This window comes from Martes martes, assembly GCF_963455335.1.
Source record: "Martes martes genome assembly, chromosome: 2".
Taxonomy (NCBI): Eukaryota; Metazoa; Chordata; class Mammalia; order Carnivora; family Mustelidae; genus Martes; species Martes martes.
The window spans coordinates 170,076,389-170,145,995 of record NC_137889.1 but is presented as its reverse complement, the minus strand read 5'-3'; the positions used below and the strand labels follow the sequence as shown (position 1 = coordinate 170,145,995).

Here is a 69,607-nt window from a genome sequence, read left to right as displayed (position 1 = left end):
GTATATATATTTTTTAAGATTTTAATTATTTATCTCAGAGAGAGAGAGAGAGAGAGAGAGAGAGAGAGAGAGCATACAAGCCGGGGGGTGGGGGGCAGAGGGAGAAGCAGATACCCTGCTGAGCAGGGAGCCCATGCAGGACTCGATCCCAGGACTCCAGGATCATGACCTGAGCTGAAAGCAGAAGCCCAAACCAATGCAGCCACCCAGTGACCCTATACAAAAGTTTTAAATTCTAACAGGATCGGCTCTTTTGCTTAATGGCTCCAGCTTTTTTTCTGGGTTAAGAAATCCTCCTCTACCCTGATATAATAGAGACGATCTCCTACAGTTTCTTCTAAAGTGCTTAAAATGTTCATATTTAGATTTTAAATCCAACTGCAATTTACTTCTTGATATGGTTTTGGATATGGTTTGAGGTGAGGAACTCATTTTAGCTTTTCCATTTGGATAGCTACTTGTTCCAGAATTTTTCACTCAAAAGTTCTTTCCCTCCAGACTTAGGACGCCATGTTGGTCATATACCAATGTCTTCTACATACTCGTGCTTTTTTATTTTCTTCCATTGGTTTGTCTATCTCTCTGCCAAATTTATTTAATATTTCTTTATAATAAATTTTAACACTTGGTGCAATTCCTCTCCTCTTGTTGTTAAGACCTGAAGAGTCTGAGAATTTATCTCATTTGCAAGCGAAAAAGCCTGTCGCCGTTTCACGGATGAAAACCGAAGACCTGAGAGGCTGGTGGGTCAGGAGCAAAGGACCTTCTTCGGTGCTTTCAGTGCATAGACAGTGGAAGTTTCACGTTCCCCTCAGCTACCCTTATTCCTGAGTCCCATGGGAGACACAGACGAGCTGAAATCAATGCTGTACCTATCACACTGATGAACCCAAGATGAGGAGACCTCAAACTTGGGGCGCCTGGCTGGCTCGGTCAGTGAAGCATGCAATTCTTGTTGTCAGGGTTGTAAATTCGAGCCCCTTGTTAGTTGTAGGGATTACTCAAAAGTAAAATCTTAAAAAAAAGGAAACCCCAGACTTTTGATGGGGGGTGCTACCAAAGCTGCCCTTCCTTTCACCCAGAGATAGACATCTCCTAAATATCCTGTACATCTGAATCTGCCCCCTGCACTGGAGGGAGATATTATCTCTATCTTCTAAAGCTATTTTCTATGAAAACATCCTGGAAGACAGTCCAAAAAAAGAGAAAAATCTGTCAGTGCCTGTGCCTAGACATGCAGACATGCAAGAGATCAATGAGCATTGTCCCCCAATATCTATGCTGCTTTAGTATTAGCTTCTTGTGGCCTTTACTCTTCCATATGATTTTTAAGATCAATTTGTATAGTTGTTTTGGATAGACTGCTGCTAGATAGAAATTTATCCAAATCATTTAAAAACATACTCTTAAAAACAAACAACAAAAAAATAGTCTTCACAACCACCTATAAACAATATCTTACAATTAATTAATAACTGTAGTTGTAGGCATGCAAATCAATGATCAGTTTATTTTTTTAACTTTTATTTTTGTATTTGAGAGATTGAGCATGAGCAGGGTGAGGGGCAGAGGGAGAAGCAGCCTCCAAGCTTAGCAGGGAGCCTGATGCAGGGCTCGATTCTGGAACTCCGGGATCATGACCTGAGCTGAAGGCAGACACCTACCTGACTGAGCCAGGTAAAATGCCCAGCAATTTACAGTTAAAGAGAATGCACAGGGGAGCCTGATTGGCTCAGTCGATGAAGCGTGTGACTCTTGATCTCAGGTTTGTAGGTTTGAGCCCCACATTGAGTGTCAAGATTACTTAAAAATAAAATCACATAAGAATAAAAAAAAAGGGGGGAAACTGGAAATCAACAACAAAAATAGCTTCAAAAGCATACAAAATAACAGCAGGAACAATAGCAACAAAACAGAGAACACCCTGGGACCTTGCAGAAGTAAATACAGAATAGCCTTGTAATCACGTTTCTACAAAGGAGGCCACAAGGGACAAAACAAAACAAAAAACCAAAAAACAAACTTTTGTTGAAAATAGCAAATTCACGGGGCGCCTGGGTGGCTCAGTGGGTTAAGCCGCTGCCTTCGGCTCAGGTCATGATCTCAGGGTCCTGGGATCGAGTCCCGCATCGGGCTCTCTGCTCAGCAGGGAGCCTGCTTCCCTCTCTCCCTCTCTCTCTGCCTGCCTCTCTGTCTACTGTGATCTCTCTCTGTCAAATAAATCAATAAAATCTTTAAAAAAAAAAAAAAAAAAAAAAAAAAAAAGAAAATAGCAAATTCACAAAACACTAGGAAACCACCCACTGCAAGAGACGGTCAACACACACAGCAAACTGAAGAAATAGCCTTAGAATTTTAGATGAATACGCTGAAGCAAGCATATTGAAATTTATTTTCAAAAACTCAAAAAGCAAAAATGGGAACCACGAGAATGGCATGGTATAGACTGGAATAATAAAGAAAAAGAAAGTTTTGAAGACTAGATCAAATAGGACTTCTAGGGGGAAAAAACAATTGAAAGCTGAACCTCCGGAGAAAGGTTAGACGTCTGATTAGAGAAAGCTAACAGGTTAGTGTTCTGGGAGACAGCCCTGAGGAAATGGCTGAGACAGCAACACAGACGTAAAGAAATGGAAAGCAATACGTGTGTTTCTAAAGTCATAATGAAACTACAAATCACCAAGCACAAAACGAAGTCCTACAAGCAATCAATAGTGAGCAGAAGATACCACCTCACATCCTTGAAGTTCAAGAATGGGCCAAATTAACCTATGCTCTTAGCTGTTCAAACAGCGGTTGTCTCTGGGGGGTGAGGGAAGGTTCTAGCTGTAGAGGGCATGAGGGTTCCCTTTGAGATACTGAACATGGTTTACACCTTCATGGGTGCATTGCTGTGTGCATATCAGAGGTCACTGAGTTGTACACGTAAGATTTTGTGCATTTTCTTCTATGTATATTACATTTTGGTAAAAATGCTTAAAAAAAAAATCAATCAGAGAACAGGGGAAAAAGTTATTGACAAAGGGATTACAGCTAAATGAACAGAAACAGGAAGGGCCAAGAAATAATTCAATGGAGACTTGGAAGTGCCAGGGAAAATAAACATCAACTTAGAGTCCATTACCCAGCAGAACCATTATTAACAGATGAAGCCGGCTAAAGACATTTTCAGGTGGAGACTAAAACAACCTCTGAAATACATACTTCGGGGCGCCTGGGCGATGCAGTCATTGGGTTGCCTGACTCTCAACTCCCGGTTTTGGCTCGCGTGGTGATCTCGGCATCATGGGATCCAGCCCCATGTCGAACCCCACCTTGGACTCTGAGCTCAGCAGGGAGGCTGCTTCAGTTTCTCTCTCGCTCTCCCTCTGCCTTTCCCCACTCAAGCAAATAAATAAATTTTTACAAAATTAAAAAAAAATATATATATATATGCTTCAGCAAGAAGGGGTGGGATGTGTGAATCATAATAGCAAATAGGTTAGTGAATCTGTGTAAGCATTAATTTTCAATAATAATTATTTCAATGGGTTTTAAAAATTAGGCAGGTCCTACTATAGACACACACAAAATGATACATGATATTTGTTCATACACTGAAATACTATTTGGCCATGAAAATGAATGATATACATTTTTGATACATTATAGAATAAATATATTGTGTATAGAGTCAGATTTTTCTGCATTAACAACTATAACATGTCAGTTGATTATAACAGTGAACATGGATTTCTCCTACATTCCATCTACAGGGGAGGAATGAATCATTACAAACATTAAAACACTTTCACAGGGGTGCCTGGCTGATAGGGCATTTGACTCGACCTTGTGTCGTGAGTTCCAGTCCCACACTGGGCACAGAGCCTACTTTAAAAAAACAAAACACAACAAAGCACTTTCAGAATTGCTCAGTAAAACACACACACACACACACACACACCCCAAAATGCAGAACAGAGTGTGCAGTGTCCTGCCATTCGTTTAAAATAAATCAAAATGAAAGAATCCATCACATAATTTTTTTATATACAATATCCCTAGAAAAATAAACTTGAAACTGGCAAAGGTGATTGCCTTCATGCATAGGAATTGGCTGACCATGAGTACTGGTAGACAAGACGTTTCACTCTCTGTATACCCTTTTATACCTTTGAATTTTCTTCCATTTGAATATATTGCCTGAGGAAAAATTAAATTCCCTATCGTTTTGGGTGGAGACTAGAGATAGTAACTTCAGACATGTTTAAGGAAATATACACGTTAAGATCTTAAGAGCAACCACACACACACACACACACACACACACACACACACAAGGAATTGAATATACAGCTAAAAAGACATAGGAAACAAAGAGGGTAAAATAAATTATCTGGAGCCTTTTTAAAAAGTAGGCTTAAGAGCCATGTTTCCTTTTCTGTGAACTATCCTCCCACATCACTGGCCCTCGTCTCCATTAGATGGTTGGTCTTTTTTGCTACTGATATCCGCGGGCTCCTTGTACATAATAGAGAGGAGCCCTTTGTGATAGAAATCGTGAACATTTTTGCCCATCTTGTCGCAGATTTTATTTCATGTGGGCAGTTTGCAATCCTTTCTTTTAACATGAGACTCAGAAAGGCCTTTCTCACTCAGAGACTGGAAAAGAATTAATCCCATATTTTCTTCCAGCACCTCCTTAGGTCCTGCCTGAGTCTCATGTCCCCAGGAGAACAGCTTTCTCCAGGGAAGACCAGCCGTGGGTACCTCTGCATGTCAATCCGTGGGGCCTAATGTCCTTTGTGGGATTTCTCCAATAGTGAATACATTTCTACTGAAAACTTCCATTTCTCCCAAATCACCCAGGAGTGTCCTGTATGACCTAGACAATTGAAAAATGTCAACAATGACTTTGAAAAATAATTCGGTGTCATCCCCCTTAGAGATAAGGGAATCGAGGTGAGCCATGTTAAGAAGCATCTCACAGTTAGGAAGCGGTGGGGTTGGAATCGAAACTCAGGTTGTTGCTACGGGGTCCACAACCTTAACCCCAATAAGTTGTAGTGGGCGTAAGATATATCGATGTTTTTTTTCTCTTTAAAAATGACTGTCAATATCTGGGGAAATGAGAGCAGCAAAAAGATAAGTGATCTTCTAAAACAGACCTACGAACACTGAATGGGGGACTCATGAAGCATAGTTTATAAATTTAACAGGTTCATTTATCCAATGACAGTAATACTTAACACTTTGCAATTTATAAAGTGTTCTCACAAAAATCAGATCACGTCTTTCTTTTTTTCTTTTTTTTTTTTAAAGATTTTATTTATTTATTTGACAGACAGAGATCACAAGTAGGCAGAGAGGCAGGCAGAGAGAGAGGAGGAAGCAGGCTCCCCGCTGAGCAGAGAGCCCGATGCGGGGCTCGATCCCAGGACCCTGAGACCATGACCTGAGCTGAAGGCAGCGGCTTAATCCACTGAGCCACCCGGGCACCCCTTTTCTTTCTTTTTTGAGAGAGAAAGCATGCATGCATGTGGGGGCTGGGGGTGGAAGGGCAGAGGGAGAGGGAGAGAATCTTTTTTTTTTTTTTTAAGACTTTATTTATTTATTTTACAGACAGAGATCCCAAATAGGCAGAGAGGCAGGCAGAGAGAGAGAGAAAGCAGGCGCCCTGCTGAGCCCCCCGATGTGGGGCTCGATCCCAGGACACTGGGATCATGACCTGAGCCGAAGGCAGAGGCTTTAACCCACTGAGCCACCCAGGCACCCTGAGAGGGAGAGAATCTTTTTTTTTTTTTTTTTTCTTTTTTTTTTTAGAGGGAGAGAATCTTAAGCAAGCTTCATACCCAGCCTGGAGCCCAGCACAGAGCTCAACCTCACCACCCCGAGATCACGACCTGGGCCGCAATCGAGAGCCAGATGTTAAACGGAGTGAACCACCCCGCACCCTTCATGTCACTCTTTCAACAAGATGTTTTAGCTGTTAAGATAGCATTTGTCCTATAGCAGAATGAAAGGAAAAATGCCATATAGACAATGCTATTCATTGCTGTTACATGAGCGGAGAATTGGAAACAATTTAAACGTCCTTCATGTAAGGGACTGAAAAGCAGAGGCGGAACAATGTGTCTCTGTGCTAACGTTTGTGAGCAAACCCATATTTCAACTTCTTTATCCTTTTGAGTTTCTAAATTCAGAAACGGTCTGTTCAGTATTTCTTTCTTCATTGTGATAGTCTACATTCTTCCTCATAAGAAGTATCCTTTGGTCACCAGCTCAGGGTCTGTTTCATCTATAAGGTCAGTCCATTCAACGGCAACCATGTTTCTCTCTTCTTCTAGTTGTGTCCACTCATTAGCCCGTCTCTGGCTCGGGTGGTAACTGGCTATTCTCAAAACAGAAAAACCCTTTAATCTTACTTGTGTTATTGATGATAAAGATGATCCTCATGATAGAACACAACATTGACCAAACTCAGTGACTTCACAGGCTTTCTCCAGGATTTTTTTTTTCTTTTCTTTTGGTGTCTTACTCTGTGAGATTGATTTTTGTTCTTTGCTACACAGATGCATAGCCCAGGGTGGATTTCATACGGCATGGCGCAGTTTAACAGCTTTAGGTCCAGCAACCTACTAAGAGAAATCATGAAGGGGGCACCTGACTGGTTTGGTTGGTAGAGCATGCAACTCTTGATCTTGGTGTCATGAGTTCAAGTCCTGCATTGGGCACAGAGTTTAGTTAAAAAAAAAAGAAAGAAAGAAAGAAAGAAAGAAAGAAAGAAAAAGAAGAAGAAGGGGGAGGGGGAGGGGGAGGGGGGAGGGGGAAGAAAAGGAATAATTACTAAGATCCTAAAGGTGTGACAAATCACTTTCTTTGTGCCAGTGGAGCCCAGGAGAACCAAGAGCAGCACTCTGTCATTAAAGTTGACATAAGCTACAAATCCCAACTGAAATTGTTTATCCGCTTCTCCTGCTCCTTCCCTGGGAGGCCGGGCTTCACCAGTCTTGTGGCATTCTGTGTGACACTCGATACATTAATTCATCCCTCCTAACGGAACCCTTTTACCATTTACCTGATTACTTGTATTATGCAGGGCAGAGAAGAAGTAGGCAATCTGGCTGGTGATAACCAATCCACAGCTCTTGGAAAACCAAGATGGCACGAGTACCACCCCCTCCTCCACTTCTGTCAAGTATTCTTGCCAAAAAACCAAATCTGAAACAGATCACGCCTCTCTGTCTTCTGTACCACTTCTCAGAAAATGGAGCACACAGAGAAATATGTTAAATATACCTTGAGGAGGCAATTAGTAAAATCCAAAGTAAGGGATCCCCTACAGGACAAATGATTTGGTTGCTGGGAACAAATTAGAAAAAGGAAACAATAAAGAGATGAAGAATATATAGATTAAAAGATTGCAGAGACCCATCCACCAAATTCAATGAGTGAACATTATTGGAACCCTGGTTCAAGCAAAGTGTAGAGAAATTGGCAAACTGACTGGATAATTGAGGATATTAAGGAACCATGGACATGTTTAGGTGTGACAATAACACGGTGATGGGTGCAAGGGAGTCCCATATTTTATGCACACATACTGAAATATTTGCAGAGGCAAGACAGGTCTGGGACTGGCTTCAGAATTGTTCCAGAGCAGGATGGGACATGACGGGGATATGGATGTAAACCAATTGGCCAAGAATGGAGGACTGGCCATGAGTGGAGCTGGGTGATGGATACTCAGAGATCCACTATACTATTTTTTAAGTATTTTGAAGATTTTATTTATTTGAGAGAGAGAGCAGCACCAGAGAGAGCATGAACTGGAAAGAGGGGCAGAGGGAGAGGGAGAAGCAGACTCCCCACTGAGCAAGGAGCCTGATGTGGGGCTTGATCCCAGGATCCTGGCATCATGACCTGAGCTGAAGGCAGAATCTTAACTGACTGAGCCACCCAGGCGCCCCGACATTATATATGTTGAAATTCTCTGTAATAAGTTTTTAGAAAAAAGACCAGGTTACAGTCAGGCATTAAAGTCACTGAAGACTGGATAGGTGTTTGAGGTGGAGATTCACTGAGTGGATTGGAGGGAGTGCAGCTGGAGAACGGAGCGGGGAAACGGATTTGGGGCTGAGCGGCACTGAATACAATTTGAGAGATCTGAGGAGGGAAATCTAAGTAGGCAGGTGGTAACCAAGGGGTGGAACCAAGAGAGGTCTGGAGTCCTATACTTAGGACAATTATAGCTGTGAGCAGAGAGAAGCTTCCAGAATGCACTGAATACATGAGTACATCCTAGGGAATGAACCACCTTAGGGTTTGGAAGAAAAAAAAAAAAAAAGGAAACCAGCTGAATTAGACTCCACCTAAAGTTTACATTCATTTCTTTCTTCCTTTCTTTTTTTAAGATTTTTTATTTATTCATTTGACAGAGACACGTGAGAGAGGGAACACAAGCAGGGAGAGTGGGAGAGGGAGAAGCAGGCCTCCCGCCAAGCAGGGAGCCAGATATGGGGCTTGATCCCACAATCCTGGGATCATGACCTGAGCCAAAGGCAGACGCTTAACTGACTGAGCCACCCAGGCACCCCTACGTTCATTTTACTCCATGATAGAACCATTTATCAGAGAGATGAGCTGCATTTCACTCTCCTTAAAATAGTTTTTTTGTTTTTTAAAGATTTTATTTACTTGACAGAGAAAGAACAAGCACAAGCAGGGGGAGCAGCGGAGGCAGAGGGAGAAGCAGACTCTATGCTGAGCGGGGAGCCCCAGGTGGGACTGGATCCCAGGACCCTGGGATCATGACCTGAGCAAAAGGCAGGAAGATGCTTAACTGACTGAGCCACCAGGCGCCCCTTAAAACAGTTTTTTGGGGTTACAACGAAATAATTCCGAACAAGGTATTTTGAGGACACAATCAGGCTCATCATCTCTGAACTGCAGCCCAGACTTCCTGCTGGCAGTTTCACGAGCACTATTTTGAAATGGCTCAAGAGCTGCTTAGACCCGGAACGGGTTCTTGGGTCCGTGCGCCCAGTTGCCTTCTGTATCACTTCGGGGCTTTAACACCGAAGCTACTTTAACTGGATCTGAGCCGGAAGAGACAGAGAAACAGCTCTGTTCTTCCTTGCGTATTTTCAAGGACTGACAGAGGGGAGCCAGGAAGGAAGAAACCTGGCCCCCCAACACTGCTCTCCAACCTGGTGGCCACGCGCTCACGTTGGATGGTCAGCCAGAGGCTCTCGCCTCTCCAGACAGCTGCCTTTCTCCTCCAGTGAACCCCAGGACTGACTGCACTGAGCCTTCACGGAGGAGCCGAGGGGAGTGATAGTATCTTTCACGTCCTTTCCCCTGCCTGGGAGTGTGACATCTTGCTTTCAGTCGCTGCTCTACACAACTCTGCTTGGAGTGAGGATGGAACAAGGGGAAGATGCAGGGAAATGACCAGTGAAGAGCCTCCCAGAGTCTAAGTGTTTTGAACAAAAATGTTAGGAATTTGAATTTGGTCGTCCCGAGAAAGGCGAGTCCGAAAAGGGCATCACGGTTGGAACAACATGTGCTCGCCCACAGCTGGGGCCGTCCACGACGGCAGGACCACACGGAACTGCCGTGAGCTGCGCGAGTGTATTCCCTCCGTTAGGCTGACTCTGAGAGCGGGGCGGCGGGTTATTCCCCGTATCTGGAGAGTGGCTGGCTCGTAGCAGGATTCCAACAGGACTCAGTGAACATGCGAATGAATGTACAAATTGCTCAGGGAACATATAAATGAACGCACAAATAGGATTTGGTCTTTGAAAACGTAGAAATTATAAATATGAATTAGATGTTGTCCTTTCAAAATCCCTCCAAAGTAGGACATACACGTTCGTTCCATCACTTAAAGCACTTATTTTTGTTTTTTTTAAGTTCATTTACCTTTTTTTTTTTTTTTAGTACTCTCTACACCCAATGTGGGGCTTGAACCCGTGACGTTGAGATCAAGACTCACCTGTTCTTCTGAGGGAGCCAGCCAGGTGGCCCTAAGCAGTTATTTTTAAAGCCAAGAGTTTCCAGTGTCATGAAATTACAATACTTTCCCATGATAGCATGATGATTGAGGTACACTGATGAGATAAACAAAAGGCCCTCCCATCTTCCCTTAAAGAGTAACAGCTGTTATTTCATAGACCAAAAAAAAGTAAAAGAAAAAGAAAAAAAGTTGGCCGGGTTTTTCCTCCCGCACGGCAGTCTCTCACACTCAACGGGATCTGTTCTTTCAGGGACACCAAGAGAAAACAGTGCCACCTCTCCACTCACATAGGACCACCTTCCCCAGGCATGTGTAGCTCTTAGAAAGAGGGCGTGGCTGGGGCGGGGCTCAGTCCTGATCTTCCTTCCCCTTTCTCCCCTGCAAAACATTTCCCAGCGCTGCCGGCCATGGGGTTCAGTCTTGCTTGTCCCGGGTTTCGGGGTTTCCAACTCACACCCCTCAGGCTGCATGGCCAGGTGGGGTATGAACACCAGGCTGTCTACCCCGTCTTCGGTACCAAGCGTTCCCCACCCCCCATCTTTAATGTTAGATCTTGTGAGAGGACGAGTTACACATTCTGCCAAAGAGAACTGCCAATGATTTATCATTGCTGTTCTTACGTATTTTCCACATAAGTTGAAGACTTGTGGAATGAAATGAATCGAATGAAATGACCTCAGAGATCATTTAGCAAAATCTTTCCATTTAAAAATGGACACAATTATCACCCAAAGTCCATGGTCTACATGAGGGGTCCTTCTCGGTGTTGTCCATTCTACGGACTTGGGCAAACGTATAATGACATGTATTCTCCATTATAGTATCCTACAGAGTATTTTCACTTTCCTAAAAACCCTCTGTGCTCCCCCTATTCACCGCTCCCCACCCTCGCCCCCTCCCCAGCAGCAATGATCTTTTGTCTCTGTAGCCTGGGTGACAAATTGTCCATGTAGCTTCATTAGTTATAACAAAGGTACCACTCCCGTGGGGATGTTGATCATGGAAGAGGCTACCTCGGTGGTGGTGGGGAGCAGCGAGGGTCTAGGATATTTCTATACCTTCCTCTCATTTTTGCTGGGACCCTAGAACTACTCTAAAAAAAAAAATAAGTCTTTTAGAAGAATAACAAAATTGAGACTTTGAGAGGTTAAGCGACTTGACCAAGGTCACAAAGATGGCTCATAGAAGACCATCATTAGATCCCAGGGGTCTTATGCTGCAAGCTTTATACACTACACGTTATGCCACCTGCCATCCCATAAAAACACGAAAATTCACGGAATATTCAGTGAGCATACACGATGTGCTCTTAGAAGTACGAGTGAGAAACAGAGTTAGGGGATCTTCTCCAGGTCCAACTGAATCACCTGCCCATATGAATGGCTCATCCCCAAAGGCAAAGCGGTCATTCAGCTCTCTTCCGCGAAGCTTTCTCTGGCAGAACGGATCCCTGTCTCATCCTTCTGAATGCTCAGTACTTCGCAAGTAACTCTGTTAGGGAACTTGTGAGCATTCTACTTACTCACTAGCTCTCCAGTTAGCCTGTGAGCATCACCACAGCCGGGTGGGTCTCCACCACTTTTGTATTTCCAGTAACAAACTGGGATATAGTTTATATACTCCCAAATCTGTGGAGAGGATACAGATCTGACATTGCTTATTTCTAGAGTATAGTTTGAGACTAGAAAACATTATAAAACAAAAATACATACAGCTTCTCCAATGAAGCAGCTGACAAACTATATCGAATATTCAAATATTGTAGATTTCAGAGTTCTTTGGAGCGGGGGGGCGCCTGGGATCGAGTCCCGTGTCCGGGCTCCCTGCTTAGCGGGGAGTCTGCTTTTCCCTCTGCCTACTTCCCCATGCTTGTGCTCGCTCTTGCTCTCTCTCAAATAAATAAAATCTTTTTTCTTAAGATTTTATTTATTTGACAGAGAGAGAGAGAGCACAAACAGAGGGAGAAGCAGGCTCCCCGCTGCGCAAGGAGCCTGATGTGGGGCTCAATCCCAGGGTCCTGGGATCACATGACCTGAGCTGAAGGCAGACGCTTAACAACTTAGCCACCCAGGCGCTCCCAAAATAAATAAAATCTTTAAAAAAGGAGTTCTCTGAAAGGGCACAAACTTTGTATCACTCAGACATAAAAATACTTTTCTCCTTGACTTTAGAAAAATGTTTGCCCATCAGACTGTAATTTTTCATTGTTCTGAAACTATAACTGTTTAGGTTAATCATAATAATGGGCAATCATTTGCTTGAAAAATAGAAAAACCACATAAAATATATGAAATATACAAAGAACAGTGTGGTCCTGACTCATGGGTACTCAAAGGGAATCACTGTGGATGGTTTTAAGGCCACTGGTTATGAGGAGAGGAGAAGGCACACGTTATACAAACCTGGAAAAAGCAATCTAATGGTTTTAGATTTTAATCACATATGAACAAGGCAAAAAACCCAAATCAGGTAAATAGTTAGTGCTTATAGTCTTTGCTCAGTACCAAAAATTACATGAACATGAACCAAAGCAAACAACTATACAGTAAAGCACTTTGCAGTTTCAAAAAACCAATTTTTTAATTCAAGTTTTGAAGAGATGAATGTTAATACACGGAACAGAGATGGTTAGGCTGTTTTTACCTAGCACATATACAATGTATAATGATGTATTGTTAGAACCAAAGAGTTTTAGGTCAAAAAAAAAAAACTTTATGAAGTATCTTTTGCTCCAACGTATAGGTTATTGTAAATTCCTCCACTTCAGGTTCCCTACACATGAACACGACATTTGCTTTTTTTTTTTTTTTTTTACCTTATAAGCAACTGATAGAGATGTAAAAATACATATATCTAAAAAGTGGTTATCCTATAATATGACAGCCCAGAATTTAGAAATTGTATAGGCTTTCTGGCGATTTCAGTTATGCATAAAAAGCATTACAGGGTAGATACATTGGTTATTTATTCTAATTAAGGCATATAATTACAATATGTTTTTAAAAGTTGGCTATTTTTAAAATCTTCATTTTTGAATTCAGAAAATTCTAGTCTCCACCATTGAATAGGAATTTGGTTTGTTACGTCTGGCCATCTTTTCTTGATTCATCTTAAAGGTCAAAAATAGAACAATGAGGCATGGAGGGCTATTAAAAATATATAAATACTTGTAGCAATTGTTTAAGTCATTTGGTTCTCAAAAACACTGCTGAGCGAATCCTAATTATGCCCAAGGCTGAAATATTTCACTCCGCTTTTGGTTGCAGGTTGTACTTTTGTGGCTGGAAAAAATGTTCTTCAATAGCACTGACTAGTTCATTTAGTTCCTTCTTCAGCTGCTCAGGATCACTGGAAAATAAGGGGGAAATTCCAGATCAGTGCATTATTCCAAAGCATATTTGAAGTTCTCCCTGCATTGGTCAAGCAACATTGAAACTACCCTTAAGAGGAGGGCTAAATAGACAAAACAGAACCCCAGTGTCTGAAGCATGGGAATGCATCTGTTGAGTTGGGCAAAAAAATAAAAAAAACTCCCATGAGACAATATCCATTCTTTCCCCCAAGGTTTTCCCAAGGCCTCTAGGATAAATAATTAAGAGTTTTTAAGAAACAGAGTTTTTTGCTCTAGCGTCCTCTGCAATGTCTGTACCTAATAGTGCAAAGAAAACTCCTATGACTTCAGCTGTCATTTGATCCTGTTAAACTTTTACAAATGACATGTCTGTTCCCAGGCTCCCAGGACAGGAACGCTCCTCATCCCGTTTGCCTTCAGACTCCTGGAAGCGAAGCAGCAGCCGGTCTGCAAGGCCTTCTGAGAAGGTTCAGAGAATGGGAGCCTCCTAGCGGGCCTGCTGATCACATACCAGGAACTCAGAACCCTCCCCCCATTTTAATCTTTTCTATTCTACCTCTAGAACAAAAGGGTCACAACCAAAGTCTACACAAAAATTTGGGAACTATATCCCTCTAAGGAATGAAATTTTCAAGTATACGGAAAACATTCATTTAAATGCAAACAACTGGGGCGCCTGGGTGGCTCAGTGGGTTAAGCATCTGCCTTCAGCTCAGGTCATAATCCCAGGGTTCTGGAATCAGGGCCGCATTGGGCTCTCTGCTCAGCAGGGAGCCTGCTTCCTCCTCTCTCTCTGCCTGCCTCTTTGTCTACTTGTGATCTCTCTCTGTCAAATAAATAAATAAAATCTTTAAAAAAATAATAAAATAAAGGCAAACAACTGGAAGCCAGGAAATAATAAAACGGATTTGTGATTAGACAGGTTGCCAGCCGTTCACGTTTGTGTGGGGTTACTAGTGCTGGGTGTTTACTGTAAGTACTTGAAACCAAAAAGCTGAATTTAAAAAATCAAATCCTTCAGCTCAAACTTGTATGACTTCATAATTGGCTGTCTTCAATATATGCAACTTTATTTTTAATGGAAATAGAAATTCTTGGAATGAGTTAAGATCATTTTTATAATGCCATCGCTCCCCAGTACAACTGAAACAATCCATTTTACTGTAGGCATTAATTCTGGCTCTACCACCAGCCGTATGCCCTCCAGCGAGTGGCTTCGCCTCTCCAAGGCCCAGATGTCTCATCTGTAAAATTGGGATAAAGACTTTACTTTCTCAAGAGAGGTGTTGTGTAGATTGAGATAAATTATATAAAGCAATTAGCACAGAACCTGGCCCGAAAACCCAATAAATGTAGCTATCCTTAAAATTATTTTTACCCCCACAGGTGACATATAAAGTAATTAGGCTTCATAAATACATATGAATCACATAGGTCGTTATTTCCTTTTCCATAAATGTGTTTTGAAGACAACAACCTTTCTCAGGAAGGCACATAACCAATCCTTAATGGTTTGTTGGTTTTTTTTTCCCTAACAATATGTCTAAAATTAAACTTACCAGTGAATATACAAATATAAATATATAAATGTATTTATCTCCTACTGGTTTTGTTTCTGTTAGAACCTTGCCTGATATGATTGGTATCTAAACCCTGAGACAGTAACAGAGTGTCCTTGTTCTTGGGAATTGTGTATGTATTGAGGTTTGCAACTTATTTTCTGATGGCTCAGAGAAAGAAAAGAAAAACAAAACAAACAAAAAAACCCCAAACCAGCACATACTGGTTTTGTGAGAGACAGCAGATATTGCAAAATGTTAGCAATGGCTGAGTCTAGGTTAAAGCAGGCTAGCTCTGTCTGGCGGCCTGTTGACAGCTCATTTTTGTAAATAAATTGTGTAAATAAAGATTTATTGGAACACAGTCACACCTGTTCCATTATGTATATGACTTCTTTCTGCTTTTGAGCAACAGCAGAGGGGAGGAGTGTGACCATAGGGCTCACAAACTGTCTGGCTCCTTCCAGAAGAAGTTTGCCAACCTTTGGTCTAAGTGAAAGGGATGTGGGTATTCATTGAAATATTCTTAAAATACAAAGTTGGACAAAAGACATCTATGGAACATAAAAAGATCCTGTAAAAGCAGGACTTAAATTTGGAAAGGATTTCCCATTCTCTAGAATATAAAATATACTAAGAATATTAAAGTTATTAAAGTGATCAGAAAATCAGGAAACACAGCTGTGGCTTTACTGCTGCTTTGTGTCGGGTATGCTGGTGACCTGAAGCATATCGGTGACTGGCCGAGTGCCCAGTGGCCCTATGATAAACTGGAGCAGCATTTCGATGAATATAATAAAAGGACAATTTTTCAAAACATTTTCAGGAATTTGCAAACTAATATTTGAAGTTAAAGCCACCTAATACCCCATCTGAAAACTGTAAAATACAGTATTGTATTATTAATACAATTTATTTAATACTAAATAATACTATACAGTATTAAATAGTATTGTTATTATATAGTTTCTGAATTATTATATTTTCACAGAGTAATGACAAGGAGGGGCCAAATACAGAGAGAAAATGGATCTTTAAGTGGGACTATTGCTCCTTTGTTTTCAAAAGAAAGAGGCATAGGAATATGGAAACATTGAGAAGGAGAGTTACAGAGCAATGTCTATGGAAAACCCCAAAAGTAGCAAATAGCCTCACATGTAACACACACAGGAACACGGACACCGGCAAATATTACAATAAAATCTTGGTAATCCAGAATGCTTAGAAAATGAGCTGTTTTATGTGTTTCTTCAAGTGGCTTACCAGCTGAGTTTCTGTCCCGGCAGCACAAAAAGTTTTTTTTGCTTGTTTGTTTGTTTTTAAAGATTTTATTTATTTGACAGAGAGAGACACAGCGAGAGAGGGAACACAAGCAGGGGGAGTAGGAGAGGGAGAAGCAGGCTTCCCACGGAGCAAGGAGCCCAATGTGGGGCTCGATCCCAGGACCCCAGGATCATAACCTGAGCCGAAGGCAGATGCCCAATGACTGAGCTATCCAGGTGCCCCTGGAACAAGTATTTCTAAAAAGATCTAGCATTTTGATTGAGGTATGTTGTAAGTGTAAAATCCTAAATGGATTTGGAAGACAGTGTGAAAAAAGAAAAATATCTCAATCATTTTTATATAAATTATATATGGTATAACAATATTTTCATATATTAAATAAAGTAGAATAAATTACTAAATTAATTTTAACTGTTTCTTTTTGCTATTTGAAAAATGTGTCTAGTTAACCTGGTGGCTCAGTTGTTAAGCGTCTGCCTTCGGCTCAGGTCACCATGATCCTGGGGTCCTGGGATCAAGCTCCACATTGGCAGGAAGCCTGCTTCTCCCTCTCCCACTCCCCCTGCTGGTGTTCCCTGTCTTGCTGTATCTCTCTCTGTCAAATAAATAGAATCTTTAAAAAAAATGTGTCTAGGGGCGCCTGGGTGGCTCAGTGGGTTAAAGCCTCTGCTTTCGGCTCAGGTCATGATCCCAGAGTCCTGGGATCGAGCCCCACGTTGTTGGGCTCTCTGCTCAGCGGGGAGCCTGCTTCCTCCTCTCTCTCTGCCTACTTGTGATCTCTGTCTGTCAAATAAATAAATAAAATCTTTAGGAAAAAAAAATGTGTCTAGTAGAAAATTTCAAATTGCATTATCTGGTTGACATTTTCTTTCTTTTTTTAATAGTATCCCTTAATTCTTTTTAAGATTTTCTTTTATTTATTTGAGAGAGAGAGAGAGAGAAAGCCCGTGCACAGTGGCGCAAGTAAGAGAGGTGGTGGTGGAGGGGGGGGAGGGGGGAGAGGGACAGGGGAGTCTGTGCTGAGCACAGAGCCAGACTCTGAGAATTCTGAGATCATGACCAGAGCCGAAAACCAAGAGTTGAAAACCAATAGTTGGAAGCTCAACTGAGCCAGCAGGCGCCCCTCACATTTTATTTCTCTTGGACAGTAGTGACTTAATCGACTTTTAAAAACCATTTTCCCGATTCTTTATTCTGATTAGAGGAGTGCTGGTTACCAGAGGGTTCAATAAGTGTGCAGTATCACATTTATACACGCTGACGACATGTACCACGGCTGTTAAAGTTTAAGATGTGGGGCACCTGGATGGCTCAGATGGTTAAGCCTCTGCCTTCGGCTCAGGTCACAGGTCATGATCTCCAGGTCCTGGGATCGAGCCCCATATCTGGCTCCCCACTCAGCGGGGAGTCTGCTTCTCCTTCCCCCTCTGCCTACTGCTCTCCTTCCCTGTGCTCTCTGTCTCTCGCTCTCTCTCTCAAATGAATAAAATCGTTTTTTTAACGATTAAACGATTAAAAGATTATTAAAAGAAAATAAAGTTTAAGATGTGATGGTACTGCAAAGTGAACTCAGACCCTTTGCCAAGGTCCCAGAAACACGACCCTGAAGCAACCAGACCATCAGCTCTTTGGTGGCAAGGACTCCCTCTGCTAAGCCACTTTCTCCTCCCCAGAACCCAGCACAGACCTATGCACAACAGGGCCTCGAGGACATCTGTTCAGTGCATGTGCAATGGATTTCAATTTAATGTATCAGAGACAGAGAGAAAAAGAGGAAAACTCATGGGTGCTAGTCTCAAATAAAAGTACTAGAAAAAGGAAACTATATGACTGTTACTGAAATTCAGAATGAGATTTTTTTCCCTACAAAGAAAGGCGGGACAGAAATAAGCACGTAGAGAATCAGCTCTCCCGTCCCTGTCCCTGCATGCTTCAAGCAGCTGTTCACATCACAAAATTGCTGCCGGTTCTGAAACAACATTCCTAATTAAGGTACATACTGGAAAGACAAAATGTTTAACTTAGCATTTGCACAGAACCGGTTAGGAACCTTGAGGAATAAGGATCGCGGGTGCTGCCATCACATCATACCTATTTCCAGGCGGGGCACACAGTTCTGAATAGTACTTGATCTTGGGCTCGGTCCCACTGGTCCGCATGGTGGCCACGCCCCCATTAGCAAAGGTGAAGGTGATCATTTGGCTGCTTTTGCTAGTAGGGAGAACCTGAAAAAGCCCCATATCAAAGCATATCACTGACATTTTAGAAGAAAAATTTAGTGGAAAATTCCTGAAATCTTCCCATAGAGAGAAAACAAGCTGCATGGACAGGACTGAATAAATGTGGCGACAACATCCCTTTATGTGGCCCACAGTAGGCCTCAGCCATTTCCTGATGGAATGAGAGATCAGACCCTCAGCAGCAGTACAGGAAACCAAGCAATGGAGCACTGCTTTCAAAATGGCGCGTCGGGGCACCTGGGTGGCTCAGTGGGTTAAAGCCTTTGCCTTCAGCTCGGGTCATGATCCCAGGGTCCTGGGATCGAGCCCTGAATCGGGCTCTCTGCTCAGCAGGGAGCCTGCTTCCCTTCCTCTCTCTCTGCCTGCCTCTCTGCCTCCTTGTGATCACTGTCAAATAAATAAATAAAATCTTTAAAAAAAAAAAACCCCAAATGGCGTGTCAATAAAGCGTGAGTACAGAGCAACACATTTTCAGACTTCGATGCCTCTAAAAATTCATCTCTTCACTCGTTTTTGGGAAGCTACCAGAGGAGGTGATTTAGGAAAATAGATATAGCAAGAGGAAGTCATGGGGGCCAGGAGCCAAGGACCCACCCCATAACTGGCGAAGGGCCTTCCCAGGATGACACGTGTGCGCCCGACACAGAGAGGAACTGGCCTTGCCTGGACAGGGGCCCGGGAGGGAGGCCAGTGGAAACAAAACAGAATGGACAAAATGGCACTGGGCCACGTGGAAAACCCCCCTGAGAGGCATCTGAAGGAATGTGGGAAGACTGGAGATCGTTACATAAAAATCCAAGGAAATGAAAGAACAGAACTATTAATTATAGAAAAAATAATTACACAGTCTTGGGGAACCGAATCAAAGTACACTATTTAGCTAAGTGGGAAACGACAGTTACCAGTTGTAAGGATCCAAGCACAGGCTCTGAACTTACCACACATTGTGGCAGAAGCGCTTGTGAAGACAGGGGAGAAAGGAGAAGAGTGAACAGAAGAAACGCCAGATCTCAAGCCTTACCCCCGCAACAGAAAAGTAATGAAGTCTAACCCCGAGAAGCCCAAGCATCACTATCTGAGAGAGAAGGGTGTTGTCTCGACATGGCAAAGAGATGGGGAGGGTTGGAGCTGCCATGTTTCATCGTGACTCTTCCAAAAATATTTCTCTTTAAAAATATATTGTGCGTAGAGGAAAATTAAAAAAAAAAAAGAAATAAAAAGGAAATAACAAAAATGTCTAATAATGCATGAGGACAGTCTCACTCTCCTTTCCTGACCCACTGCCATTAGTTAGCAATACTCGGCTGCCATTTTTGAGCCTTCTTTGGACTCGAGTGGAGTATCCAAGTGATGTGAAGCTTGATAGCTTACAGGGCCCGGACATTCAGAGAATGGAGCGAAACAAACTAGGACACAAACAGTGTTTCTTGAAGCGTGTACCAGTAACATCCGCATCAGCTGGGAGCTTGATACAAATGCAAATTCTTGGCCCCCACCCCCGACCTACTCATTCAGAAACACCACGGCAGGCTGTTACACTTGATGTACTGAGCAGGTGCGCAGACAGAGGAAAACCCGGACCTGGAGGCAGAAGACTCTCATTTGACCACAACCATCACCGACTAGCTGTGGGACAGCCGGCAGGTCTTAAACTTCCGAGCACTGATTTCCTGTATGTAACACGGTGACGTTGGTTCAGATGACAAGTGATGATCCTTGTAGTTCAAGCCCATGATTTTTAACTTTCTATTTATTTCAATAGCATATTTATAATAAATGCCAGAATGCCTAAAATCAGCTTCAGTTAATTCCGTGATTAGATAAGTTAAGCTATTCAAAGTATAATAGAAGGTAAATACACAAGAGTTTAGTTGGTAAAAGACAGTATCACTTACAGCTTTTTTATCTGGTTGGCTATCATCGTAGCCAGTTGTAAGATCCCTAATGCCAGAGATTTCAAATCTGCCACAAGTTTTTGGATAATTATTCTTCCCATCGTAGTTCCTGAGGTTTTCAAATAATTTCTTAATGGTGCCTTGATCATGGCAGATAAAATATGAAGCTTTGGTAATATGGTAGCCATATCTATGAAAACAAACACAAATAAGTAATATACAGCACGGTGACTCTATTTAATGATATCGTACTATGTATTTGTGAGTGGCTAAGAGCATAGATCTTAGAAGTTCTCATCACAAGAAGAAGTATGTGTAATTCTGTGCGGTGTGGATGTTAACTTGACTTCCTACGATGATCATTTTGTGATATATACAAATATCGAATCATTACGTTGTATACCTGAAGCTCATGTCAGTACATCCCGACAGAAAAAATACAAATATGCAAAACGAGGAACAAATACTCCCCCACAATGTACCCAGAACAGGGATCAACCAGTTTTAAACTAAATGAAACAAGTAGCCATAACTAGCTTCAAAGGAATAATTTAGCCTAAAAAATGTACAACGATTGGCCCCAGGGATTGCCAAACTGTTGCCTGGCCTTCAGCCTGTATCTGGGGGTAAACATTTCATTGCCCGGAGGCCACACCCCACCCCGTTCCCGTGTATACCGCCCCTGGCTGCTTCTGCACCATAAACGCAGACTTGACTAATGGTTCTAAAAACTCAGTAGATGTCTCATGAACACCTCGCATCTTTCCTGACATCAAACACTTAAGACCACCTTCTTCAGTTAGCTCTTTCTGCAACCGATCTTCTTGTTTGTTAAGGATGACCGCAGCGATGGCTGATAATAAGCGTTAAATGGGTAAGCATCAAAAGAAAAGGGGATCCTTTCCTTCGTTTCCGGAAGAGAATCCACAACCAAAGAGCATTAGAAAGAATGTTAGCATCTGACACATAAAAACATACTAAAACACTGAAAACTATTACTTCAATTAAACAGAGTTGATAGAAACTTACTCCACATAGATGGCCTTGAGCTGCTGAGACAAAGACAGATTCTTGGTTGCTAGAAAGCTAGCCAACTCTGCGATGATGACCGCCGCGCTGACTCCGTCTTTGTCCAGAACAAATGGGCAGCACATATATCCTGCGGAAACATGGGTCAAGCATCCACGCTTGGTGGTGGGTTCCTTTAAAACACTGGACATGCACATTATCTCCGTGCACCTTGCCCATCACCTGAGAGGTTCTACGGTATCAATATGTGAATGCTTCTCATTGGCCACCTTTACATGCAAGAATCCAGCCCAACGCCTCAGCTCGAGGCAGGCCTTCCAGATGTCCTGCTTGAATAACCTAGGAGAGTCTCCCACCTAGACAAACCGTTCAGTTCCTACGTCCAGCTCAAACCCCTCTCGCTCACACAAAATGGTTTCTAGTTGTTCTCGTCAACGCTTATTCTGTCTTTGCTGAATTCCAACAGTTCTTGTGAGTTACGTCCTGCACCTTGACTGCCTAGCCCGTACTCTCGTGTAGTTACGAACGGGATCTATGCACACTGCTCGAGGCTAAGGTCAGTGTCATCTGTTTCTCTCGGAGTCGCTATGTAATTGGTGCACAATAAGAAGGTGATAAACAAGTAGAAGGAAAAAAATTTTAGCAAAAAGCTATAGAAAGGTAATTGTAGCTAAAAGGAAAAGCTGAGCTATTACACACTTCTTTTGATTAATTAACTAAATGATATATAGGAGCATCTGTGCTGCAGGAAATACAGGTGAATCTTCTCTCTCTTTTTTTTTAAAGATTTATTTATTTGAGAGAGGGAGAGAGCCAGAGACAGAGTGACGGCGGGGGCAGAGGGAAAGAATCTCAAGCAGGCTCCCCGCTGAGCAGGGAGCCCAATGTGGGGCTCGATCCCAGGACCCTGAGAGCATGACCTGAGCTGAAACCAAGAGTCAGACACTTAACCAACTGAGCCACCCAGGTGCCTCCTTTGAATCTTCTTATGTAAGTGTAATAGCTTTTACAAAACAAACAGCTAAAATATCCCCCACACAAACATGTGAATTTCAGGTTTCTCTACCTAGCTCCCCTTCCTCCTCACCTACACTGACAATTTAAGACAAGTGTTTCTCAGTCATTCTGGCTGGACTTGGGGCTGTCCCTTCAGGTGACAGCCACTTTGATGAAAGCCCCACAACTAAGTCCTCCCCTTTCCTCTGGACAGACCTCTGCCCAGCACTTTCGGAAGAGGAGCGAACCATATCAGATGTGAGATCACCACCACGGTTGAGGGAATATCACTACTCCCCAAAATATGTGGGGTCCTGGGCTCCAAGCACCATGTGTAGAACATCACTGTTTTCATCCAGGGTAAGGATTCACTTTCTGACATTAATGGCTTGGTTATTTGTAAGATATTCGTTTTAGCTAAAAGAAAATCTGAGAAGCCAGTTTTAGGGTTGGACAGTTCAACCCTCTGAGCGCTGCTGTGCTCCTGGTCTCCTGTTAATTTTCTGAACCCCAATCCAAATCCCATTTATTTGCGTTCTATATACTAAATAATACTACAGTCACTATTATCACTTCTTACCGATAGCTTCTTCGAATGCAAATAAGACATTTTTCCCCTGGTCTATGAGCTGTTTGGCTCGGTTTCCCATCCACTTGAAGCCAGTTAGTGTTTCCTAAAGGGATAACCCAAAAGAGAAAGACGTGCCTTAGACCTTCTACAGAGCCAAACAAATCTAAGAGCAAATCCTGGAAACATGTTACCTCAAAATGAAAGCCCTCCTTTAAGGCAATGGCTCGCAAGATTTTGGAGGAGACAGTGCTCGACAACATGTATAAGTCTTTGAGGGCACTGTGATCTGGGTTCTTTTCTTTCCAAGAAGTAAAAAGCCACCAGCCCAAGAGGGCCCCCAGCTCGTTGCCGGAAAACACTCTCCATTCACCACTGAAAAAAAAAAAAACAACAAAAAAAACCAACCAATGCATTACTGTGACCTTAAGAGAGACACTGCAAACGACTGGGGCAGGACAATTAAGCCAAACAAGGCTCAGAATGGTTTCTGCAAATGTTCTTGTCTTTCTTGTTTAAAGAACTGGCTGGAAACATGACTGCTGCTTCACCAACATCCGAGCAGCTCCTCTGTGCCGGTTTGCTTCGACAAACCTCCCATCTCGGAAGAGCGACGATCCACAACGCTTTCGTCTTTGGCAAAAGCTTTGGTTTTAAAGATGGTAGAAATATCCTGGCAGGATCCCACCTCAGGATAACAGACTGTGTGTCTCCGTTTTCGGTCTGGACAGTATTGAGGGTTCTGGAAGGCAACAGCCTAGCAGGCCTTCAGAGCAGGTTCATGCCGGGATGATTAGGACACTGGACAACAGATGCAGACTTCTCCTTTCCGCAGTCCACGTGGCTACAAGTACGTTTTGTGTTTCAACGTGTATCATCCTGGCTGAACTTCCCAGAAAGGGATTAGAACTGAATCTGTTTGATCATAATCTGAAACCCTAATCCCTTGGGGTGCCTGGGTGACTCAGTAGGTTAAGCGTTCGACTTTTGATTTCAGCTCAGATCATGATCCCCCACAGATCTCGTTCTCTCCCTCTTTAAATAAATAAATAAAATCCACAATCCTTTGGTAGCACACCACTGCTCCCAAAACATCACACGTGCTGTTTGATACCCAAACCAGCTCGGACCCTGCCCCCCCTTTCATCTTTTCTCTCCACTTATGTCCTATTAATTCTGGACAAACTCTAGGGTCAAACTTGTCTTAAAAGCTGGGTATCCCACTGCTCTTCCTCTGTGGTCTGCTCAAACTAAATTCATCATTTCCTTGAAGGTCCAGCTCCTTCACCAAACCCTTCAGCAAATCCCACACCTTAACGTCAGCTCCAAACAATGCACCTGTGGGCATTAGGTACTGAGCCATGAATTATAACAAAATCAATGATGAAACGAGAGAAGATAAATAGTACTTTCAATTCCAAGTTCATCCTGGGCTGATTTATCTGCATGATGCTGGTGGTCCCCAGAACAGTATTTCACCGTATGTTAGCGATACAGTGACGATTCGTGTGATAAATGGTAAATATTCCCCAATAGGTCCGGTCTCCCCAAGCACATTTTATTGCTTATGTTTTCTATGACATGGGTAATCACAATCACTTGTACCTGTCTTGCTTTTCGGCCACGGCAAGCCTATCAGCATCCGGATCATTTGCTAAAACGATTTTGGCCTTGGTTTTGTCAGCCAAGGCGAAAGATAAAGTCTGAAAAAGAACAGGAACGTAAAGGACAGAATCAGTCAGGAATCAAGCAAATTGCAGTCTTTAAAAACTTCTCGTTCTTTAAGAACTGAGGGGACTTTCCCCAAATGAAGGCTGAATTCTATTTCTGGAGCTGGTCTTGGTGGGTCACCGAATACATCTTAAGCCAGAGGTCAGGTAACGGGAACATCAGCACGTGACCCACACCTGCCCGTGGATTCCCGCCATGGCCGACAGCCTGTATGTGGTATTTCTAGGCTTTGCCAAGGGATCAGCCTCAAAAACCAACCAAAATAAATGGACTCTCTGAATACCGTTGCGACCCTCACCTTTAAAAAGGTTGAAGCAACCATAATTTAAGTAGTATTACCTCATATTAGAAAAATGAAGGAATAAAAAATGAAGGAATAAACATCATTTGATGAATAGCCATTCTATTACTGTTCCCTTTTCACATTTAGCAAGCACAGTAAAGTCAATTTAAACTTAACTCGATTCGATTTAAAATACGATGTTGATTTCACCTCTCACATCCTGATGCTAACAAATGTATTTTGAAGCCTCTTGGAAGAAATGGGTGACTAATACATACAAATATTTCTCATGAGGAACCTGGGTTTTTTGTTCAGCACAATAGAAACACAGACAAATTTATTTTACTGGATAGTAAGAATTTTGGATGTAACAGGTCGGTTTTAGAACAAAAAAGATGACGTTACCAAGACACCTTTCCCCTCCTCAGGATTTGGGTATTTCACGGTTGGGAACTCAGGATCGGGATCTTTCTGTTCGGGAACAGCTTCAGGGGGAGCAAAGCCAAAAGCTTTGAAAGCCGACTGCACAAACTCATGACCCACGCCGTGGACAGAGGTGTGCACGAACTTGACCTTTGTCTCCCTGTTCACACTCCTGAGATTAAACACAGCATGGAAAAGGATAAAATATAGATGAAAGACGCAAACCTGGCTTGCAAAACTAGAAGCTCTGCTATAAAGGAACCAGATTCCTAAGAAAGGAAGAAATCAGTGTATTAAGAAGGTACCAGATAACCGACTATCTTTCTAATTCCATTTAAAAAAAGAAGCAAAACTTACGGACCCTTTCCCAAATATACACCCTACCCCCAATACATTTAAGTTTTAAGTTTCACTCTATAGTTATTTTCAGTAAATCTGATTATTTTCAGAGTTTGATTCATGAGACAGCTTTTATACCTAGAGTGGGATTCAAGAAAGAACTTGGGGCTCAGGTTCCAGGACAGACTCACGGCTGTCTGCTGGTGCCAACGTCCCAGCTCCTACTTCTACTAGGTTCAAAATGCTTTTCAAAATGTCCCTTTTCACAAAATAGGAAGGAACACCTTATACACGGATGGATAAAAAAAATTTTTTTTTCTTTATCAAGTAACCATCCTGTTTGTCAAATTATCCGGGGTCCAGATATTAAAATAAAATAACAATCAATATCCAAAGTAAAAGTTATAGAAAGGTAAAAATAAGACTTATAAAAATTCCAGTGTTCTAATTGCTCGAATCTTAGGTTATTGTACTAACCTAACCCATCTCTTTTGAAAGTGAATAAAGCACAAGGTCTCCTCTTAAAACAGGAAATAAAGTGCATCCAGAAAAATAAATATGCAAGACTACTGAGAACAAATCTGGAAAAAATTGCTCAGATATTAAAGTGAAGTATAAAGCTATCACAATTAGAACAGTTTAGAATTAGATTAAAAAGGCAATTAAAGGAACAGAATAGAGAGTAGAAGTTGATCGAGTTTGAAATGGGAAATATATATGAGAAGCAGGAATGGCTTTATGGTTAACATGCTTTGAAGACAGACTCTGAATGTAAATCCTAGAGTTCTGTCACTTACAAACTTGTGTGACTGTTGGTTATTTACTCAACCTCTCTGTGTCACCATTTTCTCATCTATAAAATGGTGATACACCAGAACCTACCCTCAGCATTACTGTAAGGATTAAAATAAGATTAAATTAATCAGTAAAGGGGCACCTGGGTGGCTCAGTGGGTTAAGCCTCTGCCTTCGGCTCAGGTCATGATCTCAGGGTCCTGGGATCGAGCCCCGCATTGGACTCTCTGCTCAGCGGGGAGCCTGCTTCCCCCTCTCTCTCTGCCTGCCTCTCTGCTTACTTGTGATTTCTCTCTCTGTCCAAAAAAAAAAAAAAAATCTTTATAAAAAAAATTAGTCAGGGGGCGCCTGGGTGGCTCAGCGGGTTAAAGCCTCTGCCTTCGGCTCAGGTCATGATCCCAGGGTCTTGGGATTGAGCCCCATGTCGGGCTCTCTGCTCAGCAGGGAGCCTGCTTCCTCCTCTCTGCCTGCTTCTCCGCCTGCTTCTCCGCCTACTTGTGATTTCTGACTGTCAAATGAATAGATAAAATCTAAAAAAAAAAAAAAAAAAAAAAAAAAAAATTAGTCAGTAAAAATAAAGGCCTGTAGAAACTATCTATATAAACACTCAATCCAAGTGGGGAATTAGTTGATAAAGTGATATTTCCAATTAATCAACAAAGATAGATTCTTTAATTTGATGTGTTGGTGTAACTGCAAAACCTAAAAAAAAAAAAACAAAAACCGATCTGCTTTGCTATTTCATGTCTCACACAGAATTAAAAAATCACTAATGACTGAAAAGATTTAAACATTATAAAATGTAGATATACAAGCCCTAGAAATAAGCAAGGGGTAAAAATAATCAGGGTATAAAGAAAACCTGAGTACAACACAAAACTCAGAACTCATAAATTAGAAGACTGATAGACATTATCCATTTTTTATGAGTTCATCAAAAAGTTTCAATAAAAAAGTCCAAAGAACAACAACAGAAGGGAAAACAACATTTGAAATAAATGAAGACCGGTTTTCTCTACGAGCAAAGAGGTTTCACAAGTGCAAAAAAATGAATAAACACAGAGAAAAATATAGGTGGAATAAACAGGAAAAAATAATTTATTCATACTTAAAGAATCCAAATAAAGTAAGATATTGTTTTCATCTAGCAAAATAAGAAATTTGATAATCCTCAGTATGGGTAAGATGTATGGATCACATACTGTTCTGATACACTCTGAGATATTACGTCATTGAACTTGATACAGTTGGGACTCTGTTGGTGGGAGCGTCAACTGGTAGAACGTGTTTGGAGAGTGATTTATTACTCGTGGCCAACTCCGTTGATGCCCGTGCAATGTTGCTACAGGACCTGCCACTTATGGATACTCTGCACGCACACCCACACTAGTACTCGAGGCATGGAGTGCATTGTCACCGGCGCTTCCTGGAGGAGCGAGCAAGTCAAAACCCTTGTCTCCGTGACATCCAATCAGAGGGACAGAGGGAAGGCGCACACATGTGTTCCATTTGGTGTGTACACCGTTGACAGAATGGTCCCCCACATTCAAAAATGAGATTTTGCACAGAAAATGTAGGTTTCTCATTTCTGTCAGGGAGAACAAATCCGGCCATCTGGAGACTCCGGACCTCCATCTGCACATGGTAACACCCAGTGAGGAGGGCTACTCCCTCCAGAGGCAACGGGGGTCCACACTCTACCCCGCAGCCTCCGTTCCCAGTGGTCCCACAGAAACAGTATTAGAGACAGCTGAGAAACCGTGCCTCTTTAAAATCAGTGGTCTTTTCCTTGGGGGGGACAATCAGGGGTGGTGGGGCCCCAAGGATGTCACAGCAGGACAACACTATTCCTCTGCTCGACGCCTTCTTCCCTCACTGCGTGTCCTGAGTCTGCGTCCCTGGGTCACACACAGGGGTGCGGCATGACAACGGAAGAGTCAGGACCAGTAGGGGCAAGCACAGAAGGGACCCGCGACAACTGAACTGGGGGGGTGGGGGGAGGGCAGTTGTAAGACAGTGGCTCACAAAGCCGAAATTATGAATCACCTGTCCTTACAAGAAAAAACTGCTGACCCTTGATCTACAGCCTCTAAAATCTGATGCAGCCACAGTATACGTACCCATCAAGAGAAAAACTGAATGAAAAATGAGAGCATTTGGCTGAATCACCTTATTTGAGCTCATAAGAGGTGAGTTTACAATCCACTTACCTGTGAAAACAGTATTTTTTAAGGTCTTCAAAGTAGCTCTCGTTGATGGAAGCACTTGGGTCACGAAGCAGCGGACTGCCATTAATTACAGAATCATCCCAAGCTTGAGGCCACGGCTCCAGATTTTCTTCAATAGCTTGAGAAATCGCCTTGTCATGAGGAGAGGTGATCTGAGCTCCGTTGTCCCAGTAGACCTGGAGAAGGCAGGCACGTATCCAGACGGCTTAGGTTCGTGGAAATACAGCCTCCGTACCTGCACCGTAAAGGAACAGGATGCAGACAGAACACGGGTACGGAGAGAAAAAGCAGAATACCTTGTACCCGTTATCCTGCTTTGGGTTGTGGGAGGCAGTTATCATAATTCCAGCACAAAGTTTCAAATGCAACACCGTGTAGGGCTGTAAAGGCAAGAAACAACAACACTTTTAAGCGAAAAATCAGAGATCCTCAGCCTGGGTCTTGTAAACTGTTTGTATCAACTTGTTCTCTTCTATTTTTATTTTTTTTAAGATTTTATTTATTTATTTGACAGAGATCACAAGGAGGCAGAGAGGCAGGCAGAGAGAGAGAGGAGGAAGCAGGCACCCTGCTAAGCAGACAGACTGATGTGGGGCTCGATCCCAGGACCCTGGGATCAGGACCTGAGCCGAAGGCAGAGGCTTTAGCCCACTGAGCTACCCAGGGGCCCCAACTTGTTCTCTTTTAATACACATAATAGAGAAACATCGTAAGAAGGTGTCATTCCGTATTTTTGCGCCATACCCGGATGATCCTTACGATGACTGCTCAAAATTGTGGGACGTGCACCCTACCCCAATAAGACAGGTGATTATTTTCCTAGGTGCCTCCTTCTCATTCTGTCTTCCACTTGGTAGAACCAGAAATCTGTTCAAACAAAAAGAAGGTCTAATCCTTCATCTCCCATTCTTTTCAGCCCTTGGCTCAGGGCAGAAGCTTATGGATTCTGTTTCTTCCCTCCAGCCGCTTTCTCTTCTTTCCCACTTGCTTGTAGACAACAGGGCAGGGTAATGTTGAAGAAATGGAGTCTCCTATGGCCTGCTCACTCATCGCCTGCTCCAAGGTTGGAAATCCCTTTCTTGTATTTCTACTCGGCTCCCATCTTTGTGAGACTTTAGTTCCCCAGATGGGGAGAGGGGCGGGGTTCTCCTCCCTTGGGCTCCCTGGGGGGCTCAGTGGGTTAAGCCTCTGCCTTAGGCTCGGGTCATGATCTCAGGGTCCTGGGATTGAGCTCAGCATTGGGCTCTCTGCTCAGCAGGGAGACTGCTTCCACCCCTCCCCTGCCTGCCTGCCTCTCTGCCTACTTGTGATCTCTGTCAAATAAATAAATAAAATATTAAAAAAAAAAGATTTTTTGGGCTGCAGGTAAGATTTACTACACACAGAGAGCCTGAGATTCTAACCATCAGCCCCCCTCTAGCCTCCCACCAAGATCTCTGTGGTCGTTTGTCCCTTTAGGGGTTATTTTATATCCCCCAAGCAAAGAAAAGGGGAGAACCACGCCACAGCACGGGAAAATGGTCAGGAGATACTCTTATAATTAATGTCTGATAGAAAAATAATAGCAGTTAACACTGACATTGTACAGAAGAGCAAGGATGCTCGAACACATGGCAGTTTTTCCATTGAACAAAGAAATCCAAGCTACATCTGGCCGGGCCGTTGTGTGTCTACTGGGTTATTTACAACCCAAAAGTTGCGGCATCTACCTGTCCGTGCACTCGAGCCAGTACATGCCAAACCGGAGCTGGCTTTTCTATTTATTCACCTCTTGTCCACCTGATGTAAGAAACTGCATTCCACTCACATTTTTGGCTCAATTTCTAAAAATGTACATTCGCAGCATCTGGCCCCGTTTTTAACAGTTCCATCTACTTAAAAACAACAGTTGTCATAGTCCCTATTGTCTTTTTCTTTGAGTTCTGCTCTGTTAAGGATTTGATATTAAAAAAACCTTCCTAAAATGTGCCAAGCAGGCTTCACGTCCTGGTCACGAACAGTATTTAGAACAAAACGTGTGTAGCAAAAGCTGGCTAATCAACCTGTCAAAAACAGTCAGGGGGAGACACAGTTTGAGGTGAATTCAGATTTCTACACAAGGAGTTTCCTGCCTGTGCCAGCGAGAAAAAGAGACACAAACCAAATGAAAGCACAGACAGCAAACAAAAGATACTTTGCTAACTAGTTAAAATACCCTTTGAATGCTAAGAAGGAAAATTGCACTTAGAAAAAAATAAACTCTGATGCATTAGGGGTTGAACACCTGAGAAACATTATTAGGATGTGGGGAGAACATACAGAGAGGTGAGAGAATGCCTGATAAATGCCAAGGGGCTCTCCTGTCAAATAAATACCCAAATCCCAAAAGCTTAAAGACCACGGAACGCAGCCACGTCCCATCCCTGATCCCGTGAGGGAAAATTAGAAACAGAAAGGGTTACTTACCACAAAGGGGGTTGGGGTTATACCAGAAAAGAGGTACACAGGAATCCCTTGAGTGACAAATGTGGTTGCAGCAAGTCGGGCAAATCTGGAAATGCAGCGTGACGGGGGGAGAAAGAAGAGGAGGGTGTCAGGACCATGGGTGCCAGTGAAGAAGGAAACGAGTGCTCGACCCCTTCCTCAGGTCATTCATTGTATTTCCATTGGCACAGAACACTGACCTTGGAGCAATCTTAGGAGTCATCTCGTTCCATCCCTTTCTTTTACAGAGATGGGACTAAAGCCAAGAAAAGCCAGACTAGTTGCACCACAACTGTCAAACAGTCCGATAGCAGCTGGCCGAGGGCTGCACCCAAGTTTTTCCGTTCTGTCTTGGTGGTTCTCAGCCAAGGGCAATTCTGCCCCTGTTGTGGGACATCTGAAATGCCCGAGATGTTTTTGATGGTCACTGGGGATTGCTAGAGCAGGTTAGAGGCCAGGGACGCCACCAAATACCCTATAATGCACACAGGAGGCCCCAACAAAGACTTACCCAGCCCAGTAGGACATCCCACGTCAACAGGGCAGAGACTGAGAAACCCCTGTCTAAAGTTCTCACAATCCAATAGAAGCCACACAGACTAGCATCTGATTAGACATCATCTCATGAAATATAGGGCACATTGGCATACGTAGGAGAGTGTGTATGTGATATATATACATTGGGCAGGGACACATCTTGGCTCCATTCAACCCTTTAAATCAAGACTTAAATCTCTGACACTGACGTTTTTCTCACCTTCCACGGGGCTAGCTTAGGGCAGAACACAGAATGGGGCATCAAATCTTTCTTCAGCCTTGGAGTAGACTATTTTATTACAAAAGCTGAGCAGTTTACTTCCATTGAACCACATTATACCATTATAGGATTAAATAAGCAGATATGTATTTCTTCTCTTCCCCCAATTTTTTTTTTTTAAGATTTTATCCATTTGACAGAGAGAGACACAGCGAGAGGGAACACAAACAGAGGGAGTGGGAGAGGGAGAAGCAGGCTCCCACTAAACAGGGAGCCCGATGCGGGCTCAATCCCAGGATCCTGGGATCATGACCTGAGCTGAAGGCAGATGCTTAACGACTAAGCCACCCAGGTGTCCCTCTTCCCAAATATTTCTTGAGCGCCAGCTTTAGCCAAAACTATTCTGGAAGTTGGCTGGGCACAAAGAGATCTCTGTGTTTTCACAACATGAGTGTTAAAATTCCTACGATCCACAGTAATAAAAACAAGATTTTGATAGTGGGGGAAAAAAAAGACTCTATGAAGGGAAACTCACAAAAATAACAAAATTCAGCAAAAACATTTTTAATAAAAATCTCAAGTAAGTCTAAACTGTAGTCATCAGAACTGAAGTAACTTCAAACAGATGTCACTTTCCCCCTCACAGAATGTTTCTCTTGTGTTCTGGGTGACTTTAAAGGTGCTTTTCTTTTTTTCTTAAAGATTTTGTTTATTTATTTGACAGACAGGGATCACAAGTAGGCAGAGAGGCAGGCAGAGACAGAGAGAGGAGGAAGTAGGCTCCCCGTCAAGCAGAGAGCCCGATGTGGGGCTCGATCCCAGGACCCTGAGATCATGACCTGAACCAAAGGCAGAGGCTTAACCCACTGAGCCACCCAGGTGCCCTAAAGGCACTTTCTTGAAAGAAGCAAGGGAGATACTCAGCACATACATTATACATACCAACTAAGTAACAAATTTGCACAGAAGAGATTCAATGTGTTCTCTGTGTATGCTTGACGGTTACTGTTTATTTGTTTATGTTCCCCACCAGATATTTAAAATTGGAAGATGAAAGGACTAATAAACAATTCCTTACAAAGTTCTGCACCTGCAGTCATTTCTGCCTCTTTAAGGCGAGTCCATTTACTCACCATAATGTTTGACCATGTACTGGTTCAGTACTTATGCGACTATCTCTGAACGTCTTGCATGTTGTAGGGGAGAAGAGAGCGACCCTGGGCTCCACTCCATCCCATCAAACCCGGAGATTTGAGCCATGAACTCACAGAGCGGTCACTTTCTGGAAATGCTATGGCTCTAAGGCCAGACCGAGAAATATCCATACCTTAATCGCCAACATGACCACATCCAAAGGATGTGTCAACTGAGACAAGCTGAGAACCAGCCCAAAAAGAAGCAATTTCAGAAGCTCCACAGGCACAGTTGGCCATGTATGTGCACGGCGCATGCTCTGGCTGGAGGCAGTGACCTGGCCCCCGGGGACAGGAAAGCATGCTTATGACCTTTTTTTTTTTTTTTTTAAGATTTTTTTAAAGATTGTTTAAAGATTTTTTTTTAAGTTTTTTTTAAAGATTTAAAGATTTTTTAAAAAGATTATTTAAAGATTTTTAAAGATTATTTATTTATTTGACAAAGAGGGACAGAGCACAAGCAGAGGGAGCAGCAGAGGAAGAGGGAGAAGCAGACTCCCTGCTGAGCAGGGAGTGCCATGCAGGGGACTCGATCTCAGCATCCTGGGATCATGACCTGAGCTGAAGGCAGATGCTTCACCGACTGAGCCACCCCCAGGTGCCCCAAGTATGACCTAATTCAAACTGTAAACTCACTAACTAAAACTGATGAACTAATATTCTGGCTTATACTACCTCTTTCTCTTATAAATGTAGAGCTACGGCTTCTCTCTTGCTGTACTGACATAAACCACATTTTTGAGCCTGCAGCTTAGGAGCAAAAATCTTATGGGGCGCCCGGATGGCTGGGTTGGCTGAGCATCCAACTCTTTGATTTCGACTCCAGGTCATGATCCCAGAGTCCTGAGATCAAGCCCCTTCTGGGACTCCTCGCTCAGCACAGAGTCTGCTTGAGGTTCTCTCTCTCCCTCTCTGTCCTTCTCCTCCATCTTGTGCTTTCTCTATAAATAAATAAATAAGTAAATAAAAACTTAAAAAAAAAAAAAGGGCAAAAATCTTACGTCATTCCAAGTTTAGTCTAGCAGCTAACAGCATCTAATCTTATGCCCTGGCCATAGTCCCTTCCTCAGAGCTGCACTTTTGTTCCTATCAATGCTTCTCTCTTAGATTAGAAGCTCTTCAGGGGCAAAGATTAGGACTCCATGAACTTGGGGCACCTGGGTGGCTCAGTCAGTTGGGCGTCTGCTTCGGCTTGGGTCATGACCCCAGGGTCCTGGGATCGAGTCCTGCATCCGGCTCCCTGCTCAGCGGGGAGCCTGCTTCTCCCTCTGGCCCTGATGCTCCTCACTGCTCACGCTCTGTTTCTCATACTCTCTCTCAAGTAAATTAAAAAACAATCTTAAAAAAAAAAAAAAGACTCTATGAACTCCTTCTGTGCTGTAAAGGTAATGAGACCTTTCATTAATATTAAATATTTGTATGTTCTTCCACTCTAAGAAACTACTAATACATACACTCTGGAGTGACACAAAGATTCATCATAATAGGGGAAGCGTTCAAGTGGAAAAGAGGGTCATGTAACATCATTAAGAGCAGGGGGTGGCAACCTACGGCCCATCTGTCAATAAAGTTTTATTGGAACATCACCATGCCCATTCAGTATGCATTAGCTATGGTTGTGCTTGTGCTTGGGGCCAGAGTTGAGTAGTTGTGACAGACTGTATGGCCCATATTGTGTAAGATGTTTACTCTTTACCCTTTAGAAATAAAGTTAGCCGACCACTGCTGTCAGCTTCTTTATGCTGAAACTGTGACTCCTTCTCTGGCTTCATGACATCAGAGTACAGAGATAAAAGTACATACTTTATCAGCTGTTGTGAGAATTGAATAAGTAAATAGCTAATGGCCTTGTTCATATCCAGCACTCAAGCAATCACTGCAATTACTATTAATAGCACCTTTGTCATCGGCCTCGGCATCTGCGTCATCATCTGCTGGTGGCTACGTGAGAGTCCCAATGGTTTGAGAATGATACAAGAATGAAACTGAAAACAGGTGCTCATGAAATGGGAAGGAGCTCAAGTCGCATAATGAATAGTGGGGGAAGAAAAAAATATGGGGGCGCCTAGGTGGCTCAGTCGTTAGGCATCTGACTTCGGCTCAGGTCATGATCCCAGGGTCCTGGGACTGAGCCCCACATCGGGCTCCCTGCTCAGCGGGGAGCCTGCTTCTCCCTCTCCCACTCCCTCTGCTGTGTTCCCTCTCTTGCTGTCTCTCTCTGTCAAATAAATAAATAAAATCTTTAAAAAAAAATGACAAATGGAAGAAAGGGAGAGGGAGAAATAATGCTGCCCCTTTAAAAATATGTCTCTCCTTTAGACAGATCTTAACTTCTCTTTTGTCTGAATAATTTCATTCTTTTAACCCAAACGTAAAACCAGAAGTTGTAAAAGTTGCAAACGGAATGTACTCGTCATTCTCATAGGGAAGCAATGAGGCTGACAAATGTACATGAGGTGATTAAAGATAAAACCACACAATACATACAAAAAATGGTTTCTTATGTATCTTTCCATACCTTTTGCTGTTGCCTCCACTTGGTGGATGAGCTCGAGCATCAAAGCTGATCACAACACCTCTTTGCTTCAGGTCGCTGAATTGCTTTTCCAGGTATCTGCAAAACCCCTAAAAAATATCCCATGGATAATTAAACAAACCAAATAAGAAAATAACAGCTTTATTTATTGTCTCCCTGTATGTCTGAGGCACTGTGCTAGACACTCAGTATCTGTTCTCAGTAACCCCCAGATAAACTTTGCCAAGGAATCCCATTGTACAGACGGGAAAGCTAAGGTTCAGAGGCACTTGCTTGCCCAGACACATGAAGAACAGAGCCCGGATATCTACCTGGATCCAGTTAGAGCTGGTACAGGCAGGGGTTAAAAGCACACAGAACCTGTGGGCTCCTACTCCCCTCTGCCACCTTCAAGAACAAATGACAAATCCCTTAACTGCTTGATGCCTCAAGTTCCTGTTCTGTAAAACAGGAAAACAATGGTACCCACTTCAAAGGGCTGTTTCTAGGATTAAATTAATTAAAACCTGAGTGCTGGCATCCGACACCCAGCAAGCACTATCTGTTTGCTGTTATGAGCATTATTTTTATTACTTTCCTTCAAGGTCTACATTTTTCCCTTCACACGAGTTCTAAGATGTTTGAGGAAAGGGAGGTGTTTCAGACTTTCTCCCTGCTGGGTAACATAGTAGGTCAAGGAAACTTAGTATGTTTTATAAGTTTTTGACGATTATCTGATCTAAACCTGTTCTACTTGTGATCTTGTTGGCCAGCAGGCCAAGGTCTTTTCAGTCCCGTCACACGGCTCAGCCAATTACACATCTAATAATTGTGCAAATTTTGGGCGATTCCCACCTGCTGATGGAACACACAATTCCCAAATCTCAGTGGGTGCTGTTAATCACATCAATTGGAAATATGGAAGATTAGAGAAACACTGAATCCTGAATTTGATAGGTTTATCTCATGGAACAAAATAGGTTTTTATTACGGAACAAAGAGAAGGTGGGCTGACTGAGTAATAATATTACTTATTTCACTTTGACTGAAGAAAGTCTTTTTTTTTTTGTCCCCACCCTTAAAGGGACATCTTTTGAAAAAGTAAATATAACTCTTTATGTTTGGGAGGGGAGATACTTTACAGCTTTGTGGCCAGAGCAGTGCCAATGGAGAATGCCTTTCATTTTTCTTAGACAAAAATATTGCGTTGGGCAGCCCTTCTGAGGTTGAGCGATAAGAAGGACATGTGTGCATTGGTTCTATGGGTTTTCCAGAAGGTACCCAGATGACTCTAAGGCTTACACCAGTGACAGCACCCTCTCCCCCAGCTCCCATCGATCCCTGGGCTGTGGCTTCAGTGTTCGAGGGCACAAAAAGCACCCAGTCTTAGCCCAGAATCCTCACACCACCAAGTCGCTCTAAAAAACTCTAGGGCCAGCTGGGACTGAGGGCCTGAGAAAATGGCTAAGAGAAGAGGGGATGTTTATTCTAGAGAAAAAACTCAGTATGTGCTGAGGGAGGTTTACGGAATTGAAATGTGATTACAGGAGACATGAAATGAACTTTGTACAGCTTCAAAAGCTCAAACCATGACCAATATGTAAAAGCTAAAGACAGATTTAAGCTCAAAATCACAAAACCATTCTTTTTTTTTTTTTTTGTCATCTTTTTGTTTAGAGCAGGAGGGAGGGGCGGAGGGAGAGAGAGAATCTTAAGCAGGTTCCATGCTCAGCGCAGAGCCCAACGGGAGGCTCGATCTCACAACCCTAAGATCGTGACCTGAGCAGAAGCTGAGTCGGCTGCTTAATCGACTGAGCCACCCAGGGCCCCAAAACCATTCTTTAATGAGTACAACCCAGAGACAGAATGGCTATTTCAGAAGACGGTGAGTAAGCTCCATCATCAACGCGAGGTGGCCTGGTGAAGTAGCCTTTGAGGAAATTAGAACCGCTGTCGTGAGGCCAGCAACACAGAAATTTCCCTCCAGTCTCTACCCTGTTTCCCATTGGGACATTTATGACTCACATATACCTGCTTCTTAAATCCAAGCAGATGAATTTTGGGGCACTGTCAGGGGAAGAGTTTACACTGGAGGCCAGCAGCAGGAGGGCCTAGACCACAGAGAAAGTCAGCACATTCTGCCTGGTGACACCACCCCAGGCTGGGGAGGGAAGCCTGGCTGCTGTGTCCTGGGAGCCTCTTTTGCTGATTATTAACCACTTCTAAGACTTCAAAAATTGTCCTAATTCATAGCATCCTTGTCGCCTGCTGTAAGCATTCCGTGTAGGCTGGATAACCACTTCAAAGCGGTGAGGATTCTAGAGGAAATTATCACAAGGAGTGGCTGGTTGCATCAGCTGACGTTTCAAGGAGCTACTCATTTTAGTTTTGTGGGATTCTTACCTATCACAAGGTCTACTCCTGGAAGAGGCCAATTCCCCTAGGGGAAAAGATGTATGAGATAGGGCGCAAGACCTTTCTGTGGATCAATTTCACCATACCTACAAATGAGATGTAGGTGAATACAGAAAAAAAGGTTCTGGGTTCATCTGGAATCCCTTAGAATCCCCAACAATTACGCCTAACAGGGGATGGAACCAAATGGTCTTTCCAAAGAGAGCCATGTGCATATATCCCATTCCCTGTGCTCCTCTAATGGGACAGTGACATCCCTCCATTGAGAGGTGGGTGTCTATGTGCTCTCTCCTTGAACAGGAACAACCTTCTTGGGTCACTGCTAACAAAGAGACTATGACGGAAGTGAATTTGTGTGACTTTCAAGGCTAGGTCCTAAAAGAAAAGTCAACACAGCTGCCACCTGTATACACTCTCTGTGGGTGCTCTCACTGGCTGCTCTCCGAGCCACGTTGTAGGAAGGCTCCAGCCCCAGCTAAGATCTCAGCCAAAAGTCAGCAGAACTGCAGACTCGGTTGTGAACGAGCTTTCAGTGATCCCCGCCTCTAAGCTGGCTCCGGTGCTGCGAAGCCCCGCAGGGGTGAGCTGTCCCCACTGAATTCCACCTAAAGATTTGTGAGCAAAATAAATGTGGCTGTTTAAAACCACCGTGCTTGGGCAGTGTGTTATACAGTCCTAGTACCTAGAGCAGAGGGTAACCTTCACCAGGGGCATGATTCCATACCAGCCATAAACTGGAACAGGATTCCCAGGCTCACTCTACTCCGAGCCTTCCCTCCAAAGAGATCTCAGGGAGCCCTAGTGCTGGACAGGACTTCGGAGCTGGGGTTTCCATGGCAAGCTCATACCCTCCTGCAAGACTTCTTTATTAGGGTCTCACTAGAACATGCCCAGGTCTGCCTTTGATGCTGGGAGCTACAGGTAAGGTACATGTAATCATCGTTAGTCAACTTCTGGATTCTTCTCCCCTCCGAATTAAAGTCGCCTTCATCTGTTAACAAGTCTAACTAGGAAGAAACAGAATAATCGAGTCTTCATTTCCTTCGTAAACAAAACTCTAGCTACTCCATGGCAGAAAGGTTTCATCTGTATTCCTCCAAGTTGGGTGTACACTCTTGACTGTAAAATTGACAAATGGAGGAAAAGGAACTCAGCAGTAATGTCCACCTATACTATCAATTCACATGAAACAGAATCAGCTTCTGGTTATTCTGGCAGTGAGAAAAGCTTCTCAGTGTGTGCATCGGTATCACCACTGCAAAGTACGAGACCATAAAAGTCTCCAGCTTAGCTGGTGGATTTGCACCGGAATGAAAGTTCCACGAGGGAATCTGTCTGTTTTAGTCATTGTTGTATCTTCAAAGCCTGGCACTTGGTAGACATTCAATAAATCTCTGTAGAAAGAGAGGAAGAAAGAAAGAAAGGGAGGGAGGGAGGGAGGGAGGGTGGGAGGAAGAGAGGAAAAGAGGGAGGGAGGGAGGAAGGAAAAAAAAAGGAAGAAAGAAAGAAAAGCAGGCTGTATGAATTTTGAAACGTACCTTTACACCAACTGCACAAGCCTTACCGTACTGAGTAAATGTGTGACTCCCTGAGTCTTGGCAAACCCATAAGACCTGGCCATAATTAAAATTATATAGGTCCCTCGAATACAAAAGGAGCCCAGGGCTATATTAATTAGACAAGGAGGCCATTAGACTGAGGAGGCTTTAAAGTCTTGGTAGGCTATAGAAGCAAACCCAAACCCGAGCCTGAAGGTTAAATTAAAACCTAAGGAGAGCCAATTACAAGCAGCCAGAGGGACTTGCCCGAAAAAGGCAATCACACAAGCTATAGTCAATCTATTAACTTCCTTGCTCCGCTTCTGCTTCTTCTCTGGAAGTTTCTCCCTGCTCCTGCCGGTGAGGGTGCTCCTAAGCTTGATACTGCCCAAGACTCAAACGGGCTTTTGCTCAAATGAATGCTTAAAATTGTTAACACGCCTCAGTTTATCCGTTACAGCTGGGAACATGTTAAGAATAACAAAGAAATAGGGGCGCCTGGGTGGCTCAGTGGGTTAAAGCCTCTGTCCTCGGGTCGTGGTGCCAGGGTCCCGGGATCGAGCCTCATGTCCGGCTTTCTGCTCAGCAGCGGGCCTGCTTCCCTTCCTCTCTCCTCTGCCTGCCTCTCTGCCTACTTGTGATCTCTGTCAAAAAAAAAAAAAAAAAAAAATCTTAAAAAAAAAAAGAATAACCAAGAAATAGAAAAATGTGGTACCTGCGTAGTCTGGATGATGGTCAAGTCATTCATATGAGCAATTCCCGTTCCCATAGCGGCTCGAAGGCCGGCTGTCCCAAACTCCATTCGAGCCCCAAAACATTTCTGTAGTTCTTCTTTATTTCCATCCTTAATTAGTTGTTTTGCTGACTCCAGAGTTAAAGGATTCTGTGAAACAGAAACGTGTACAACAGATACAGCCAACTGAAAAACAGAATTAAACATCTGAAATATTTTAAAAAGGCCCACAATAATTTAACCTATGGGGAAAAATGTATATATTTGAAAAGCCCTATACCTATGGCTTTTCAGTTTTCTGATGACATTGAAATTTGAAATATGATGTAAGGTTTTTCTGTGTGTGTGTGTGTGTACCGAAGTATAGTGACACACAATGTTACATTAGTTTCAGGGGATTCAATTTTTTAATTATAATCTGTGACACTGAGATACAGTATGAAACACAGATTTCATTTTTGTCCCCGGCTCCTGGGCTAGAGCTTCTCACCGAAACCAGTGGAATTTGCAGAGTAGCAGGGTAAGAGCAACTTCTCTTATTCATAATAAACCCCTTTCGGCCAAACCTGATTTTATGTCCAGGGAGTGACCTGGTTGCCAGGGAAACCAACTAGGGACTAGAGGGCTGGAGGCTGGGTTCCCCGACCAGTGGTCAATGACTAGATCCCGCTCAGGGTAACAGAATGTCCCCCCAAACCCTCAACCCCTGGTGTCAGAGACCTTTGGAGCTGGTGAACACTTGGGGCGCTGGCAGAGCATGGAAGCTCTGTACCCTCCCACACACCTTGCCTTATGCAGTGCTTTCATTTGGCTGTTCCTGAGCTGTATCCTGTATAAGAAAGCTGGTAATCCTACGTAAAATGCTTCCCTGAGCTCGGTGAGCCATTCTAGCAAATTCTCAAACCTGAGAGAAGTGGGGGTCATGGGTACCCCTGATGTATCGCTGGCTGGTCAGAAGTACAGGTGACAACCTGCGGCTTTTGACGGGCATCTGAGGTGGGAGTAGTTTTGTGGGGACAGAGCCCCTAAGCTGAGGGTGGTGTCTGTGTTCAGTCTGCTCGGTTGAGTGTCAAAACTGAGGGAAACTGTAGGATGCCGGTCGGTATCCATAGAGAACTGGAAAATAAATTGGTGTGGGAATCTCTACATTTGGTGTCAGAAGTGTTGTGACTAGAAGGAAGTAGTTTTCTCCTTTATAATGCGTTATTTTCTTTCCCACTATGGCAAGTGCTTTTGGAGAAATGGAATAAACACATAGGTTTGGGGATGGAATGCCAGCCATACCATCACCTACCAACTGGATGCCCTTGGGAAAACCAATTTAGCTTCCTGAATTCTCAGTTTCCTCATCCGTAAAATGGGAACAGTCTAGAACCTCCTTTACAAGCTGGTTTGGAGGCGGTTTGCATTAAATTAATGCAAAACCTCTTTCTCTGCCTGGAACTTAGTTGTACTCAGATGTTCATTTTCTTCCCTAGTATCTTCAAACTTTCCCACAGAGTTACGAGATTATATACTTTAAATCAAAACCTTACGATGGTAGTGTCTTCTAATTTGTACAATTCTTTCACAGACCTGGTCAAACGTGAAGCTTGCAATGGTCACAAGAAGCGGACAAATAATGGATACTCCATTTACAGAGGAGAAGCCTCAGAGTTTAAGTGACTTTCTCTATTACATTACCTGTTTCAAACAGACACTCATATGAATCATTTAAGTTCATTTTACGTTGCCTAATTTTCTTTGTTCAAGAGTGGCAGAAAATGTTAGAAATGGAGGAAAAAAGACAATCACATTAATTCCACATCAGACTTTTAAATGAAGAGTTCAGAGGAACCAGCAAGTAAACAAAACACTTTATCTCACAGTCATCATCCAACTACCGAACATGCAGCCAAGATAAGCCACATAATTAAACTTTGAAATGCTATTGCAGTAAAACCTAGGCTTTCTGGAAGCAAGCCCATATTTCCAGATTGTTCCACCTTGGGGTCGGGTAAAACCCCCCCCACCTTTTGGGTTAAAAGCAATAGCCACTGATCACAGAGCACAATCTGACCAATCAGATTGTCAGGTCCCCTCAAGGAAGGGTCTGGATCTGGAACACAGAAGAGATTTAATAAATAATTGTTGAGTGAAAGAGGAAACACAGACTTCAAGGTCACGCCCAATATCTGGTGAGTCTTCTGTACACGGGGTAGATGTGGAAGACGCCAGCTGGCCTTTGGTAGCCATTAAAGACCCAATCGCCTGAGAGAAACCAAAGGAGACAGAGATAGAACTGCAAAGTCAGGGGGGCGGAGTAGATCAGCATCAGCCATGACAGTGACCAAAGCTGACAGCAGAGACACCACCAGGGATGGGGGTCGGGGGGGGGATGAAGGCGCAGTGGGAACCCAGAGGGCACCTGCCTTGTGGCCCTGGGGGAAATCAGACCAGACCGCTCTAGTGCTTTTGGTTGGGGGGATGCTCCCCACTTGGCATCTGTCTCAAACTGAGGAAGAAAGAGAGGAAAGAGCAAGAGGAGTGGTAGAAATTTAAAAATAAAAAGGAGGGGAGCCTGGGTGGCTCAGTTGGTTGAGCGTCTGACTTGATTTCCACTCAGGTCACGATCTCGGGGTCCTGGGATGGGGTCCCGCAGTGCGGAATCTGCTTGGGATTCTCTCTTTCCCTCTCTCCCGCTGGCCCTCCCCCTGCTTGTGATCTCTCTCTCTAGCTCTCTAAAATAAATAAATAAAATCTTAAAAAACAAATAAATAAAAAGGATAATATCCCTTCACCTCTACCCAGGGAGGTACTCTCTCTCCATATACAGATACAATACTTTGTGGAAATTAGGTTTTTATTCCTTCAAAGAGAAAGGCTCATTGAAAAACGTGTTTTCAATTATGACTTTAAAAGGATTCTAGGGGCTATTATTTGGCTTAGTCAGTTAAGTGCCTGACTCTTGATTTCAGCTCAGGTCATGATCTCAGGGATATGAGGTTGAGCCCCACCTTGGGCTCTGCGCTGGGCGTGGAGGCTGGTTAAGATTCTCTCTCTCCCTCTGTTTCTCCCCTCCTCTTCAAAAAAAAAAAAAAAAAAAATCTACCCACCTCAAGTTACTAAGTTATCAGAAATGGTTTCCTTCCCTAAAGAATTACAAGGCCCTCTTTCCAGGAAAAGAAAAACCACCCAGGGACTTGCCAATAGCATCTGTGTGGGATGTGTCCTCATTTCTTGCTCAGGGGCCAGAGGTGGAGAGGAAGACCTGGCCCCCTATGACAGCTTGCAATTTCCCTTCCTTCACTCTGCAAGTATGAGCTGTACATCGGGCCAGGCCCTAATAACCATGGAAGTTAATGAGGAAGTGGACAGGGACAGCTATTTAACTTGTCTGGGCCCAGGGCAAAATGAAAATGTGGGACTCCTTGTTTAACAAGTTTTAAGAATTTCAAAACAGGATAGCAGAGGATTAAACCAAGTGCTGGGCCCTCCTGGAACAGGGGCTGTGCCACCAAAGGCATCCTGCCTTTGAAGTCAACCCTGGGGCCAGACATTAACAAATACACCTACAAACAAGGTTTTCTTTTGTTTTGTTGTTTTGTTTTGTTTTAGTTTTTTTGACCAATCTAGAGATAGTATTAGGGAGACATAATTTACCACTGGTTGCCTGGGAAGGCCTGTGTACCTAAAACACATTGAAGTTCAGACGGACAACCGGAGTAACAGCATGAGAAACAAGTTCAGCAGAGGAGCCAAGGAACATTCTGGGAAAACAAACTACATGCCCCAAAGAGCAAGTAGGAGAGTTAGACAAGAGAAGGGGAGCTGTCTGGAGGGGGGTCCCCGATTCTCTCTCTTTGCTCTAGCACCTAAGAATAAACAGGGGAAAAGCTAGCAGTGCTATCTTTCCAGCAAAGCCAGAGAGGGGGAAGAAGATGCTGGAAGCCAGGCGGGCCCCATGAGGAGGACCCATGTTCACAACCGACTACCTGGGAGAGGTGGATGGGAAAACTGTTCTGCAAAGTTCCCAGGAACAAAAGGCAAAGGATAGACGGAAGGATTGTGTCTCTGGGGGCGGAAGGATGGCTGAGCCAGCAGTCTGAGTGACATCAACGCGCTCACGCCCCAGTTGGACATGACCTCTGGGACAGGCCAAGTCCAGAGCAGCTCCAGCTTGCTCTCCCACTCCTCAACCGGCACCCCAGACGGCCAGATGGCTCATTTTGTCCCGGGACAACTTTCCCCGGGGAAACTTCGGATCTGCCACAAGCCGTCCAAATGCAAGGAGGCCTGGCCACCCCTGCTTCCTCCTCCTCCGTCTTCCCGTGTTTGATGAGAAAAACAACTTGGATTTTCTGAGTTGCTGCCAAGCTCTTTTACAACCTTATAACCCTGCTCACACCCAGAGGGATTCCCGCCCTAAGTTTTCGCTTTGCTTTTCCTGGAGCACCTTTTAAATAACCACTTAAGAGTTCAGCCAGGAGAAACGTTAGCGACCGCCCCCAACCACCCTACAACTGGGTGCTTGCTACCCTGCTCTCTCTGCGACTCCCCGGTGACCGGGGACGGGGGGCTGACCTCGCCCCGGCTCTGCACCCACTCCCCACTGCTGGATCCGTCATTCAGCTGTGACTCTACTTCCTCTGTGCGGATGTACTGAAACTGCGCCTAGCATCAACCTGCCCGGGTGGGCTCCACTTCCCCGAAGCGGCAGCCCGGCTGCTGAGGGAGCGAGCTGCGGCCTTCCGGGGCCGGCTCGCGTTTCCCCATCCAGCAGCTCGGGATCTGCACGTTGGTAAATTCGGGACTGCAGCTCGGGTCTTCCTCGGGGCCGTGCGCCCGGCGGGGGCGAGCGGCAGGATGGAAGGAAGCGCAGGCGCCCGCGCTCTCCGCAGGAAAGGCAGCGGGGCGCCTGCGGGGTGCTGAGGGTCCCACGGCTCCCCCGGACGCTCCCTCCGCCTGGCGCCCCTCACCTTGTCCCATCGCAGCCACCGCGCAGTCTCCTGGTCCAAGCGGGTGTCCATGCCGGGCGCTCCCCGAGCCGCGGTTGCCGCCGCTGCCTTCCCGGCGCTGCCAGTAGCCAAGCTGGGGAGGCCGCGGGACTGCCCTTCCGGCCGGCCCCAGAGAGGCGGAGGCGGGGCTTGGAGAGTTGGGGGAGGGGCGGAGGCAGGCGGAGGCGGGGCGGAGGCGGCAGGAGGCGGGGCGGGGAGGACCGGCCGCTGGAAGGCAGCGTCCGGGAGGAAGGTGACGAGCTCCGCCTCCTTGCAGTTTACCCGAGCGCCTCTAGGGGGACGGAGGGCTGGGTTAGTGGAGGGGGAGGGGAAGGGAGAAGGGGGCTGGGGCAGTAGAGTCCGGCAGGAGGCCGGCCAGGGTAGTGGAGGTGGGGAGGGTGTGGCTGAGAAAGAATTTACCATCGTCTCTGAAAAGTCCTGAGGTCACCTCCATCCACAAAACGGCTATTCATGGAGTTCCTACTGTGTGCCAGGCGCCTTGTCAGTGCTGGGGCCAAGGATGAGTAAACCCAGGTAGGAGCCTAAAAATTTTGTGGAAATTCTGAGGGTCACGAATAACAGAAAAATCTCGAAAAAAAAAGGGGGGGGCGGGAGGATTAATATAAAGAGACAGTGGAACAGAATGGAGAGACTGGAAACAAAATTACAGGTGTATGGACAGCTTATTTCAGCGAGGGCACGGTAGAGCGGGGTGAAAGGACTTTTGTTTTTGTTTTTTTTCAGTTAATGGTGATGGTTCAACTGGTATGCAGGTGGCGAGAAGGGAAAAGAAGCTTGAGCCCCCACGTCTTATCACATACAAATAAGCGTTCTAGGTCAGTTGTAGATCTAAGTGTGAAAGGTAGAGTGAAAATTCTAGAAACTAAGATAGGAGTACATTTTCACGACTTTGGGATCACTAAACCACAAAGATTAATGCAGTGAGCATAAAAAGGTGTGTGCAAGAACATTCCTAGCAGCATTATCTGTGAGAGCCCCAAGGTGAAAACAACTTTATGTCCATCAACAACACAATGGCTAATACCGTGGCATGATCATAAAATGATGTAAATGAATTACGGTATATTTATATAGCAATGAAAATGAACGGTTGTTATATACATCATGGATAAATCTTGTAAACATTGAGTGAAAGAAACCAGACCTTCTGTCCTGCTCCCCCCCCCCCCCATATTAGACCATTCCAGACAAATGACATTCTACCATAGGTAAAACTATAGGGAAAGAAAATAGATCAGTGGGTCCCAAGACCTGGGGATGGGGAGAGGGATTGATTACAAAGGATTCAAGGGAATTTTGGGGGTGAGGGAACTGTTCTGTATCTTGACTGAAGTATGATGAATAAAACTCTGTGTTTAAGAAAAGTCCTAGAACTGCATACTCAGATAAATTTCACTGTACATAAATTCACAGTACATATCTCTACGTTTAAGTCTTAAGATTTAAAACTTTAAAGATTTTATTTATATATTTGACAGAGAGAGAGCACAAGCAGGGGAAGTGGCAGTCAGAGGGAGAGGGAGAAGCAGACTCCCCACTGAGCAGAGGGTCTTGGTGGAATGATGGGACAAGGGGCTTGATCCCAGGACTCTGAGATCATGACCTGAGCTGAAGGCAGATGCTTAACCGACTGAGCCACCCAGGCACCTCAAGATTTAAAACTTTAAAAAGGAGGCAGGACTAATCTGTTGATGTCAGGAGAGTCTTCCTTTGGCAAGGAGGACAGTGCCTTCTGGGATGCTGGTACTGTTTTATTGTCCCGTGTAGTGGGTGCTTAAGTGGGCTCATTTTGTAATAATTCACTGGGATGCCCTTAGAATTGTTTATTTTCTATATGTTCTATTTCAATTTTAAAAAGAGAACAGGGGCGCCTGGGTGACTCAATTGATTGAGTCCGACTCTTAATTTTGGCTCAGGTCATGATCTCAGGGTCAGGAGATCCAGCCCTGAGGGTCGGGGGGGGGCTTGCCCTCAGTGGGGGGGTCTGCTTGGGATTCTTCCTTTCCCTCTGCCCCTCCTTTCCTTGCATGTGCATGCTCTCTCTCTCTCTCTCTCTCAATAAATAAATAAATCTATCTTTAAAAAAAAGGGAGAGAGAGAACAATATATACCCAGGATTTGTTGTATCTGTTTATAGAGGCAGATTGATCCTATAATGACACCAGATAAAAGATAAAAGACTGATAAAAACATCAGACTGATAAAAACAGACTGATAAAAACATCAGGAGGGAAGCAAGGAGATTCCAGGAGGGGAATCTCGTTCATTAGGGGGCTGTCCTAGTCTGGGAAGCTTCCTTTCACACTCGAAGCTCATGTGGAGACAGGACACAGTTAATGGCGGAGGAGACAGCCTGGAAAACGCTTTCCAGATCGACAGACTCCTCCGAGTGTGGTCCCTCTCCTGAACCAAAAGGCGGGAGAGACTGGAGCAGAGTCAAGAAGAAGCGAAGAAGGATGAGAAGGCTCAGTCTGCCATCTGTCAGGCTATGTGCGGGCCAACCCCACTTGGGGCTGTCTTGTTCTGTCAACCGGACAGACCAGCCTTCTTTGCAATCATGCCAGGACAGAAACTGCAGGACCCAGAAAGTCAGAGACCAGGCGGGTATCACTTGCACTTTGTGTTCCTCTCACACACCAGAACTCTCCCGGACCGCTCTGCGTGGCTTCAGCTTCTGCCAGGTAGGGTGGGTGGGATGGGGAGGTAGTGGGGTCCTGGACCTCAGGTCTTATCTCTTCCTCCATGACGGGAATGACTGCAGGTGAGTCTCTGCTGCGGTTCAGAAGGTTCGGGGAGCGGGGCGGTCAGGGGATACATTGACACTTTTCATTATTTTCCTCAGCACGGAATTATGGGCCCATCATATCATTCAGTCAGTACCATTTTAACCTCTATTTGGGACATCCAGGGCGCAGATTTCTCAATATTCAACATTCAAGGAGAGAAAGCAATAGGATTTTTAAACTGAGAGGAATTTTTAACAAGAAAGTTGCCAAATTGTAAGTAAATTCTCTTCCCTTCCCCTGCAAAGGGCACCAGGATCTGGGGTACTCTGCTGGAAACAAGGAACAATGGTCTCATGGCAATGGTCTCATGGCGATGCTCCCATCTGCTTCCCTTGTGAAGTCGAAAACAGTCTAAGGTTGCATCAGGGGGTCTCTCTGTGCGGGGAATTTTCCCAGGGTCTCTTGTAACTAAGATGCCTGCCCTGGGAGTCTCTCTGGTTCTGGAATGAACCAGAAGCAGCTGATTCCCACACAGGAGCCCGGATCACAGCTCATGTCTGTGGAAGCCTGTGTAGAGTAGTGGGAGCAGGAAGGGTTCTTTGGGAACTGTTTGGACCTCTGTGTAAGTGTGTGTGTGTGTTTAAGATTTTATCTATTTATTTGAGAGAGAGAGAGACAGAGAGAGAGAGAGACAGCAAGAGAGAGCATGAGTTGGGAGGAGAGGGAGAAGCAGACTCCCAACTGAGCAGGGAGCCCTAAGTGGGGCTAGATCACAAGACCCTGGGATCATGACCTGAGCCAAAGGCAGATGCTTATACAAATGAGCCACCTGGGTACTCCTGGACCTCCTTGTTTTGCAGAGGAGGGAACAGGGACAAAACTTAAGAGTCCTTCTCCAAGACACACAGCTGGTTGACAACAGAGCCAGGCTTCTCATGCCTGGTGTCCTGACTTTCTAATCCAATGCTCAGTCTCCTGTTCTCTCAGCCCATTTCTAGGCCTGTCCAGAGAAGGAAGTTTCATGAACTCTGGTAACCTGTTTCCATGTGATAGCAGCCGGCTGTGGTTGAAAAACAAATATTAACCATCTCTCTGGCACCGATAATGTTGGGTGATGCTTAAAATAATTTCATTTGTTTGTGCGTGCTTCCCTGCTGCCTGAGGACTGTTTCACACATGGATGTCCCATTTTCCTTGGAAGCTTTCCCAACTTCCCCAAACACCTTGTCAGCATTTCTATCAGTTCCTTTGTATCCAGCCCAGGAATAGTTATTCTAAAACTTTTTATTTTGGGAAGTTCTAAATATTTACTAAAATCGATCCCCATGGAACTATCACCCAGGCTAACAGTGATCATCCTTGGTCAGGCTTGTTCTGTCTGTCTACTTCTCCCTCCTGTAATGCTTCAAAGAAGATTCCAGACATCATATCATTCATCTATAAATATTTTAGCACATATCTCTAAAAGGTAAAGACACACTCAAAATAACCTCAAAACCATTATTTCACCCCAACTTTTTAAAGTTAAAAATTTCTTCATATCATTAAGTGTCCACTCAGTGCTCAAATTTTCAAATATCTAATAAGAGTCTTCATTTTTTGTTCATTTGTTTGTTCACAGTTTGCTTGAACCAGGAGCCAGAATATCTTACCATTGGTTGGTAAGTCTTTTATATCTCTCTTAATCTGTAGGTTCTGCCTCAGTTTCCTTGCAATTTATTTGCCGAAGAAACCAGGTTATCTGTCGTGTAGAGTTTCCTACAATCTGGCTTTTGGTGACTGAAGTTTCTGGCACGTTCCTCTGTCTGCTGTATTTCCTGTAAATTCATTTCATTATAATTGGCTCTTCAGGATCTCTCCCTTGCTTGACTCTGTGAGCTCCTTGGGGGCGTTTTGTTTATCTTGGCCTACCAAGAGCCTATCACTCTAAGTGCCCGATAAATGGGTAAAGGAACAAATGAGGTCAGGATGCTGTGTGTTCTTTCCTGATTAGGAAAAGGGAAGGCCCCAAGTCAGGACTTGATCTTAGTTCTACCCTTTGTTCTAGACAAGCCACTGCTCTCTTGGCCTCTGTTCCTCATTTCTGAAATGAAGCAATAATAGTGTCCACCTCCATGGGGTGACTTGGGTCTTAAATGAGGAAATACGTGTAAAATGCTTGGCGTAGTGCCCCGCCTAGTGTAAGCACTCAATAAATGTTAGCTATTGTTCTGAAAACACTGCTTGCTTGAAATTCTGTTAGTCACAATAGGCTAGGTCAAGCCGAAGTAAGAAATTAATCCTGAAATCTCAGGACTTAGTGAAACAAAGAATTTTTTTTCTGTCATTGCTCTTGTTACATGTCAAGGGCAAGTCGGTGGCCAGTATACTCCACACAGTCACTCAGGGATCAGGAGGCTTTCATCTTGTTCTTCCATCTCAATACGTGGCCTCTGTAGTCGCCGTGGAAGATGAGAGGGAATGTGTAGAGGTCCCCCAGTGGCTTTTAAATGCTTCTGCCTGGGAGTGGCCCATATCACTCCCACTCGCATCTCATTACCCAAACCCATCATAGGAACCCACTTACTTGCAAGAGTGTTGGGAAGTGTAGACCACTCATGTGCATAGGAAGGAGAAGAGAAGTGGATAGGAATGAGCCTTCACAGTCACTTCCATAGACTTGGTCGTCTGTGATTCACTGTTAGGATGATTGCACATCTCACTGGTTCTGGTACATTTCCAACAGGCGAGGAGTGGTAATCTAAGAATTCTTAGATACCACTCAGTTGAAATTTAGAACAAATCACTTGATAGAACCATCTATTTTCCTCTATGCAATAGAGTGATGCTTTGTGATAGAGATCAGATCGTGACCCTCTCTTGTTTTCAATCCTTCCATGGCTTCATAATGTACTTATAAAAAATACCTTTAACCATGAACTTCAAAGTTCTACGGAATCTGTCCCTTGCCCTGATTTCCTGCCACAGGTTTCACTGACTACAGTTAACAGCCATGCTGTTTGCTGGGCTGATCCTTGACCATGTCAAGCAGGGGCTGGTCTGAGGCCTGTGTCTGTATTGTTCTCCCCCAGATATCCTGATGGCAATGCCCACATCTAATTCAGGCATCTGCTCAAATATCACCTCATTGGAAAGACCCTTCTCTGGAAAGTGCTGGCAAATGTTTAATGAGCTCTCCGGAATTAAAAAAAAAAAAATCCCTGGTTTGCACTGTTTGCCAATTTCCATGGTGTAAATACAAGCACTATGGCTGATTACAAGCTGCCAACGTGACCTCATTCAACAGAGAGTGGGGCAGACAAGGGCAGTAGCACACCATTATGTGAAATTTACAACATGCAGATATAATGGATGTAAATGAAGAGCAGTGATGGTCGTAACAAGTAGAAAAATGAATATGAATATGAATGGTGAGTTTTGCATATTTATTACCTTTGCTTTTATCATAATGTTTACTCATAAACTTATATAATTTAATTTATAATAATGGCTGTTTAATATATGACCAGCAACATTCCTAAAAATGTAGTCAGCTCTGTTGACAGTGGAGTGAGCCGTCACCGGCACACCATTGCCTCTCCTGAAATGGAAACTTCACCACCATCCTCTTATCCTACTTTATTTTTCTTTAAAGTGTTTATCAGTACCTGCCATAATGTTCTAATTTGGATTTTATTATTGTCTCTCTACCCTGCTATAATGTAAGTTCTTTTTTGTCTGAGTCCCCAGCACCTAGAACAGTGCTTGGTTCATAATGGATGTTCAATAGGTGTTTGTTGAAAAATGAATCACTGGGTCCCCTTATATTAATGAAGAAAAAAGAAAGGTTAAATATACTAATAATATAAGATACACCAAGACAAATCTTTTCTCTAAAATAAGCTAGCAATTCTGAATTTAACCAAGAAAAGTGAAATGCTTGTCACTATTCTCTAGTGCCCCAATTTCAAGGTTGATGAAAGAATGAATAACAATGTGCCAGTGGGGGCAGAAGGGTGGCTCAGTTGGTTAAGTGTCTGCCTTCAGCTCAGGTTATGATCCCAGGGTCCTGGGATTGAGTCCTGCACCAGGCTCCCTGATCAGCGGGGAGTCTGTTTCTCCCTCTCTTTCTGCCGTCCCCCCTGCCTGTGCTCTCTCCCTCTCTGTCAGATAAAACCTTAAAAAAAATGTGTCAAGAGACTATATCAGTATACTCTTTTTTTTTTTTTAAAGATTTTATTTATTTATTTGACAGAGAGAAATCACAAGTAGACAGAGAGAGAGGAGGAAGCAGTCTCCCCACTGAGCGGAGAGCCCAACGTGGGACTCGATCCCAGGACCCCAGGATCACGACCTGAGCTGAAGGCAGAGGCTTTAACCCACTGAGCCACCCAGGCACCCCTATCAGTATATTCATTACCAGCCATAAACCCAAACTATACCAACAGCAATCGTTTCTGCAGACCAGCTGGAGTTTGATGGTCTTTCTCGGTGACAAGATTTAAATATCTATTATTTATGCCTATTTTCATTAAGTAAATTCATGAACTTGCTTAGTTTTCTCTCATCACTTATTTTAATAATTCTTTGAGTCTGAATTTCTACTGGGCCTTCTGATCATTAGAAATTTAATACTAGGCCTGGTTGGTGTTCCCTTATCCCACCCAGCTCCTGCTTTCAAAACTTCCACATTTTGGGACGCCTGGGTGGCTCAGTGGGTTAAAGCCTCTGCCTTTGGCTCGGGTCATGATCCCAGGGCCGTGGGATCGAGCCCCACATCAGGCTCTCTGCTCAGCAGGGAGCCTGCTTCCTCCTCTTTCTCTCTGCCTGCCTCTCTGCCTACTTGTGATCTCTCTGTCTGACCCAGCGCCATTGCGGTGTAATGGGGGCAAGAGAGACATATTTGCTATTGTAAACCACGAGGGGTTTATGCCATCATTCCTTATTGTAGCAAAGCTGACTGGCCCATCATGGAGTGGCCTTTACCTGCTGGAATAAAGGAATGTTGGATTTTAAAAGGCAGCACTTCTAAGTTTTCTGGTAGCGTATGAAGATAAAAGAATTCAGTACAAGTTCCCAGATCATAGTTGAGCTTTCCCCCTGGGTCACCTGCTTGATGAGGGACAATCTGGGCTTTCAGCCTCCTCTCAGTGGCAAAACAAAACAAAACAAAAACACACAATTGTTTCTCAACCAACTCCAGGCACCATGTACCTTAAATAATTGAAAAGTTTTTGCTATTAAATTTTTCATGTTTTGCTTTTCCAAAAGGCCTCTGACTAGCACACAGATAGACTTCTGCAAATGAAAAAAAGCACAAATGAACATTTTTCCACAGTTCTTGAATACTGGTAATTATCACATTCTGAAAAATACTGTGTCATAGTTTGACTTGATGAAATCTTATTAAAGTGTAGCTTGACAACTGTAATTTGATCTAGACAAGTTCCTTCTTAAATTAAGGGCTTAGGTAATTATATAGTTGGACATCTAAATAATTAAAGGTTTTCAGAGAATTTTATCATTTCTGAATGTCAAAAGGCCCATTGCTTAGCTTTATGTCTTAACTTTCACTTACATTTTATGTGCGTATGTATGCGTGTATAATACTTTGTTTTAGTAATGGAGGAAAAGCTCTATGCTCAACTTTAAAATTACATTTTAAAATGTTACTGCTTTTCAAAAGAATGTGCTAAAATGTCCAACGGTTTAATTTTATGTAACATTGATGGCATGTGTCTACTTCACAAAAGGCTAGATGCAGGAGCTATTATGATGAACAAGAAAAAAAGCATTAAAGAAAAGACTCACAACAGTCAAGAAACAGCCTCAAACTACAGAATCAATCTGATAAACACTAAAATATTAGTTTTATTAATGGTAAGACCAGCATTGAGACTTTACACCGAAAATAGCAGGTTGGCCACATATATTTGCCTTCATTTCTTCTAAAATCCCACTAGGATGCAAATGAAGGGACATTTTAGGAGAACATAAAGCCACATGAACAGAGAGCATGGGAAGAGCTGAGAGACAGCAGCCAATTTTGGAGGCTGGGAGGCAATTGGAAGAATGTAACTGGCATAGCAGCCTTGAGACCATTAAATCCTAAAGGGATGGAGAAAGCCAGGAACAAGGCAGTCCAATGGCAGACCCCCCCCCCCCCCCCAGCCGCCCCAGGCAAAGACTCAGGAATTGCTAAACCCAGATACTTCCGGAAGTAAAAGTAAGATCAGAAAGTTTGGTTGAAAGTCTGTTGAGGAAGAAGTTAGGTGGGGGCGCCCGGGTGGTTCAGTCAGTTAAAGTCCAACTCTTTATCTCAGCTCAGGCCTATCTCAGGCTCACGCGTCCAAGCCCTGCGTTGGGCTTCATGCTGGGTGTGGCGACTAGTTTAAAAAAAAAAAAAAAGGCGATTAGCTCTCTGGACTTCTCGCCTTCCAGGCCAGTGGCGGTTACTCCTCAGCTGACCGCACCAGGAGAGGAATGCAGGTTTATACTCTGGTGTTTAAATCAAGGGAATCACGACTGAGGAACCCCAGATATGGGTTAAGTTCAGGTTACCAAAGTGACGATAGGAAGAGTAAGTAAAAATTTTTATGCTGAATATTGATACCACCCCAGGCTTCTTACCTATCTCTCATCCCAGAATGGGGTAGAGCCTTGTCTGGAGTTTATAACCAGCCCAAGAAGAAAGAAGCCCATTGGAAAAGGCAGATAAGTCATCTTATGCTGAAGCCATGTAGCACACCGAACTTCCAATGGATACTTTGTTGCTTTACTCCTTAAAAAAAATTACTATTATTTTATTTTTTAAGATTTTACTTTATTTTATTTATTTTTACAAAGATTTTATTTATTTATTTGACAGACAGAGATCACAAGTAGGCAGAGAGGCAGGCAGAGAGAGGAGGAAGCAGGCCCCCTGCTGAGCAGAGAGCCCGACATGGGACTTGATTCCAGGACCCTGAGATCATGACCTGAGCCGAAGGCAGAGGCTTTAACCCACTGAGCCACCCAGGCGCCCCTAAGATTTTATTTTTAAGTAATCTCTGTACCCAACGTGGGGCTTGAACTCACAACCCCAAGATCAAGAGTTGCACTCTCCACTGACTGAGGCAGCCAGGTGCCCCTGTGCTCTACTTTTAAGTATGAGAAGATAGCGAAGAATCACCAGATTTTGAGTAAATCCTGCACTTTGAAAGACAGAGACCAAAATAAGAGAAAGGAAATAGCTTATATGAAAGAGATTATGTATAGAAAAGAAAATGTGAAAAAAAAAACCCCAAAAGTAGTCCCTTGCATAAATAATGACACAGAATGAGTAAAAATTAAAGGATTTAGGGACTAGAAAACAGATCATGGAAATTAAAAACATAAGTAGAAATAAAAAATCTCAAAGACTTTTGGAAGAAAAAGTTAAGGAAATCTTCCAAAAAGCAGAAAAAAATACAAAGAGGAGGGGAAAAAACATAAAGTAAGGAATTAAAGTATTTTAGGAATTCCAGAAAAGGAGACCAGAGAAAATGGAGGGAAGGAAATCATCAAAGAAATAACTCAGGAAAATTTCCCAAACGTGAAGTTCCAGACTGAAGCGCCCACTGAGTCCCTGATAAAGTACATCTAGATAGACCCACATTAAGACACAGGATAGTGAAATTTCAGAACACTCTGCCCAGACGGGGGAATGAACCAAAATAAGAGGAAGATGTGAGATCGGAGAAACAGGTTTGAAAATGTATAGGGCTGGGGTATATGGGAAATCCCTGTACTGCCCCTCCCCCATTTTGTTGTAAACCTAAAACCCAAAACTGCTCTAAAAAACTGAAATTAGAAAAAAAAAAAAGGTAAGTGATAAAGTACCTGATATATTTGGAAGTGATGAGAGATTTACTCAATGGGAGGAGTGATTGGGGCTAAATTAGTGGTAAGTATTAGAAATGTAAAGAAATGTTAAAAAGTGCTTAAAACTCTCAAGAGAGAAGTTGGACAGGAAAGAGAAATTAATAATTCATGAATTAATTAGCTGTTAACAGGGTTTGCATTTTACACGGCCGTAAAATGGAAACTCTATTGATTTAACCAAACTTTAGCACATTGGGAGGGTGAGTCTCAAGAGAGCCCTGCATATGTCGGTGTTGCAGAAAATGTAAAATCTTCATCTTCTATGGTGGAAAATCAGTAAGTAATGTTTAAAGTAAAAAACAAACAAACAAAAACAAAACAAAAAAACACCCCACAAAACACAAATGTGTATTTATATTAGCATGTTTTATAGAATTATGGGGGAAAATATAGAACTAGTTGAAGAGTTCAATGAAGTTGCATTTTGGAAATGGTGGTGGTTGTAGAGGCTGCAGTTTTTCATAACAAATCTTTTAGAATTACGGACGAGTCTTTAAACTATAGGCATAGGTAATGCTGATAAAAATATTGGGGGCGTTGGGGTGCCTGGGTGGCTCCCTTGGTTGTTGGTCTCACTCTTGATTTCGGCTCGGGTCGTGATCTCAGGGTCCTGGGATTGAGCTCTGCGTTTAATGAGGAGTTTGCTTGAGGATTCTCTTCCTCTCCCTCTGCCCCTCACCAACCCCACCATTCCCTCTAGCTCCCTAAATAAATAAATAAACCAAAAAATCTGTATCAAAGAAGAGGCTTTGGGATGAAACTTTTGAATAGGCTGTTTGTGAATTTGGCCCACTTGGTTTTCTTTCAAGGAGAAAGCTCTGGACTCCCCAGTCCTCGGGGACTCCTGGGAAGATGCTGCTGGAACGCGGGGGAGGGGGGCAGCATCCGTGAAGGTGAGCCAGGGGCCTGTTCTAGGCCGGGAAATGCCGAAATGTGGCTGCGAGGACAGAAGTTAAGTTCAGCGAGTTAGCCCTGGGATAAGGACTACACAAGTTGCAGGGATTTGTTTGGGATGACGGAAGGAAACCATTAGCCTCTGAACTCCGTGATTCCCAAACCAAAATTAGCTGGGAACCTTAAAAGAAAAGCTCCTTTATTCGGACGAGTTTACATTCACGCACAGGAACAGACACGCACATTCACAGCTCCAACCACAGTCAGATCATTGGGTTTTTACGGGGTGGGGCTTAGGACTGAGCATGTCAAGAAATGGAAGTTCTTTTTTTTTTTTTTTTAAGATTTTATTTATTTATTTGACAGACAGAGATCACAAGTAGGCAGAGAGGCAGGCAGAGAGAGGGGGAAGCAGGCTCCCCGCTGAGCAGAGAACCGACGCGGGGCTCCATCTCAGGACCCTGGGATCATGACCCGAGCGGAAGGCAGAGGCCCCAACCCACTGAGCCACCCAGGCGCCCCAAGAAGTGGAAGTTCTGATTGCGGCGGTCCACACGGCTTGGGGGACACAGGCCTGGCTAGACTGTCTCCCAAACAATAGCCCATCGGTGGGGATTGGCCACACCCACCAACCCTGCTGCTCCCCAGACTTCAGATGTTCTGTTCTCAGCAATAATTCACATATATGAAGCTTGCGTCAAATATTGGCTTCAGATCTAGTGTGTGTTTCAGTATCGTGTTTTAAAATGTTCGTTTTGCTTTCAAGTCAACGGACTGCACTTTGGAAGGGATTTTTCTTCCAGAACTTCTCTTCATTATAGGGGATGTCTATTCCTATGCATAAGCACACTTGTCTGTCATTCAGACATTGCAGGCAGTTTGTTTCTTTTCTTTTTAAATTTTTTTTTTAAACAGATTTTACTTTTAAGTAATCTCTACACCCAAGGTGGGGCCCAAACTTAAAACCCGAGATCAAGCTTCACATGCTCTACCAACTGAGCCACGCAGGCACCCCCAGTCTGTTTCTTTTTAATAAAAATATTAAGCATTGAGAAAAAGAGGCCAAACTGCTCTTTTAATGGCTTTTCTAAAGCACAATTAAAACAGCAAGCAAAACCTTTTATTCACTTATGTATTTGTTTTAAGGATTGAATTTAGTTCTTTGAGAGAGAGAGAAAGAGAGCAGGAGCAGTGGGGAGCGGCAGAGGGAGTAGCAGACTCCCCTCTGAGCAGGGCACCCGACCAGACCACGGGGCTGGATCCCAGGACCCTGAGATCATGACCTGAGCTGAAGGCAGATGCCTAACCAATTGAGCCACCCAGTTGTCCCCAACAAAACAGTTGATAACTCAGTTATTACTCCCGAGGTCATATTTTTATCTTTATTTTATTTATTTTTTTTTACTTTTTAAAAGATTTATTTATTTATTTGAGAGAACGAGAGAGCACGCCTGCAAGTGGGGGAGGGGCAGAAAATGAGAACCTTCAAGCAGACTCCCCACTGTGTGTGGAGCAGGCCTCCACAGGGCTCAAACTCAAGACCTGTGACATAAGACCTTGACCTGAGCCCAAACTGGAGTTGGTTGCTTAACTGACTGAGTTACCAGGCACTTCTTTTTTTTTTTTTTAAAGTAAACTCTGCCGAGCATGGTACTTAAACTCATGACCTCGAAATCAAGTTTAGCAGCTAGAAACAACAAATATCTTACATTCTTTTTATCACATGAGCTCTTTGAAATCTGGTGAGTATATTATAGGGGATTACATCTCCCTTTGGACTAGACTCATTTCAAGTGCTCAGTGGTAGCCTCGTGTTAACATATTTGCTGTGTGAAGACACAGCTGTCATAATGTGGACTGCCTGGTGCTGGGCGGTCTAGAGCTTATTCTAGATCTCACAAGCAGAAGATTACAGGATAAATGCACAAGCACGTGGCCGTTGTGTCAACTACACTCAATTCCTGGTTTTGTAGGAGGCCCATGAATGGTCTTAGCTAGATGATAGCCCTCTAGATGAAGGAGCTGGGAACCCCAGGGCATGGTCTTGGGTCAAGGTATGGTAGTTTTCTAGAAACCTTCTGGGATCTTGTCTACTGACAAGCTTAAGCTAAGAAAGTTTATCCAAGGCTAGCCACGATAGAGTCAAAATAATTACTAATAGCTTATTAGTATAAGAAGGGTTACAAATGGCTACGACAACTCATATGTCCACAGAAACGTAGCATCTGTACCTGTGTAGCCTATCTAGCTTTCCTGTGCCCACCACGACAACCTTGAGAACGCTCATGCACTGGCAATGGGGATATAAATTGGTATATTGGCAGCGCCATCTTGGAAAACAACTGTAGTTGAAAATGTACCTACTCTCTGCCTCAACACTTCCAATTTAGGTATAGAACCTAGAGCAAAGGTCTGCAGACTTTCTGTGAAGACCTAAGTAGTAAATGGTTTGGGCTTTGTGGGCCAGAAGGTCTCTGTCACAACTACGCAGCTCTGCTCTTGTAGTTGGAAAGCAGCCATAGATAACATGGAATGGAACAGTGTGTTTATGTTCCAATAAAACTTTATTTGTAGACACTGAAATTTGACTTTCATATAATTTTCACATGTCACTGAATATTTTCCTCTTTCTTTCTTTTTTCAGCTATTCAAAATGTAAAAATGATCCCCATTTTAATGGGCCATACCAAAACAGGCAGCAGACTTTCCTAGAGGAACTGTTGTACATGTGTTGTGAGAGGCTCTTGCAAGGACGTGGATAGAACTAGAGGGTATTATGCTAAGTGAAACAAGTCAATCAGAGAAAGCCAATTATCATATGATCTCACTCATATGCGGAATTCAAGAAACAAATCAGAGGATCATAGAGGAAGGGAGAAAAAAATAAAATAAGACAAAATCAGAGAGGGAGACGAACTGTAAGAGACTCTTAATTTTTGGAAACACACTGAGAGTTGCTGGAGGGGAAGAGAGTGGGGGGATGGAGTAACTGGGTGACGGAAATTAAGGAGGGCACGTGATGTGATGAGCACTGGATATTAGATAAGACTGATGAATCACTGACCTCTACCTCTGAAATTAATAGTACATTATATATTAATTGTATTTAAATAAAATACTAAAATAAGAGAAGCTCTTGCTAGAAGGCTCCAGAAGTGTTGCCTGTAATAGCAACAAAATAACAAGTCTACCAAAGAAGCATAGACAATGAATGCTAGTTTATGGCGCAGCCATAGGACGGAACTCTACATAGTCCTGAAAAGGCATGAATACATTTACATGTATCTTTATTTTTTTTTTTTAAGATTTTATGTATTTATTTGACACACAGAGATCACAAGTAGGCAGAGCAGCAGGCAGAGAGAGAGGGGGAAGCAGGTTCCCTGCTGAGCAGAGAGCCTGATGCGGGGCTCAATCCCAGGACCCTGAGACCATAACCTGAGTTGAAGGCAGAGGCTTAACCCACTGAGTCACCCAGGCGCCCCTAAATGTATCTTACAGATAGATCCCAAACACTTAATATTGATTAAAAAAAAGTCACAAAAGGATTCATGCCTTATGATAGTTACATGAAGGGTAAAAAAATGGGAGGGCGCAAAATTAAGTAATACCTAAGTGATCAAACTATAAAGACAGTCCAGGAAGTTATTAACACATATTTATTAACGCATTTGAGACAGTGGCTCCTTTGGGACCAGAAGAGATGAGGCTGAGTCGAGAGAAGCAGAGAAAAGCAGATGGGAGCTCCCAAGTTACCGGAATTTTTCTATTTCCTAAATTCTTGTGCTGAGCACACAGGAGTTCCTTTCCTTCTCACACTTTAAATTGTATCTCTATAAACAGTATACATATGAATGTATGCTTTACTAGAAATATAATTTTTTAAAAAGCATCGCTCCTGGTGATTCGAAGTTAATACAGTGCTTTATTCCACGGATTTGTTAACGTATTAGGGATGGAGCGGACAGATCTTGGTTTTGTAGGAAAGGGTGCCCTCTTCTGGCGATATGTCCAATGTTGTGAACGGTGTCTTACGGAAAACTTGTAGACTTTTTAAAATACCAGAAACTCATAAAATGACATGACTAAGAGGTACTCTTTGAGTTGTTTTATGCCTGTTCTTAGTCAGGTTGAAATCATTTATTTTTAGAAGTCTCTAGGGAAGCCTTTTTTTTTTCTATTTTCATTTAATAATACGACTTGGTTTAGTTTTTAAAATCCTCCTTTCCTTTATATCTTAATTTCTACTTCTGTATCAGTCTATGAAGTCCCTTAGACCCCTTTCTTTGAAGACTTAAGGTACAAGTCTGGAAGTGATTAGCTTGAGATGCCTCCCGTGGTCTGTAATCACTCCAGTAGGTGGGAAAGATGGGGTTTCTTGTCACTGGCAACAGCTTATTTATTCCCGCAAGTATTTCAGAACTTGATTCAAAGAAGGAGAATCTATTCAGATCTAAAATCTTGTGGGGACTGTTCTGGCTTGCCCAAATATCTAGCATAGATCTCCCTTTACTATATAACACCACACTATGGTTTCTGAAAAGGATCTGAACAAAAATTACTGTTTGGTCAATAATGACCAAAATACACTGGAAGTTGTAGCATTAGTGAATTGGAATAAATCCGTTTTTTTGACCCAGCCACTACAATTCAGTTATATTTGTTCCTTTGTTAACTCACCAAATAAAGTTATTTATGACTACTATCATCTAAACCTTAAATCATAGTATTTTTTCTCCCAGATCATCTTAGACCACTAGCGTATGAAAAAGAATCTTTGTAAAGAATTCCTTTTTTGAACATTATATGTTAGTTTGAAAAAATTGCGACATATTTCTTAATTTCTTATCTTTCCTTCCTTTCATGGCTATCATAAACTGAATTTCTATGAAGGGTTTTATTGGCTGTAAACTTGTTTTCCAGCAAAACATATTAACTGAGTAAAAAAAGTGGTTGCGCTGCTTTTGAAAATGTGTACTATTTTTATTATGTATGGAAGAAAGAAAAAAGACAAGAGGAATTAGAATCCTATAGATTTGAGAGATTATCTTTTTTTTTTTTTTTTAAAGATTGTATTTATTTACTTGACAGACAGAGATCACAAGTAGGCAGAGAGGCAGGCAGAGAGAGAGAGAGGAGGAAGCAGGCTCCCCGCGGAGCAGAGAGTCTGATGTGGGGCTCGATTCCAGGACCCTGAGATCATGACCTGAGCCGAAGGCAGAGGCTTTAACTCACTGAGCCACCCAGGCAACCCTTGAGAGATTATCTTGTCTGTTGCCCCCTCCCTAGGACAACTGCCTTCATCTGAGTAAATGGGAATTCTAATGTGTTTACTTGATTGGTCCCAAATCACAGAGTTTTAGTAATTCAGTTAACCCTTTTAACCAGTTTCAAATGGACTTAAGTAGCAGATTGGTCTTTATCTTAATGGACTGTGTTACTTAGTGGGCGATTGGCATGCCCAGTCTTCTACCATTGTGTAGCTGGGAGGCAGTGTTGTATAGTGGGAAAGAGCTTCCAAGTCTGAGAGAGCAGGGAGTAGGCTCTCACCACTGGGTGGCAGATGGTGGGGAAATTGCTACGGGTTTAAAAGGGAATAATATTATATACCCTAGAGGGTTGTCACGGGGCTTAAAAGAGACGTGTAGTGCTTGAAACACAGTAGATCTTCAATTAATAGAAGCTGCCCTCATTATTAGGTCTATATTTTTATCATCTGTGTAATTATTATTATTAGCTATATATTTATGAATTAGCTGTTTGCTTTTTATTAGTGGTATTTTAAATGCTTATGTGTGTTTTTCGTCTGAAATCCATCTCTGTAATTACTAGTTATGTGCTTTAATTCTCTGTATTTTCCCACAGTCTGTAATAGAGTGATACATTATATTTAGTTCTTTGGTGCCTCAGTTTCCTCATTTGTATTAGGAAGGAGAAATTGAACCAAATAGTTTAAAAATCCCTCTTAGCCCTAACTTTCCGTGTGCTCACCAGTTGGTATTTTGAAGCCTCAAATCCCTGCTTTTCAGAGGGTTTTCAGGTCGGAATGGTCTACATCAGCTTCCCACAATAATTCACTCCTCTAAATGCGTAATAAAAAATTTTGGATGGAAGGGCGCTGGCTGTCTCAGTTGGTAGAGCGCGGGACTCTTGATCTGGGAGTGAGTTCAAGCCCCACGATGGGTGTGGAGCCCATTAAAAAATAATTGGATTGAAAATCGTTGTCAGGAGTTTAAAAAAATGATGATGGGGTACATTACTGTTTCAGAAATGCTATCAGGCAAGCAGAAGAGTAGGGAGTAAAATTTGCTTGGATCCGTACTTCATATTATTTACCGAAGTCAACTTCAGGGGGACCCAGAAGTCCAATATTTAATACCAGTCTATTAAAGACACACACAAAGTCCTTGGAAAAAATGGAATGCCAGATTTAACCCAGCTGCGGGGGAGAGATAAATCTCTGATGCTTCACAAGTATTGGCTAAGGTCAGAGATGCAATATGGGAAGTCGGACTAACATTTGCAGGCACACTAGCTATACTGAAATGAATACTGAAAGAAACTAACAGGATAGAGGAAACGAACATCGGATAACAGCTTTACTGTTCAAATACGGCAGGCACATCAATGCAAAAAGCAACAGGTAGGGTCCATCTAGGCGGCAACTGAAGGTGACCCAGAGCAAGAGACAGTGCATCATCTCATGGAAAATGTCCATGAGCCGATGGAAAGAAGGCATACAAAGTAAGGTCGCAAAAATTAATGAATACAAGAATGTTCAATGGAGCCTGAGCTACATGGTCACCATGAGGAAACAAAATGTGCTTTCTTGCTACGGAAGAGTTACATCTTTCTGGAGATTAATTTTCCAATATGTAGCAGGCTCTTTAAAAACTACCCATACCCATATACTCTGGTTTCTCTTCAGGTCTCATAAATCTTTCGCCTTTTACTAAAAACTACTTGTACCCTTTAACCCATTAGTTCTATTTTGGAAATATACCCTAAGGAAATAAACACAGAGGGAGAAACAGTGATAAAAGCACAAATATTGGGGCGCCTGGGTGGCTCAGCGGGTTAAGCCTCTGCCTTTGGCTCGGGTCATGATCTCAGGGTCCTGGGATAGAGCCTCACATCTGGTGAGCAACCAGCGAGCCTGCTTTCCCCCTCTCTCTCTGCCTGCCTCTCTGCCTACTTGTGATCTCTGTCAAATAAATAAATAAAATCTTTTAAAAAAAGGCACAAATATAGCTTCTCCATTTATAGTACAAAATAAATAGAAAGGGAAAGAGAGTTTATTTTACCAAAAAGAAAAAAAATATGGAACTTGTGTACAATGTGCATGTATGTATAGGTATATATGTACCTATATATATGTATGTGTGTACTTAGGATACATAATATTATACATCCATTGATATGTTCTCTAGGCAGCAAAAGTTAATGTGGTCTGTGTGAAGTGTAAGTACTTGGAATTGTTTGTATGAAAATCATCTTAAGGTAAAAAGGAGAAGCACCAGATGGTAATTATATACTGAGTGCCGCTGAACCCATTCATGTGATGATTATTCAGCTGAGTTTAGGTCTCATGGTCTCTGTTTCCTCCGTGAATCAGATGACTGAGTTGTTCATTGAAAGCACTTGGGAATGAGGAGGGCAGGAGATGTGGGAGGCGGAAACCAGAGAAGGCTGTCTAAGAACTGAAGTGGATGCTTTGGGGCATGGGATAAATAACAAATATTCTTGGAAGGACTGATGGCTGAAGTTACGGATCATGACTTTGTTGCAGTCTGAAGAGTGATTTTTTTTTTTCCTGGCAGTGATCCCAAGTCAGAACGTGGGAGCAAAAAATGGGGACAGAGTCAGTAAACAGAAGTTAGGAGTTTGCAGAGAGGTGAAAAGAATGACAATGGAACGGGTGAGTTGAAGTATGGGTCAATACATTGGTCATTTCATCGAAAGTAGTGGAAGAGAAACATTGACTTAAGTAAATAATGAACAGCTCATAGACGGAAGGGAAGGTTAGAGACTCAGGCTTAAAAAACAGGTGTGAACCAAGGGAGATCAGACAGCTCACACAGGAAGGAATGACCAGGGCTTCCTGATGGAATGGCTACCACTGTTGGCAAGGTGGCCCACTGCACCTTGGGGCATCCTTCCCTCTATATCTAGACCCACCTTGCCCGGATTCTGCAGCCATGAATACATACTCAACTAGCCATTTGTCCTGTAGTCAAGAGTTGTCCTCAGGTGGGAGCATCCAACTGGCTAACCCTTGGTCATGTGTCCAATCTCTGCCTCTGGGAGGAAGGGAGAAGTGTCTGGCCCCTTCAGCTTCCACTCTGGAAAAGAGTCTCTACCTCCCAGCAGATTCTCACCATGGGAATCCCCTCTCCCATGAGGAAGGGGGTTTAGACCCTGAATAGGAAAACAAACAACACAACCCTGTTATTCACTGTTGTGAAAGAGTGGTTGAGTATTGGACCCTTGGTTCTGGGATGAGAGGAAAAGATGGTAGTTGAAAAAAATTTGGAGAAAAGGGAGAAAAGGGAGATAAAGACTGGAGATTTTGAAGATTTTTGAATGTCAGGAATGAGAATGCTGGGAAGATAGAAGGCTGTCAGTAGGACATCAGGGGTTAAAAGTAAAAGGACGAGCCCTAGCAAGATTTCTAGGTGTGGATACTATGCAGTTATACATCAAAGCCAGCTGAAAGAAAATGTGGAATGTGGAATGCCAGGACTGGGACAGAGGTGATGCTCAGTGTGACAGACCTGTCCCAGCTCATAGCAGAGAGGGCAGCTCTTAATACATAAGTCAGTGGATGTCGAATAGGTTTTTTCCTTCTGCGGAGTTTTCTATATTTCTGATTTATTAAAAAAAAAGAAAGTTGTGCTTACTATCTTCCCTGATAATGACTTAATCTGATTTTCTACCGGACTTACAAGGACCTAAATCCCAGCCTTACTAGATTTTTGCTTCATTAACTAGGTGTTCTCATTGCGTCATGTGTATAGATACAAGCTAAACATTTTCAGTACATCTGTAGGCTCTCCGGTTTAAAGGGTCTGTTTGGCCGGGTTAGATATTATTGTGGACCCCTTGCCTGTCTGCTCTTAGAGTCATTCTCTGCCTTCTCCCCATCTGTTCTCTACTACCCGGACCTACATATCTCGGGTCTACTGGCTTTTTGATAAGGCCAGCTAAAGGCCTAAAGGCTGGTTTAGGGCCAGGAAGTGGAGAGAAGCCAGAGTACTTCTCTCTGTGGGTCTGGGCACGCCTCCCTTCAGTCCTCCTTCTCCCCGGCCCCTTCTCTTTCTCTCTTTCTTCCTCCCTCTCTCCTTCCTTGCCTCCATGTTTCTCTCTCTGGTGAAGTCTTTTGACGGCCGTTGTGTCTTCACCTCCTGCCCGTCAGCCCCCTCTCTCCTTCTGGGCACCTCCCACCGGAAGGCCCCAGCTTTGGGGCTCTGATGACACCATTTCATCCTACTGACCTTCTTGTCGCGGGGGTGGTAGAGACTTCCCACGTCTCTAATATCTGGGTGGTCTCACTGTCCCTATTTGACTTCTCAAGTCCTTTTTATAAATTCACCGTTTGAAATCCTCCTTGCTTGAAAGCCCTAACGTGTTTTCTGTTCTGACAGGATTCTGACTGATCTAATATTCATAGAGAAAACAAAATATTGTGAAATTTACTTCATCTTCAGGTGAAGTCTGAACCCATCAGACTCAGACAGAGCTTCCTGTCCCCTGAGAACACTTCTGTTCAAACGGGGAGTTATAACCCGAAGCAGAGAACCTAACCATCCATCAAATCCTTTCTCCTTCCTCTCAGACGCTCGGCGAGCCTCCATTTCCCAACCCCATACAATGGATTGCTGGCAAATAGAATATGGATGGAATTTATATCTGCTTTTCCGGGCCTGGCCAGAAAAGTCTTCCTGCTCTTTCTCTCCCCCATTCTGCTGACTGGACTTTAACATTTGGGGCAACTCTAGGAGTAGATTTTGAAGCCATCAGAGCCTCCCCCTGTCTGGCCCCTTGACTGTGGGGCAGACCCTTTTCACACCACAGACCTCTGCCGATTGGATTTGAGAGGTAGACTCTTCTGAACAGTCCCTGAGATCCGGGAGTTTGTTATAGCCTTTAATGCTACATGAACTAATGTTTAACCTAAGAGAATTTTCTATTTGGGAGGATAGTGGTTAAGAATGGAGGTAGATGGGGACTCCTGGGTGGCTCAGTGGGTTAAGCATCTGCCTTCTGCCTTCCGCTTGGGTTGCAATCCCGGGTTCCTGAGATCGAGCCCCAGGGCAGGCTCCCTGCTCCGTGGGGAGGCTGCTCCTTACTCTCCCTCTGCTGCTCCCCCTGCTTGTGCTTTCTCTCACTTTCTCTCTTGCTCTCTGTCAAATGAATGAATAAAATCTTAAAAAAAAATAAATCGAGATAGATGGTCTTGGAATCCTGCTTGGCCACTTACAGGCTGTCTGACTTGGAGTGAATCAATAGTGCTCAGTTTCATCTGTTGTGAAATGGGCCTAATAACAATCCTGTACCAATGTGGTGAGGAATTACTATGGGTAATGTCTATACATGCCATTCCATGTGTAATTACTATATTATACTGCATTATATAAATTAGTAGAATAATTAGTGAGAAGAACTGTTAGCCTTTTTTGTTATTAGCCAACTAGAAAATGGAATCGATTTTAAAAGTAATTTCCCTTGCTCTAGGTGTGTAACTCATAGGTCAACTTACATAACCTTCAGACACACCGATGTGATTAAATACCCTCTTTAGCTAGATGGAATTTCATTATGTAATCAATCACATGACCGCTGAACTCTTTCCTGGTGTTGTCATTACATTTTTCCACCGCAGTGGCTGGAAAATAATGTGGCTGATACCATCTTCCTAGGAAACATCAACGGGTAATTGAAAGGGTATATGGGAAGAAGATTTTATAAACCACAGCCTCACCTGATCTCCTGGTCTGGACCGATGACTCCTTCCTTCGAACCCTCACCACACACTGGATGCTCTGGGACATTTTCTCGTTGTTCGGCTTGCCTGCTCTTTCAGCCTACAGGAAATAGATAAAAAGAGTTCAGGCAGGATGTTTCCAGGTCAAGGAGAGCCCAAGGGGGTAATGAGACACTCCCACTCTGCCTCAGGGGGACGCCACTGTGGGCCCTGGGCCTGCAGGAACCAATGGGATGGGATGGTCATTGGAATCTGGCGCCAGCTGGGGCTCGGGGAGAAGGCGGCCCCTCTCTGGCTGTGGCTGGAAGGGAATGCAGCCCCTGTCAAGCCCCGGCGTGGCCCATGGAGCCAGGGCCAATAAAAAAGCAAAACAAAACTTCACTCTTGTCTCCCCCACCCTTTTCCTACTACTGTACCTCCCGTTGACTAAGCCTACCTGAGCCAGGGAGCAAAGGAGCCTAGTTGTAAAAAGGTCCATAAAAGTCAGCCCGCAGGGGCACTGGGCAGGGTAGAGTGTGGATCTCCAGGTGCAAAGGAGAAGATTCAGTCCCTGGCCCTGTAAGACTGTGAGCTTCTTATGAGAAATCTCATTGCCTTTACACCCTTAGTGCTCAGCAAAGGACACTTTAACAGATGTTAGTTGAACACAGAAATATGGAGAACAAAGATGCTTGCATTTATTTATTTATTTATTTATTTATTTTGACTGAGAGAGAGAGAGCATGCAAGGGGCAGGGGAGGGGCAGAGGGAGAGGGAGAGAGAGAATCCCAAGCAGGCTCCACACCTAGCATGGAACCCTACGTGGGGCTTGATCTCACAACCCTGAGGTTGTGACCCCAGCTGAAATCAAGAGTCAGATGCTCAACGGACTGAGCCACCCAGGCGCCCCAAAGACGCTTGCATTTAAGTGTGAGGAAAAACATATCAGGCTTTCATTTTCTTAATTTGCCCTGGGGACAATGAAACTCCCTCCTGGAAATGAAGGTCGAGCTGAAAGGGCCAGTCAGTTCTTCACGAGCACAGGGCACCCCAGTCCTTAAGAGCCATCCTTCCTCATGCATTGGCACTTGCTCTCCTCCCTTGACATCACTCCTTGCCTGTGGCCACCGCGTCCTCTGGTGTAGGTCAGCCTTGCCAGGCTGTGGTGCTGATTCGGAAGCCCTTCACCAGGTCAAGGGCTTTGGCCAATGCCCAAGTGGCTGGAACTCCTCATCCTACATTTCCTTGACCTTTTTTCCTCAAGAGCTCTTTTGCTGTAGTAAAATCGGCATTTTAAAAAATATTGTATTTTATTTATTTATTTGAGAGAGAGGGAGAGTAGGAGCAGGGGGCGTTAGGAGGGGGCAGAGGGAGAGGGAGAAGCAGGCTCCCCACTGAGTGGGAGCCTGATGGGGGGGTTCCCATGGGCCGTAGCAGGGAGGTACTCTAGACTCTGTCGTACTTCTTTCCTTAGCGGGGTACTGTTTCATATGATGTCTTGGTTTGTTTTTTCCATTTTGGGTTCAGAAAAATATTTTAAACACAAATAGTGCATAATAATAGGATATACATTTCCTGGCAAAAGAAAAACTTTTTAAGGACATTATAAACTCTCAGACCATATGAATAGTAGACATAGTTTTATTATGGAACGTAGAGGAAGGAGGTATTTTAAATCGAGTTGTTTTGGAGCAAGCCCTTTGTCTGAGGACCAAGGATTCATCTAAAAGGAAATTAGAAAATAGGTATATGGAAAATTGTTCCTGTCGCTTTTCCGATTAGTGAAGTTGTTCTGTTTGCTTTGAAGACTGTT

At 43.5% G+C, this 69,607-nt stretch overlaps 1 protein-coding gene across 1 annotated transcript; it reads right to left on the bottom strand.

The window, feature by feature from the left end:
• Positions 1–12,945: 12,945 nt before the first annotated feature.
• Positions 12,946–45,433, bottom strand: PGM2 (phosphoglucomutase 2). Its single transcript, XM_080797254.1, has 14 exons — positions 45,291–45,433; positions 40,315–40,482; positions 35,650–35,756; positions 31,164–31,248; positions 29,015–29,098; positions 28,701–28,894; positions 25,340–25,529; positions 24,526–24,623; positions 23,115–23,295; positions 22,933–23,026; positions 21,357–21,486; positions 20,328–20,517; positions 18,284–18,417; positions 12,946–13,345 (listed from the first exon to the last, which is right to left on the bottom strand). The coding sequence occupies exons 1-14, from the start codon at positions 45,339–45,341 to the stop codon at positions 13,243–13,245; spliced, it is 1,809 nt and encodes a 602-aa protein (XP_080653380.1). The 5' UTR covers positions 45,342–45,433; the 3' UTR covers positions 12,946–13,242.
• Positions 45,434–69,607: the final 24,174 nt, after the last annotated feature.

What these genes read in the sequence shown, in the direction of transcription:
- PGM2 (XM_080797254.1), bottom strand. Translation starts at nt 45,341, where the DNA reads ATGGACACCCGCTTGGACCAGGAGACTGCGCGGTGGCTGCGATGGGAC. An exon ending in AGTGGAGGCAACAGCAAAAG is followed by an intron (nt 31,249 to 35,649) that starts GTATGGAAAGAT and finishes CTGCATTTCCAG; the next exon opens with ATTTGCCCGACTTGCTGCAA. An exon ending in TGCATTCGAAGAAGCTATCG is followed by an intron (nt 21,487 to 22,932) that starts GTAAGAAGTGAT and finishes ATGTTTCCGCAG; the next exon opens with GATATATGTGCTGCCCATTT.